Below are 72089 nucleotides of genomic sequence, written 5' to 3'. Positions count from 1 at the left end.
GTTTCAGGTGACTACAGCAGTCTTGGCTGCAACAAGCCCTTTTTCTAAATCAAAACTCTTGATGCAAAAGCATCAAATAAACTATATAAAACTTGAAAATTCCGTTAGCATTTACCAAACCATGGTTCATAAATAAATTAAGATAATTCTGATATAAACATTATTATACCTATTTGGAACTAACATGAATATCACTATAGCTTTTTTATACTTTTTTCAAACTTATATTCTATAGAATTATTTTACAAACTTTAACACACACCTAGAAAAGATTTTGTAACAGTACTATTTACATATTCTTACAACACAGAGAATAATTTTCTTTGGACTTCATTTGAAAAGTAGGAATAAGAATAAACTGTTTTCAAAGAACAGTGCTGCTGCTAAACAGTATGTTATGTATTCCAGATTTTTTTTTAAAAACTCTATTGAGAGCTATCTCAGTTTGCAGCAAGGAAAGAAAGAAAGAAAGAAAGAAAGAAAGAAAGAAAGAAAGAAAGAAAGAAAGGAAGGAAGGAAGGAAGGAAGGAAGGAAGGAAGGAAGGAAGGAAGGAAGGAAGAAAAGAAGGAAGAAAAGAAGGAAGGAAGAAAGAAGAATGAGGAGGAAAACCTCCTAAGGAACATTCTGTTTCTGAACTGCTCACCTGTCAATTCTACAACAGTCATTTCCCATTATTGTCTAAGTTGGAGTGGGGTTCCAAACCTGCAGCATTCAGGAGGCTTCCCGGCTAAGCTATTGCCCTGAAAACTTAATGTGTGTCTGAGTGGCTTCATTGCCCTTACAGGTAGTTCTTTGTACCATGCAATAGTGTCTTTGCTAGGGCAGTAACCCTTGGAGCAATGCAATTCTAAAGTCACCTTTCCCACCAGGCTCTCTCAGCCATTCCAGAACCAACTGAAATGTGCCCTGCGGTAGATGGCTTCTTAGCTAGGGGCTGTCCTTTTACCCAAACTTATTGTAGCTCCCCTGACTGCCACAAACATTGCTGAAATTTTATCCAAAACTCTTCAGCAGTCTGGGGGCTCCATTATTCTCCTATATTCCCCAGACTGCAGGATGGTACCTCAACAACAATGGAACATTGGTTCCATTGCTCTTTATTCCAGTTCTTCTTGAGGATCATTATTGGAACTGACATTTCTCTGTTCCACACATCTCACCAAACATTCAGGTAGCCATCTGGCTTCATTTTCATCTTGTGAGAAAACACAAACATGTCCTCGACCCCATATCAAAACAGGGTTGGGACCTTTCCATAATTCTGAGCAAGGATCTTTCCATTTCACCTGAGTAAATGTCACTCAGGTGCCATCATGCCAAAATCTATCCACAGAAGATTGCTCACAGACATCCACATTCAAAAAATTCAGAATGAAAAGAGCATGATTCAGTGCATTAGGTTGTGATTGAGGGTAAATTTCCCCCTTCTTTATTTTTTGAAGTTGTATTTTGAGACTGCCATAAGCTCTTTCCACTATGCCTTGTTCTTGAGAATTATAAGGAATGCCTGTTTTATGTTCAATTTGTCATTGGGTACAAAATTGCTGAAATTCTTTACTAGTGTATCCAGACCATTATCGGTTTCAACAATTTTTGGTATTCCCATATAGGAAAAACATTTCAAGCAATGCATAACCACATATTTTGTAGCTTCTCTAGATTGTTCACTAGCCATTGAAAATCCTGAATAGGTGTCAATGGTTGCATATACATATTTTAATTTGCCATATTCTGAAATGTGAATGACATCCATTTGCCATAAATGATTAGGAAGAAGACCTCGACTCCTAAGTAAGAGACAGGAAACTATTTTGGACATATCCCACATTGTTTAACTATTTGTTGAGCAGTTTTCTTAGTAAGATTGAATCATTTCCTTAGACTTTTGCTATTTTGATGATGAAAGACATGTGATTGTTGAGCCAATTCTGCTTGAGATAAGGCAATTATCCATGTTAATTTGTCACCTGTTGCATTACCCTTGGCTACAAGAACAGGAAGATTGGAATGAGCTCTAATATGACCCACAAAGCATGGTAGCTTTTTTTGGTGAATAGTGTCTTGAATTTGCTGAAATAATATTTTGACTTGACTGCATGAAGAGCTCTATAAATATATTGACTATCTGTATATAAATTAAACGTACTGCTTACAAGAAAGTGAAAAACTATATTCACTGCCTGAAATTCCACTATCTGTGCAGAAGCTGGGGTTGTTTGTACTACATAGATTTTTCCACTGATAACATAAGCAGTTTCCCCATTAAAACAACTATTACCATCAGTAAAAACTAATATAGCATCTTTTACAGGATTTTTCACCACAACCTTAGGAAATACAAATAAATGCATTTAAGTGAATTGCAACAATTGATCAACTGGGAACTGATTATCAATTTGACCCCAAAACTGAGAAAAAGCAATTGCCCAAGAATCATTATTTTGAAAAAAGCCAATCAATTTGCTGTTTCATAAAATGAATACTAATCATACTTGGTTCTTTGCCAAAATAATGTCCAGATTCAACCCTGCTTTTCTGTACCAAACAAGCTACAGCTTCATAATATGGATTTAATGTCTTAACTGGTGAAACAAGAAGATGTAACCATAAAAGAGGATTGTTTTGCCATAGAACTGCTGTAGGAGTATGTCTAGTGGGTAGGATATATGCATGCCAAGGTAAGTTATAATTAATATAGCACACTTGCTGATATTGGATAGTATTCTACACTTGTAAAAGAACCTGTCTGCCTTCTTCAGTTAACTTTCTTGATGAATTTGTGTCACTGTCTCCTTTTAAAATATCGCTTAAAGGTTTCAAATCACTGCTAGGTAGTTTCAAATAAGGCTGTAACCACTGAATGTCTCATAATAATTTTTGAAAATTATTTAAAGTTTTTAACCCATCTTTTCTTATTTCTAATTTTTGAGGTTTCCATTCTTTAGGGTATAATATATGTCCTGAATATTGAAAAGGTGATTGTTGTTGCACTTTTTCTGGAGCAATAACTAACCCTGCACAAGTAAGACAGTGTTGAAGCTGTCCAAAGGTGTTAAGCAGTTTCTTCATTTTTATGTGCAAGCAAAATATTGTTCATATAATGAATGATATAAACCTGCTGAAATTGCTTTCTAACATTTTGGATAGCTTGAGCTACAAATTTCTGACACAGTGTTGGGTTATTAACCATTCCTTGGGATAAAACCTTCCATTGGAATATTTTCATGGGTTCTTTAAAGTTAACTGGGGGAATGCTAAATGCAAGTCTTTGACAGTCTTGAGGGGCTAAAGGAATGGTATAAAAACAATCTTTCAAATACAAAATAATTTTGTAAGTATTTTCTGGTATGGCAGTAGGGATAGGCACTCCAGGCTGTAAAGCTCTCATTGGTTGTATGGTCTCATTAATCTTCCTCAAATCCTGTAATAATCTCCATTTCCCTGATTTATTTTTTATTGGGAAAATAGGAAAATTCCAAGGAGAATTAGAAGGTTCAAAATGACTACCATCCAACTGTTCCTGTATTAAATGATAAATAGCTTGTATTTTTTTCTTCTGTTGGGGCCATTGATCTACCCATACAGGCTGATCATATTTCCAAGTTATAGGATGTGCATGGAGTACAGGCTGCTCTATGACCCTTCCTAAAAATTTTCTAACCCATTCATATTAGCTTTTTCTTTAGAGGGTAAAGATGATATTTCTATAAATTCCTGGACAGGAACTTCTTGCTTATAGATGACTGGACTAGGGCTATATAAATATATTCCCATACAGCACATAGCATTCTAGCCCCACAAATTTACAGGCAAATGAGGGACAATGCATGGCCAAAAAGTTCCTTCATGACCTTTCTCATCTTTCCAGCAGAGCTCATTGCTGCTCTGCTGAGGACACTGAGTTTGACCAATTCCTTTCAGTTGTGTAACAGCTTCCATTTTTGGCCACACAGAAGGCCACTGACTAGCAGATATAACAGAAAAATCTGTGCCTTTATCTAAAAGACCTGAGAAACTTTTTGCATTTATAACTAAAGTGAGTTCTGGACATTGTGGACCTATAGCTTGTAGCCAATAAGTATCTGACAAATCAAATCCTACTTCTCCTCTTTTATCTTTTTTGACTGGATTTTTTGTTTGTATCTGAGGAAATAAAATTAACTGTGCAAGTCTCTAGCCTGTCTTTATTACAGAAATTCCCTTCGGTGAATGAGTCATCACCTTAATTTCTTCCACATAATCAGTGTCAATTACCCCAGGAGCAATAAAGATCCCCTGCATGGTGGCACTACTTCTTCCCAATAATAACCCTACAATGCCTTCTGGAAAAGGTCCATAAACACCCATAGGGATGGCCTTCATCCCCATTTCAGGGGTCAAAACCACATAGATGGAAGAGCTGAGATCTAATCTAGCACTACCTGGGCTTGCTCTATAAAGGTCATGAATATATTTCTTTGCTGGAAGATTAACTGCAGAGTTACCCCCAAAGATCTCTTTTGTCAGGGCCTGGGGCATGGCCCCTCTATTCATTTCCCTGAAACTGATTCTCCTGTGTGTCCATCCTTGATAGACACCCATTAGTCCAATAGTTCTCACTCTTGCATCTCAGGCATAACCGAGGTTCTTTATATGCCCTTAAGCTATTTCTCTTTCCAGGATACCTCTTAATATGGTGTCCCATCTAACCACACCAAAAGCAACCTCCCAGGGGTTTAGCAGCTCTCCCTTATCCTGAGCTAGGATGTCTTTGTTAGTACAGAACATCCTTGACTATTCCTCCTTGTAATGCTACAGCCACAACTATCCCTTGATTGTACGATATCCCTATATCTGAACAAAGTCAGATATAGTCAGAGATGTTTCCTTTCTTTCTAAAAGGGCATATTACAGCCTGTCATACTGCATTGGCATTCTCATAAGTGAGCTATTTAACAAGCAGAAGCCGAGCTTCTGAATCTCTAATTAACCAGCCTACTGTTTGCATTAGTTTGGAAACAAAATCTTGAAACTGTTCACCACGCCCCTGCCTTATTTTAGATAGATCCTCTGTCTGTCTTCCAGACAGCAGAAGTCTATTCCAGGCTTTTTTTTAGCAGCTGCATTGACCTGAGCATACACAGCTACATCAAAATTTAACTGTTGGACTGGCTCCTGAAAAGGGCCTTCTCCAAAAAGCATATCAAAGGTATAGGAAATCTGCTGGACCCGATTTATCTCAGGTGTGGCCTGGCATTGCTCTATGAACTTGCTTTTCCACAGCAGCTAGTCTCCACTTGATAGGCAGGCTCTGGCCATTTCCTTCCAGTCATTTGGAGGCAGAGACTCCAACGAGTCTAGCTTTCTAGTGATATTGTTGTAAAAGCAGTCATTGGGCCGTACTGATTACATGCTGTTTTTAGCTCCTTGAGCTGTTTACATGGGATTGGAACATGGATTTGTGTGATATTTCCCTAAGCATCTAGCTGTTCTACCATAGGGAACATCTGAAACCCTTCTAATTCTTTCCCTCAACTAGCTGCTTCCCATATGCTGGCCTGAAGAGGAGAACTAAGTACTAACAGTGAGGGTTTGTAATGCTCCGGGGGGGGGGGGGGGGGGGGGGGGGGGGGGGGGGGGGGGGGTTGCGTTAGGATAGTTGTTGCAGGTGATCTTTCCATACTAATAGATGCCTTCCCAAGGGAGTCTGATCTTGCCCTCACTGAAGAAAGATGAGTACTTTTCTGAGAGGGAGAGACATGAAGAGCTTCCAATTTTGCATAAATGAAATTACTAAACTTTTTAAACTTTTCAGTTCCTCTCTTGTCTCATCCCAAGACTTCTGTTCCCTTAAATCAATTTCACAGTCAAACAGAAACCAATTTTGATTGTACTGTATTGTAAAGGCATCTCCTGGCAGAGTGGAGGGTTTTGTTTCATCTGAATCCACCTCAGGGAAAATTCCCCCCCTGCATTTCCGAGCTTGATTCCAAGCTGTCTCAAACTAAAGTTCACAAGCCAAAAGCTTCTACAGGAGTCTTTTCTGGCCCATTTTCTTCATAGTATGTTTTTCATTTCTGCCACTATTCTCTTACAGTATTCTGCATTCAAAGTCCCATAATCAAAAACCAAGGACACAGTTTCTCCATAAACTCCAAAAATCTCCATGCATGTTTTAATTCCACCTTAATCCCTCTATTTTTTAATCTTTCTACAAGTGAATCTTCGAAGATTTGCTTACTATTTTCATGTCCCATTATAACACTAAAGAAATTCTAATCTTGTTCTAAATTTTTTCTTACACACTTTCCTATAGCTAGAAATCAAGAGAGAGAGAAAAAGAAAGAAAACTAGATAGAAAGAAATATACACTGCAACCTGACTTTCCAACTTTGGCATTCTACCACCTAACTAGACTCCCGTGAATAAAACACCATTGCCCTTATTCTTCCATTCCTCATTGACATGCCTCACACCTGCGATGCCCCCTTTCTCCTTTGCCATGTCTCTAGATTCCTTGTTCCTTGGCACCTTTTGTGGGAGACCAGCTCCCACTTTCCCCCCAAGGTACTCTTGAGGAGAAAGGGATAAGAGATTTAGATAAAAATATAGAGGTGTGAGAGACAAAGAGAAATGCAGGATAGCCTTGGGAGGGCCCAGATCTTTATCCACTGGCCCTTTCTGTCTCTTCTAAAGGGCTTTTTTATAGGAATGCCAAGGGGTAGAGCAAAGACCTCCTCCTAGCACAGCCAATTGCAAACCTTTCCAATACCCTAGTAACCATGCACATGGTCAAGCAATCTTCTAATGTAGCCCTGCTTGGTGAAGCAAGCTCAGATCTTACTAGGAAACCTTTGTGGGCCTCCACAACTCTTGAAAAAAATTATTTGAATTCAATTAAGTGACTTGTACCAGCTACATGCTGCTTATAATCAAAAGGACTTGACACTTGGCATAGAATATTTTGACTGTGGTTTGACCTGTAGAAACAATGTGAACTTAAAGCAACCAAATTAAAAATTTAAATAAATATCATTAGAATTCACAAAGCCAAACTATATAAAGCTTCAAGCTCATAGAACATTAATAATAAAATAATATTCTTTATAAGGAAACACATTTTTCCTCTTATATATCTCTACATTTATACAAAAGAATGGTATAAATCACCAGAGATAAATCAAAATCACCAAATATAGTCTCTCTGTCTATATGGTAAGTACATATGGATTGTCCTAGTTAGGGCTACTATTGCTTTGCTGAAATACCATGACCAAAGAAACTTGAGAAGGAAAAGATTTATTTGGATTCCCTTTCCATATAACTGTCCACCAATGAAAAAAGTCAGGACAGAAATTCAAACAGGGCAGGAACTTAGAGGTGGAAGCTGATGCAGAGGCCATGGAGGAATGCTACTTACTGGCTTGCTCCCCATGGCTTTCTTAGCCTGCTTTCTTATAGAACCCAGGACTACTAGCCCAGGGATGACACCACCTACAATGGGCAGAGCCTCCCACCCACATCAATCACTAATTACAAGATGCCCTACGGGTTTGCCTACACCCTGATCTTACAGAATTATTTTCTTAATTGAGGCTCCCCCTTCTCTGAAGACTCTAATTGCATCAAGTTGACACAAAACTAAGCAGCACATGAATTAATACAGCTAGACTCTTAAGACATCATCAGTTTTATCTGAGTAGAAGTTTCTAAAGGACAAAGAAACTCCTTAGGCTTCTGGTACCATTGGTGCACCATGGCTAAATCTCTTTGGCGGCTGGTCTGGGATCCACCACCAGTACTGCTGGTGAAATTTTTCTTGGCTGCTGCTTTCTCTGCTCAGCTCTACTCTTTCAGCTTAATCTTTTTTCTTGCCATATAAGTTAGAAAACCCTATAGGTATGTTTAGCCCATCCCTGTGTCAGATGGAATATTACACTGCTTGTCCAGGGAATGTCCTGTAAGAATTGACGTTCCCATATCACAAGCAACTTTGTTGCTTCCAAGAGAGCTACCTAAGACTCTATTGAGGTGAGATGACTTTGAAAGACACTTGGAGTAACATTATGTGACAGAAAAGCAAGGCATGTTGTTAAGGTCCCAGCTAGACTACAGCAGCTTTCAGCAAGCCCTGGAGGCAGAGAAGAAGGTTCAGCAAAGACATACACTGAAGCCATGCAGTGGTGGCACAAGCCTTTAATTCCAGCACTCGAGAGGCTAAGGCAGGTGGATCTCTGTGAGATTTAAGCCAGCCTAGTATACAGAGCAATTTTAAGGACAGCCAGGGCTACACAGAGAAAACCTATCTTGAAAAAAAAAAAAAAGATACACACTAAAAATATCTGAGAAACAAGATTCTGTTGCCTCAAGCAGATTTAAAAAAAAATTATTAAGCAACTTCATGACTCATGACAGCACAAAATACCAACATTAAATGTGCTAGTCCCTTGTGCCTTTAGGAAAAAGGACTACAGAGTCAACACCAACTAAATAAGGTCCAATTTGTCCTTTCTCTGTAAAAAAGCTAGAAGATGAAACTAAGCCTCTTCTGCCTTCCTGTAACCTAGTACAAACACATCGGTGCATTCTGGAAGATATTGACAACTCAGGATCCCTCAAGCCACCCTACCAAACATAAATATCATCTGATGTTTGGTGACATCATCTGGCTGCATCAAGGCCTACTCCACCGAAATTGAATTCAATAAGAGTTAAATTTTTTAAAATGATAATGTGCTCAATAATTGCCTCATACAATTTTCCTTTTAATCTACTCCGCCACTGGATTCCCTCTTGAAACTGTTCTTCTCTGCTTTCTGCTTGCATAGGATCAATGCATAGCTATCAGTACGTTGTTCTACGGCGCAAGAGGTCTTGGTCCTCAACTCAAAGGCTGAGATGGTAAAGGCAGCTGTGCTATAATGGGCTGCAATAGCCATTGCTATTGTAATAGCAGCTCAAGGAGAGCCTGCGCCAAGGTTTATATTCCCCAATTTAATCCACATTCTGCCCTACTTTTTAAAGGTTTGCTAACACCATGGCTCTTAGACACTCTGAGATAAAGAGGCCCTGCTATTTTTCATGATAATTTTGGAATCAGGCTTAACAATCTGCTGTATGGTTTTGACATCTCATCCTTTCTAACCAGATCACCAGTAAAGAACTCTTTGACCTCTAAGGACAGACCTTCTAGGATCAGATAAGACAAGACTTTTGATGCCTGGATAGTCATGGTGTGTGCTCATGTTCAGCAGCAAAGTAATTCCAGAAAATGAACCTTCATCCTTCTTAAAACCTTAATATTAAGAGATCAATTCTCAGCAGGGCAATTTCAGACAGAATGGAAAGATGGAAATTATGGGGAGTTATAGCTAAGGGAAGGAGCCTCTCACTACAGTGTCTCATCAAAACCTCTATCAGGAATTCTAGTCCAATTAACCCTCACTGCAAAGACTGCCTACACAGACAGTATTCCTTTTACACGGAGAAATATCTCAAATAAGAACTTTCAAATAGCTTAGTGAGTTGGTGCAGTTCTTTAATCCCAGCACTCTCAGGAGGCAAAGGCAGGCAGATCTCTGTGAGTTCAAAGCAAGCCAGCTTTGTCTACATGATGTAACAGCAAGTTCTAAGCCAGCCAAGGATACAGGATGAGACCTTGAGTCAAAAAATAAATAAAATAGAGGTTAGAGAGATGAGTTAGTGGATAAAATTGCCTGCCACGCAAGCATGAGGCTCTGAGTTTGAATCTCCAGAATCCACAAAAGAGTAGATGTGTATAATGAGCATCTACAGAACAGCACACAATTGCAGCTATACTGCTTGCTCCTTTCTGCTGTATCACTATGCTTCTCTGAATTGTGCAGCTCCCCTATCACACTCCCTTTGTGAGTCCTAGTGCTTTTCCACTCTGTGTTTGGAATGGAGTCTCCTCTTTGTTATCCTGACTCCTCTCATTTGCTACTCCACATGGGTATAGTATCTCGTCTGCCTTCTAATCTACTTCTCATACCATCCCTGGAGCTTAAACTTTATTTATGAGGTTTATTGTGTGAAAGAGATATACTCTGAATTACTAAAATTTTAACTATGGGGCTAGAGAGATGGCTCAGCAGTTCATGGCAGGTTTTGCTCTTTCAGCAGTCCTCTGTAGCTCCATCTAATAGGATGGCCTATGCAGACCTTTGCAGATACACTGGATATACACATGTAAACATATACTCATAAATCAAAATAAATAATCTTTAAAAAATTATAAGTACAGCATTTTTTTTACCCAAAGGCTTCTTCCTAAATATTCAAATTTGGTGGTATGGCAAAGGGATAGCTTTATGAAACTGAAATGTTCCTGTGTTTTTAATTAACATCCAATAATTTTTATTTCCTCAAATAAAGAAGCAGATTTGTAGTATTATGGACAGCATGTCTGCTTTGTGGCTTTCTATAACTTGAATGTCTATAGTATTCCCAAACTGAAACCACTTCTTTGCAGTGTCTCTGGAAAGCACTCTCATTTTCTCCTTTCTCCTCATCAATGAGATCTTGAAGTTTAAAGGTCTAATGCCTTTACCCTTTATTAAACACTAAAATACCCTTTATGGAATGCTGAATTAGAACCTAATTATACTTTTTAGAAATTCATATTTCCTATGAACCTATTAAATAATTAAATATTCTCACAGCTTTAATCACCTTCTACCAAAACAAAAGAGACAATAAAAAAGATCTTCAAAAACATCAGTAAAAGTCCAATTAGTGTGATGTTTGTTAGACCTGGTGTTACTCCTGCAGTCTCAGGATGAGGAAGGAGGCTCAGAAGTCAGAGGCCAGCATTTTAAATGTTCCACTATTCCTCCACATTCATTGTTTTCAGTCTTAGTTTCCTATCTTTGGAATTCTTCACTTATTTCTTATCTTTGCTTAAAACTCCTTCTTCTGTAAAACTGTGTTACCAAAATAGCTTTCTGCCATGGTTTCAAGGTGCATACAATGTGCTAAAATAATTCTACAGCTCTGCTGTCCGAATGCCACCTTTCTGACCTCAAAATAATCCTCTCATTGAATCAATTATGAACTTACCCAAGATGTTTTAAAGAGCTGGAATACTGGCCACCCCCTTCTTTCTCTCTATTATTCTCATAGGGTTTAAGGTTTCTTCTCTGATCTATTAAGACAAGGCCATCATCCTCCTAAGCATAGGTCACATTCAGTCTCATTTTTCTAACCATCACTTAGCAAGTCACCTCTTCATAAAGAATCAGGTCAAGCTGTGCTCTCCTCAAGTCCTCTGCGGTCATTATAAACAGTGTGACCCTTTTAGATCCCTGAACCTCATTTACATATTAGTTCACACAATTATTCACTAAATTATTCTTTCAATCCAATTTTAACATTAGCTTATCTTTTTATCCCATGTGTTCTCAGACACAAACTTCTTCCTTAACATATAAGCATGCAATGAAAATGTAAACTTTCTATGTAAGAACAACAAAATATAAAATTGTGTAACAAAAATGTCCCTGTCTATAATATCATAGCAACAGTATAGATAGGAATCTCTAGAAATCTATAACAAAGAAAGCTGGAAATGTGAGAATATGCTGTTGTTGTAGGAGTTTCTTTATTTTAGGAAGTTACAATCCCAGGTTAATCTATGAGTGTAAAATACCTGCCATTTCCCCTTCTTTTGGCAAGTAATTTCTAGTTTATTGAAAAAATAAATGCAAGAATGTCTTAAATATTTTAGAAAAATATTTAACTGATTAACTTATCACAGCAAAAAAAATTAAGAATTTTATAAGTATTTAATAATTAAATGAGTATAATTCTGCTAGAAGACATGGCACACACCATTAATCCCAGCATTCTGGAGGCAGAGGCAGGTGGATCTCTGAGTTTAAGGCCAGCCTGGTCTAGGTTCCAGGACACCCAGGGCTACATGCTGAAAATGTCTTTCTGTATGCTATGAATGTGTTGCTCTGATTGGTTAATAAATAAAGTGCTGATTGACCAGTAGCCAGGCAGGAAGTATAGGCAGGACAAAGGGAGAGGAGAATTCTGGGAACAGGAAGGCTCAGTCAGGAGTCACCAGCCAGACACAGAGGAAGCAAGATGTAAAGTACCAGTAACCACAAGCCACGTGGTGTAGATGTATCCAACCTTCTTATTAAATAAGAAACACAGAACCAATGCAAAGAAGAAAGCCAAGAGGTCAGAGCTAAGAGCTAAAACCTTACCCTTCCTCCTGCGGTGGTCCTACCTCTCCGAACCAGAGCTACCCCTGTGTTAAAGTCTTTGTATAGAGTTCCTGTCCTGCCTTCTCATTGGTTGTAAACCCAACCACATGACCGCCTCCTCACAGCCTGTCTGTATAGGCCTCCAGGTTTTCCATGATTGGTATTAAGATTAAAGGCATGTGTATCCAATAATGGCTGTATCCCTGAACACACAGAGACTTACCCACTTCTGCCTACCAAGTGCTGGAATTACAAGCATACGCCACCACTGCTCTGCTTTCCTATGGCTTGCTAATAGCTCTGACCCCCGGGCAACTTTATTTATTAACATACAAATAACATTTTAATACAAATAAAATATCACCATATTTCCCCTTTTCTATTTTAATAAAAAGGAAAAAAAAGAAAAAGCTTATAACTAATATAAGAAAAACTATATACAAAAGTACAATAACTATATACAATATATACAAGTAATAAATACCTAAACAATGTCTAGTCCATTTGTATTTGACAAATTCAGAGAAAATAATTTCATTATCTAGCCTATTTTGGTAAGTCCAAAATGTATCCTAATTAATCTTCAACTATAACTAACTAACCTTCAACTATAACTAACTAATCTTCAGCTATAACTAACTAATCTTCAACTCCCTCAGAGACCCAAGAAGGAAATAATATTAGCTAACAAAAATAAAAACAGGAAGTGCATGCAAGCAACTTCCAAAAAATTTGTGAGTTGACAGAAACAGCCAGCTGTCTGGACAGTCACCTGAGGTTTCTCCGCAGTGCTGGGGCATCATCTTCAGCCTATAGGCTTAGCATATCTGACAGACTCATTTGTGAAGTAGGATGTACACAAGGTCAACAGTTCAACCTCACATTGAGTGAGAGTAGTCCATGTACCAGAAACACCTGAATTCCACTAGTGTCATGTCATGATTCAGGATTTTAAATTCTGGAAATTGTTGATGGTTTTTTAATTCAGCTGTCCATTCTTCTTGGCTGTGTATATATGGCTTCATCTCAGCATCCCATTCTTCTCCACATCCCTCTATCAAATGCCAGTCTACTATTGAGAGGCGTGAGCTTAGTTACTCTTCAAGAATAACTGTTTCAGCTGCTGTTCCATTGCACATCAGAGGCCATCGGCCCACTGCCTGTTCAGCTGCCTTCGAAGAAAAGGGCACTGTACCTTTTCCGAATTGCAAAGGCCACTTCAGGGATGGTGCCATATTGTCCTGGCCTCTGAAGATGCCTTTTGATAAAGCCATAACCACACTTGTTTTGGCAAGAATCAGTAGTCCTTTGTTTTATGTCCTGTCTGTCCATTTTGTCCTGTTGATTCGAGGATACTTTGTTGTCCAGTGGCTAACTTTTACCACAATGAAAGTTAACTCCATATGCAGTTTCTTCAATGCCCATATTTTCTCTGAAGTAGATTGGTATTGCCAGGAGCCGACATGTCTCATAATCATAACAAAAAAGAAAAATTTTCTAAGTTATTAAAACATTTTAAATGCCATATTCTGTAGATCTCTGAAGGGTTTGAAGATAACCTGTCTATCTAAAATATATCTACTCAATCTTGAAAACATACCTAATATAACTACAAGTTCTATTATAATGTCTAACTACTAACTTTCATTTCTTTATCTCCTAATAGTTTGTAATAACATTCAAGGATCAGAAAATTGCATTACATTGTTAGATGAACGGTACAATTAGAAATATACATAAAACATTTTCTAACAATATCAATTTCAATATATATAATTTGTATACAATATAAAACAATCCAATCCAATGTAAAGTATTTACATTTTTCTTTTCTTTCTTTTTTTTTAAATAAGAACCTTAAATCTAATCTCCTTTGCTTATCCTTTTTCCTAACCCTTGACAACAACTTGTAACCAACCCCCCTAATCAATGAAAATTATCCCAGACCCAAAACCCATTAAAAGACCAAAAAAACCCAACCACCCCACACCACCTCTTTGGGACTGTGGGCGTCGTATTCTTGAAATTGCTTCCTGCTGGGTATGGGCAAAGTTATCTTTATCCTGAAAGAAAAATTTTAGGTTAATTGTCAAATTCTAGGAAAGGCAAATATATCCTTCGTTATCCAGTCTGTGTATAATGCCAAAATTCAGGGTTTATCTCAAATCCTTATTCAAGTAGTCTTTGAGACTCAAAATTGCTCTGAGCACTTTGTAGTTCAAAGCTGATCTGTAGATGATGTTTGTCAGCTTAGTGATGTTATTATTGTCCACGTGGAATTGTTGTTGTTATGGGGCCCCATCTTCTTCCTGGAGACTTCAGTTGATGTTAGGCCTGACCGTGATTTCCTACAAAAAACTAATAAGAGACTCAAACACAAAGACTATATATGCGACTTTTTAAAATTAGTTAGTACTCTATATATAAAATTCATACTTTAAGAAAAGTTTAAAGAAGCAGAATAGAATCAAAGAGTTGAGATTAGTAATAGAATAGTCCCTTAATTAATTTGGCTTTTCTCCTGTCCCATAGCAGAAGATGGCTCTTTTATTCTGGCATGATACAGGGGGTTTGCATTTTCCTTTTAACAACATGCTTGAGTTTAAAGAAGGAGAGAGCCATTCTCCAACTCCAAAGTCAGCTTTAAATTTTAATTGAACTGGGACTATTAGAAGTTAAATAGTGTTAAATCTTCAAAGAAAAGCAGAAACAAACATTTAGGAAGACATAAAATTTTTTTAGATAACATACCCATACGCCATTTCACTCTGTTTCTTAGGATAGATGATTTGTCCCTTTTCTTCAGTTGTCTCATTTGTCCAGTGTTCTTCAGATTCCTTAACCTTCATTCTCCTAAAAGACAAAAACAAAAACCTTTCCCCAAGGTTTTTTGGGGATGTTCCTTTTTGACAAGTTATCTGATTAAATGAAAAGGCATGTGTTACTGGTGTAAGTTAGTTTAAATTGGATGTTTACGATAGTTGATGAACTATCACCTCCTCTAATTAAGAGGTCTCTCTTGTTCAAATCGAACCTTTGTCAATTTTGATGGTACCCACAGCTTATCTTCTCCTGTAGAGATAAAAGCAAAACCTCGTCCCCAATGTAACACATACCCTGATTTCCATTCTGAGGTCAGCACATCCTTAAAGTATATAGGCTGATTTAATTCTGTAGTTTTTTCTATTATCCAATGTCTCTCTGCAGCTGTTGTTCCTTTCTCATTGGCACTGAGAAAATTCAAAGTTAATAGAGCATTATGTAGTCTATTTCTGGGGGTTTTGTTAGTCCTTTTTGTTTATTTAGCATATCCTTTAGAGTTCTGTTTGATCTTTCTATAACTGCTTGACCTGTAGGATTATGTGGTATACCTGTAACATGGTTTATATTATAATAAGCAAAAAACTGTTTCATTTTAGCAGAGACATATGATGGAGCATTATCAGTTTTGATTTGTGCAGGTATACCCATAATGGCCATAACTTCTAGCAAATGAGTGATTACAGAATCAGCTTTTTCAGAACTCAAAGCAGTTGCCCATTGAAATCCTGAATAAGTGTGGTGTACATATTTCAGTTTTCCAAATTCTGCAAAGTGAAACACATCCATCTGCCAGATTTCATTCCTCTGAGTACCCTTTGGGTTACATCCTGCTGGTAATGGTGTTTGATTGTAGAAGGAACAAGTAGGACATTTCTTTACTATTTCTTTGGCTTGTTGCCAGGTTATGGAAAAATCCTTTTTTAAACCTTTACTATTGACATGATGTTTTTTATGAAATTCTGAGGCCTCCAGCACATTTCCTATCAATAATTTATCAATCTCATCATTGCCTTGTGCTAGAGGGCCTGGCAGACCAGTATGGGATCGGATGTGAGTTATATATAAAGGATGATTCCTTTTTCTGATTGTATCTTGTAATTGAATAAATAATGAAGTTAATTCTGAAGCATCATGGATAAATTCTGCAGTCTCAATATGTAATACTACTCTTTCAGCATACTGAGAGTCAGTTACTATATTGAGAGGTTCTGAAAAATCCATTAATACCAACATAATAGCATACAATTCTGATTTTTGAACTAAATTATAAGGACTTTGAACCACTTTACTTAAATTTTCTGATTTGTAACCTGCCTTTCCTTGTTTGTTGGCATCTGTATAAAATGTACGAACTCCAGATATGGGTTTTTTTCTTCACAATTCGAGGCAAGATCCAATCAGCTCTCTTTATAAGATCAATTCTAGTGCTTTTGGGATATTTGCTGTTAATTTCTCCCAAAATTTACTACAAGCTTTTTGCCAAGCTTCATTTTCTATCCATAATTTTTCAATGTCCTCCTTAGTTAAAGGTACAACAATTTCTGATGGGTCTATTCCTGCTAATTGACGAAGTCTCAATTTTCCTTTCCAAATCAAGTCAGAGATTTTTTCCACATAAGTTTTTAATTTTTTATTTGGTTTATTTGGTAAAAATATCCATTCTAATATAATATCTTCCCTTTGCATTAATATTCCTGTTGGGGAATGCCTAGAAGGTAAAATAACCAAAATGCAATCCAGCTTTGGATCAATACGATCCACGTGCCCTTCATGTACTTTCTTTTCTACCAAGGCCAATTCTTTCTCAGCTTCAGGTGATAATTCTCTTGGACTATTTAAGTCCTTATCACCTTCTAAGGTTTTAAACAAATTATTCAGTTCATTATTTTTTACCCCAACAATAGTTCTTAGGTGAGAAATGTCTCCAAATAATCTTTGAAAGTCATTAAGAGTCTGTAGTCTATCTCTCCTAATTTGCACCTTTTGAGGTCTAATTTTTTGAAGTTCTATTTTATATCCTAAATAATTAATAGAATCTCCTCTTTGTACCTTTTCTGAAGCAATTTGTAATCCCCAGCAAGGCAAAATTTTCTTTACTTTTTCAAACATTCTTTCTAAAGTATCTGCATTTGAATCAGCTAATAAAATGTCATCCATGTAATGATAAATTATAGATTTAGGAAATTTTTTAAGTACCACTTCTAATGGCTGTTTTACAAAATATTGGCACAAAGTTGGGCTATTCAACATTCCCTGTGGGAGAACCCTCCATTGAAATCTTTTAACCGGTTGAGAATTATTATAAGTAGGCACTGTGAAAGCAAATCTTTCTCTGTCTTTTTCTTGTAAGGGTATTGAAAAGAAACAGTCTTTTAAATCAATAACTATGAGAGGCCATCCTTTTGGTAACAGAGTAGGCAAAGGAATTCCAGATTGTAAAGAGCCCATTGGCTGAATTACTTTGTTAATTGCTCTAAGGTCTGTTACCATTCTCCATTTACCAGATTTTTTTTTTTGTTATAACAAATACAGGAGAATTCCAAGGGCTGGTTGATTCTTCAATATGATGAGCATTTAACTGTTCTTCCACCAGCTCTTGTAAAGCCTGGAGTTTCTCTGTTGTTAAGGGCCATTGCTGAACCCATACAGGCTTGTCTGTTGACCATTTTAAAGGTAGAGCTGTTAGTGTTTTTGGAAGATTATCAGTTGTTGTGCCCTGTTCTTGTATGACATGGATGGCTGGTGAGCACTCATTAGAATTATATCTTTTAATATTTCTCTCAGAAACATGTACTAATTTATGATTTGTTTCTGAGATTGGAGGGATGTTAATCTGAGTATTCCATTGTTGTAACAAGTCTCGACCCCACAGGTTCATAGCTATGTTAGCCATATATGGTTTTAATTTTCCTTTCTGTCCTTCTGGACCTATACATTCAAGCCATCTTGCACTTTGTTTCACTCGAGATAATGTTCCAATTCCTAAGAGTTGAATGTTTACCTCCTGAAGAGGCCAAGTTGGATGCCAAAATTCTGGTGCAATTATGGTAATGTCAGCACCTGTGTCTACCAAACCAGACAACAAAACACCATTTATTTTTATTGTTAGTTTTGGTCTTTGTTCATTAATAGAAGTTTGCCAAAAAATTTTCTTTATGTTTTTTCCTGTATTTCCTATTTTCTCTGTTTCATCATCTCGACTAACATGATTTATTCCAATAGACATTTGGTTATTTAGTTGCTTTGAGTAGGGGTTTCCTCTACAACTGCAGGAATGGTTTGAACTGGATTTACTGTGGGGGCCTGCCTGAGGCCCCTCTGGGAGTTTCCCAAAGCTCGAGGCAGAGGGTTACCCTGTCTGTCCCTTGTTGATCTACATTCGTTTGTCCAGTGTTTTCCCTTACCACACCTTCTGCATACTCCAGAAGGAAGGGGCATTCTGTTGCCAGTGTTCCTTGAAGAAACATTATTTCTAGGAATGACCTGTTTACAATCCCTTTTCAAATGTCCTTGCTTTCCACATCCAAAACATCTAACATTGCTCAAACCTTTTGAAATTGCTTTTCCTACCCACATATCATCATGGTCATAAGCCTCTACATTAACTGTATCTCTAATCCAATCTTCCAAAGGTGCAGATCTTGCCTTTAACGGCCTGATTATTCTTTTGCATGCTGCATTTGCATTCTCAAAGGCTAAAGATTCAATTATTATCTGACTAGCCTCTGAATTCGGGACCACTTTTTGTACTGCTGAAGTCAATCTTTGTAAGAAATCTGTGAAAGATTCTTTGGGGCCCTGTATAACCTTTGTAAATGACTCAGTTTTTTTTTCCCCGGTTCTTCAACTCTGTCCCATGCATTCAAAGCTGCCATTCGACATAGAACTAGGGTTTGGACATCATATGAACATTGTGTTTGTACTGAAGCATATTGGCCTTCTCCAATAAGCTGATCCTGGCAGACTTGTATTCCGCTATCCCTCCATTGTCTTTCTATATTTTTAGCCTCATTATTGAACCACATTTTCCACTGGAGATTTTGTCCGGGTTCAAGAACAGCCTGTGCCAATTCCCGCCAATCCTTTGGTAGAATCCTATTACAAGTTGACCAGGTGTTTAACATTTGCTTTACATATGGGGAGTGCATGCCATAAGATGCTATTGCCTCCTTAAATCTTCATAAGTCTAATATTTTAACTGGAACCCAAGTATTTTGTTCATTCTCTTCATCAGGTAGCTGCTGTACGGCTGCTGGATAAATTAAGGGTGATTGTGTGAAAACTGGCTTTCTTTCTGTAACCTTATGATCCAATTTTGAAACAACTTCACTATTTATTTCTTCTGTCTGAATTTGAATTTCTCTATAATTCATTTTTACCGGTTTAACAGGTTTTTCTAAGACTGTTATCCTGGCACTTAAGTTGACTATCTTTTTAAATAGTAAAATGAGGATAAGAAAAGTAATAAACTGAATAATTCGATCAATATTAATCTTTTCATATAGTTGTTCCATTGTCAGAGTGCCTAAAATTTCAAACAAAGCTCAATTTTCTTCCAATGTACACATAAAGCCCATTTTTTTTTTAATGTAGAAAAAAATTCTCTTTTAAATAGATATGTTAATTGACTTACCAAGTCTGGGTAGAACAGTAGAATCCCAGAGAATTTCACAGCCACCTGGTGTTCGAGGTGTGAATCCCTAGTGAGAGAGAGAGAGAGAAAGCATAGCCGCTTGAGCCAAGTCAAGCCTTGGCTTTACAGGCAGGGGCCCTGCTTGGCAGGGCAGGCCTGAGTTGTTTGTAGCAGTTGCAAGTAGCTCCAGCTGCGGGTCAGTCAGGCCTGGGCCCGAGCTAGGCAGCCGGGCCGCCCAGGCCAGAAACCGGACCTGCCGCCAAGCCAAGCCAAGCGGTTTTTAATGAATCCTTGTCACGTTGGGCGCCAAATGTAGATGTATCCAACCTTCTTATTAAATAAGAAACACAGAACCAATGCAAAGAAGAAAGCCAAGAGGTCAGAGCTAAGAGCTAAAACCTTACCCTTCCTCCTGCGGTGGTCCTACCTCTCCGAACCAGAGCTACCCCTGTGTTAAAGTCTTTATATAGAGTTCCTGTCCTGCCTTCTCATTGGTTGTAAACCCAACCACATGACCGCCTCCTCACAGCCTGTCTATATAGGCCTCCAGGTTTTCCATGATTGGTATTAAGATTAAAGGCATGTGTATCCAATAATGGCTGTATCCCTGAACACACAGAGACTTACCCAGCTCTGCCTACCAAGTGCTGGAATTACAAGCATACGCCACCACTGCTCTGCTTTCCTATGGCTTGCTAATAGCTCTGACCCCCGGGCAACTTTATTTATTAACATACAAATAACATTTTAATACAAATAAAATATCACCATAACGTGGTAACTTACAGATTAATAGAAATGAGTTAATTTAAGATATAAGAACTAGATAGCAAGAAGCCTGACATGGCCACACAGTTTATAAGTAATATAAGTCTCTGTGTGTTTACAGTCTGAGTGGCTGCAGGAGCTGGGTGGACACAGGAAAACTCCAGCTACAAATGGTGCCCAATGTGGGGCATGAACCAATGACCCTGAGATTAAGAGTCTCATGCTCTACTGACTGAGGTAGCCAGGCTCTTCTGATATGGGACAGAAGAATCTCTCAACCTTTTCTTTTAGCAATATGCTTGGGTTTATGTAGACAAATTTCTAAACAGTCTTATTAAATAAGAAACTTAGAGCCAAATACAGAGGTAATAGCCAACGAGATCAGAGAACCAGCAAAGAGCCATGACTACCTTGTCTTACCACCTTGCTGACATCACTTCCCTAGAGAGAGCTTCTTCATGTGTGACTTGTGTTTTTATTGCTTTCCTGTTCTGCCTTCTCATTGGCTTTAAGCCCAGTCACATGACTTACTCATCACTGCCTGTCTATACAGACCTCCAGGTCTCTATGGTTGGTACTAGGATTAAAGACTCATGTCACCACGCTTGGCTGTGTCCTTGACCACACAGAGACTCTGCCTGCCATGTGATTGGATTAAGGGCATGGGCTACCACTGCCTGACTTCTGTTTATGGCTTGCTGACCTCTGATCTCCAGGTAAACTTTACTTATTAACATACAAATAAAATCACATTTCAGCACAATTAAAATATCAACACAGCTACATGTAGAAATCCTCATCAAAAATCCAAAAATAAATAAATAAATAAGTCTTTCTTTAAAAAAAAGAGTGTAGTAGTCTTATTTAAGCAGAGTGACACACATGTAGTCACAACATTCAGAAAACTGAGGCAGGGAAATCATGCCTGAGCTCTGTAGGGCATTTCAAGTCAGCCTGAGTTACACTGTAAGATTCTGACTCCAAAAGCCAAAGCCTAAGGATGGATACAATGGTAGAACACTTGCTTAGCATGTGCAAGGACTTGGGTTCAATCCTCATAACTGTAAGGAATAAGTATTATTACCTAATATAATTTAACATAAACAAATGTCAGATATATTAAAATCAGATTAAGAGACAAAAAATAAAACTAATACCTCTACTTTCTGATTTTTTGGAAATAGTAAAACATTTGGTTATGTCTGCATGCTTACTTAGTACAATAGTAATAGTTAAGTACACTATAATACACATATTATGCAATACTATTTAGCCACTACAAAGAATAGGTAGACTTATTTGCACAGAATAGATAGATTTATATGCATGGAAAAAAGCAAGTAAGACAGGAAGACCTATATCCAAATATCATTTGTGGTTTTTAAATTTAATGTATGGATGTGTGTAAATACACCAAGATTCTAGGAACTAAGCAGGGAGTGCACAGGTGAGTGAATGTGCAACCAGGGAATAGAAGAGAAAAGTCAGTTTTGATAGATCAGCAAGTCAAGAGCTTGCTGTGTAAAGATGGCAGCATGAATTCAATCCCTGGAGCCCACATCCAGATAGAAAGAAAACCAACTCCACAAAGTTGTCCTCTGACCTCCACACAGACACTGTGTGGCACATGTACCCCTGCCCCTATAACACATCAGGCACACACACTATAGTAAAGATTTAAATAAATAAATTAATGACCTGTATAATAAAAAGAAATACGTTTAATTATTTCTTGCCAGTAGAAACCTAAATAATTGACAGATTGTCCAAAAATGAAAACATACGACATAGTACATTACAGACACAATCAAGGAACTTGAGATAAAAAGATGTTTTAATAAGCAAAATGGGTAAAATTTTAGTAAGCTTCTTTGATACAAGTTCCTTAGTTAGGGAGACATAAGATAGATGTTGGCATGACTTCAATGATGGAGGTGCCACTACTGAGTGTGTTAGATACTTGTCTTGTTGCTTTGAAAAAGCCACTTGAGGAAGCAAGGGTTTATCTCAGCTTACTTTCCATCTTGGAAGAGAAGGTATGGCAGTGGGCAAGTGTGGCAATTGGTCATGTTGCCTCTGCAGTCAAGAAGACAGCAATGACTGTTCACACTCAACTCACTCTCTACTTTCTGTTCAGTGTGATGACCCCAGCCCATGGAAGTGTTCTGTCTATATTTAGGGTGGATCTTCCCACCTCAACTAATCTAATCTAGAATATCTCTCACAGATACATCCAGAGATTTGTCTTCAAAGTGATTCTGGATCCTGTGGAGATGACAATCAGTATTGACAACAACATTGAACATGTTTCCCTGACCAAAGTATCGTGCCTGAATTTAACAGTTTTAAAGAATGTTAAATTTGGGTTAGTGAGATGGCTCAGTAGGTGAAGTACTTACCACAAAGCCTAATGACCTGAATGCAATCCCTGGACCCACAGAGTGGAAGGAGAGAACCAACCTCAGTGAGCTGTTCTCTGACCTACACATATGCATACATGTACACAGACACAAAGCAAATAAATCTAACTAGGGGTGAAAGTGAAACAAGGTCTCACTATGTAGCTCTGACTGGACTGGAACTCACTAAGTAGACCAGACAGGACTCAAGCTCACTGAGATATATATACCTGCCTTTGCATCCCAAATGCTAGGAAAAGAGGTGTGTTCCAACACTCCTGGCCTGATTATGTGAAATTTTAAAAAACAATGTTAAACTTGATTATGGGCATGTGTGAACATGAAACACATGAGATATGAGAGAAGGGACAGAATATGAAGGAATTTCATTTAATAGTTGCAGAGATAGCCAAACAGTCAAGAGCACAAGTACTGAGTTCTGGCCCCAGCACCACATCTGATGGCTCACAATTGCCTGTAACTCCAGCCCCAGGCAATCTTCCACCTTCTTCTGGATTCCTTGGGCACAGCACTTATGTGCATACACACACAAAAACACCCACACACAGAGAATCATAATTCAAAATTGAAAATTTTAAGAAGCCCTTTCATTTGAGTCTTTAGAAAGCTTTTGAGTAAAGTACTTAGGAATAAGTTCTCCTTCATAACTTCTTAGTTGGAAATTTGTCTGTATATAACAGAAATTTCATATTGGTATCACCATCTTTTATAAAGAATACTCAAAGGTGACACTATTTTCTTAGTAGAGATGGTATCACTAAATACACAAATTTTTTTTTTAGATTTATTTTTATCATGTTTAGTTCTGTATGTGAGTATTTACATGTGAGTGCAGGTGCTCCAGGAGACCAGAGGCATCAAATCTCCCTAGACTTAGAGATCTAGTCTATGGTGAGCTGCTGGACATAGGTGCTGGGAGCCAAACTCAGGTCCTAAATCTGTGTTCCTGGCTTAGGTCACTCAAAATGTCTCCAGAATATGCTATCTCTTGTTTACTTTAATATAAAAAGCTGTGTGATTTGCATCAACAATCCCCATGTGCAATCCTAGTGACTATAGAGTGACAAGGACCAGGAAAAACATCCTGCCCCGACGATACCCCAGGACCAGGCCTTGAAATCCCACCAGTGCCTTAGCTTGCCCCAGATCAAGCTGCAGAATCCCATCAATCCCTGAGCACAGAATCCCACCAATTCCTGAGCTCCCTAAGCATGAAATCCCACCAATACCTGATCTTGCCTCAGAATCAGGCTACAAAAACAAAACAAAACAAAAACAACAACAACAACAACAACAACAAAACAATCCCAAGCCACCTTGGTAACACCCGCCCCCCAAAACCCTATATAAGCTCTATACTCTGCTCAGTTTGCTGCTACTTCTTACCCTGAAGGCAGCCACCCTCCTGGATTCTTCCTTCCCAATAAATATTTTGTGTGAAGTTTGTTGTGCTGTGTGACACTTTCAGTGGAGCAGAGTCCAACTGTAACAACTTTCCCAAAAGCCAGAGCAGAGCAAAGCAGAACTGTAACACTTTCACTGGGGAAGCTTTCCCCTACTCAGGCAGAGCTGTAACAAACACTTCTCTGGAGCAGAGTAGAGCAGAGCTGTAACAACTTCACTGGGGAAACCCTCCCCTGCTGGAGCAAAGTTGTTCCACTTGCATTGGGAATCTTTCCCTGGAGCAGAGCTGAAAGCTGCTAGCTTACATAGACTTTGTGGTATTCCTTGGTTCCTGACTACCAGAATACCTTTCCATCTGAGTTGCAGTGCTGAGAGTGACCCACTGTTGTGTATTACCAGGTTGCACCCCTGAAGCCACCCTATAATCTCATTTATTGAAAAATAAGGTTATTAGAAATCCTTTGAGGGTTGGTGAGATGGTTCTGTGGGAAAGGCGTTTGCTGATGAACCGTATGACCTGAGTTTAATCCCCAAAACCTACATAGTGAAAGGAAACAACCATTTCCTGAAGATTGTTCTCTGATTTCCAAAGATGTGCTGTGTCATGTGCATGCGCGCGCGCGCACGCGCACACACACACGCACACACACACACGCACACACACACACACACTAAAATTTTTTAGATAAAATAAACCCTTTAAGATGTAACTTGAGAACCACCAAAAGCATATCTGGGTGCTTATAAGACACTTGAATCCAGTAGTTGATCAGTCCACAAGGCTGAAAGTCTCAGCTGGTCTTCAGTAGATGCTGGAATCTGAAGGACTAGGCTCTAATTCCAGTGAAGGAATGGATGTGCTAACAAGCAAGCAAAGAGCAAAAACTTTCTTCTTCTATGTCCTTATATAGACTTCCAGGAGAAGGTATGGTCCATAATAAAGGTTTGTCTTCCAGCCTCAATTTTTGAATTAAAGGTGTATGTCTTCCTGCCTCAAGATCCATATCAAAGGTATGTGTTTTTCTACCTCAAAGGTCTGGACTAGAAGTAACCTTTTGTTGCATGGTTCTGACTTCCATCGTAGAGTGAGCAGACCTGGTAGTGGAAAAGGAGTCAGTGAAATAATAGTGGAAACATCAAGAAGTTATCTGAAGAGCTCCAGAGAGAAGCCAGGAACAGAGATGGTATGGAGTAGAGGCACCAGAGATGATAAAGGACAGTGGAGAGGAAGGCTGTGAAAGGCTGAGGACAGGGGGCAGGAGGTTATAGTCATTAGAAGAGTACCAGGGAGCTGCCAACCCTAAAGGTTGAAGGTCTGAACACCCACAGGCCAAGAACACTAGGTTCAAAGGTCTAGACTTCAAAGGCTCCAACACTGTGACCATAGTCTTTGACACAAAGGTCTAGTCCAGCCACTGCTTGTGAGCTTGGAATTTCTGAGTATAGCAAAAGAATTTCAACCATCTGACTGGTAAAAGACACAGTTTGCTAGTACTTTGTTTTGATTTTGGTTTGGATTGCTATTTCATTTTATATTTTATTTTATTTTTTAGTTTTGAGTTATTATAGGGTCTTATAGCCTGGTCTGACCTTGAACTCCTGAACCTCCTGCCTATATCTCCCAAGTGCTAGGATTGTAGGACTTTATCATCACAAGGGATCAAGGCCAGGAGTTTGCATAAGCTAGGAATGGACTTTACTAACTGAAAACTCTCTGTGTCACCTAGAAGAACACAAAACAAATTGAAAGTACTTGGCAAGGTGAGTCTTAAAAAAAAAACAACAACAACAACAAAGGATGGGCCAGCACATAAATTGGGCTAGCAAGCACACTGGGGCCGAAAGTGTGCTTGGTTTTTATTCTAACATAGGTGCTGAATGAAGGAAAGGATGTGAAGACTAAAGTTATGTCTTAAGTTTTTATTACTGTGCTTAAGAGACTGATAAAACACAAATGCCCCACTTGCCCAAGGGCAGATAACTTCCTGAAATGCTGGGAGCTGTTGCTCATATCAGATAACAAGCCATGTGTTTTTACTTTTGTAAACAAGGTTGGCTGCCCCAACTGCACGGGATGTGTTTGGTTACAAGTAGGCAGTAGTTATGTAGGCAGGATGTGTGCTTGTCTCCAGTTAGATGAAGGCAGGAAGTGAGTAAACTTGTGGGTTTTGCCTTTATAAGCCATGGACTAACATATCTCAAATCCGTTCTCTGGGAATCCCAGGTATGGACCTGGTTAGTGACCATCGCCCTGGCCAATATTTAATAAAGCTTACTTTAAATTTGGCTCAAAATTTGTGGTAGTGGTCTTATTCTTGCCTGGTGGGATTAACAAGGAGAAGGAATTGGCCTCTCCAGACCATCAAGTTCCAGAAATGAAAGGGGATGCTTCAGGTAATACAATAGTTTTACCAGGTGAGGAAGATTAAAAGATTGCCCGAAAAATTTACAAGGAAAAGGGAATGGGTGGGTTACTTATGACAGAAAACAAAACAACCCATTTCTTTCAGACTGAACTGAAAATATAGATTTAGAAGGGACCAGTGCAGACACCACTCCCCCAATATCCATGACTTCACTATTGATTGTTTCAGTTACTATGCTGTCAACCATGATCTAGATTATAAATTACTCATGATCTAAACACAGCCTACACTCAGTGGTTCTCAGCTTGTGGGTCTCAACCCCTTTGGGAGTTGTCTTAGTTAGGGTTTCTATTGCTGTGAAGTGACACCATGACCATGGCAATTCTTATAAAGGAAAAACATTTAATTGGGGCTGCCTTACATTTTCAGAGGTTTAGTCCATTATCATCATAGTGGGACATGGCAGCATACAAGCAGATATGGTTCTAGAGAAGGAGTTGAGAGTTCTACATTTTGATCCACAGGCAGCAGAAGGAGAGACTGTGTACTGGGCATAGCTTAAGCATATATGATATTTCAAAGCCTGCCTCCACAGTAACATACTTCCTCCAACAAGGCCATACCTCCTAACAGTGTCACTTTTTATGGGCCAAGCATTCAAACATATGAATAGGTATGGAAGGTATACCTATTCAAACCACTGCAGGGGTCAAATGATCTTTTTTCAGGAGTCAGCTAAAACCATCGGAAAACACAGATATTTACATTACACACACCTTTAATCCCAGCACTTGGGAGGCAGAGGCAGGTGGATCTCTGTGAGTTAAAGGCCAGCCTGGACTCCAGAGGGAGTTGCAGGAAAGGCACAAAACTACACAGAGAAACCCTGTCTTGAAAAACAAACAAACAAAAAACAAAAACAATTCATAACAGTAGAAAAATTACAGTTATGAACTAGCAAAAAAAAGTTTATGGTTTGGGGTCACCACAACATGAAGGAACTGTATTCAAGGTTCACAGGACTAGGAAAGTTGAGAACCACTGCTCTATAATATTAAATAGGAAATTCCAGAAATAAACAATTTGCACATTTTGAATTTGCTACACCAAAGTCTGGCACTGATCTACTCTGTCTTTTCTAGGTTTTGCATCTTCCCTTGTCCAGCATATTTAAGTCATGTGCAGTACCTGCTCTTAGGTATCTTGACTGTGATGTATTACGGTATTTAGTTCAAGTAACCAACAATTTCAAAATGGTCCCAAAGTACAAGAGTTTCAATGCTGGCAATTTTAGTACAGTGTACTAGTGTGGTTATGCTATTTTATTAGTAATTGTTGCTTGCTAAACTCCTAGTTTACCCAATTTAGAAGTTGAATTTTGTCAAGCACAGGATAAAATGATACAGTATTTGGCTCCCTGCAGGGTTCTAAGCATCCACTGAAGGTCTTAGCATATATTCTCAACAGATAACAGAGCATCATTCTACTCCATGTCTAAAGTCTGCAAGCCAGAGTGTTAGTAGGGAAGAGAGACAAGAAGAGACAGAGGAGAGAAGAGAGAAAGGAAACAGGCCCACTGGAAACCTAGGTTACACAAGGCTTGGAGGAGAGGAAGTCCATTTAAGTGCTCCATCAGAGCAGGGCAGGGGCAAGGGTCACTTCCAAGTGGTTAAAGAAAGTGCCACCACTGCCCAGCAGGGCTATGGTTTTTATGTCAATAACAGATTCATATAAAATATTACAAAAAAAGAATTCAGTTGGGCAGTGGTGGCACATGCCTTTAATCCCAGCACTCAGGAGGCAGAACCTGGTGGATCTCTGTGAATTCGAGGCTAGCCTGGTCTACAGAGCGAGATCCAGGACAGGCACCAAAACAACACAGAGAAACCCTCGAAAAACCAACCAACCAACCAACCAAACAAAAACCACAGCCCTTGTCTTAAAAGAGATAAAGCATAATTTATTCTGGAGCAATTTTGAGTGACGATGCCCATGTATACAGATTTAGTTCACTCCCAAACTCCGTGTTTCAATGTGAAAGCAGTTTCAACGTTTTACAGAACAAAAAAGTCATAAATCAAGGGCAGTTTAAAATGCATTGTTAGGTGCAGCAGAGAGCTCATTACAGCAAGATGTGAGAAGCTTTTCTGTAGGTCCAAGATGCTATCTGATGACAGCCTCAGCTGTCAGGTTGGTGAAAGCTATTGGTCTGCTAAGTTAATAGATTTCAACACTTTTCACCTACTATCAACAGATGTGAGTTCTGACACAGAGGTGGGCAAGGGGTAACTATTCAGGGTGCTAAAGTTACCCCAAGATAAGGCAGTCTCTGGACCTGTAGCTTCCCAACCTCTTCATATCACTGTAGCTTTAATCAGTCAGTCGTTGCAGACCCCTGCTTCTTTCCAGGAATTCTTATTCACACTGTGTTGGTAATAGATCAGAGGAACATGGATCACAGTGTTCTCAACTAACCTGGAGTGCTGGGCATGGGGCGATGGACCTGTAATGCCGGCACTCTAGGAGGCCAAAGCACGAGAGTCTTACGTTTCAGGCCAGCCTGGACTGTGAGACAAAGACTGAGTTTCAAAAAATATAAAATAGAGCACTTCAGGGAGAAAGTATTCTTTTTTTTTTTTGTCTTAAGAATATAGCTTTACTTATGCCCAATACCTTACTATTTCTTAAGCCTCTACTGTATGCAAGACCCTTATTTTCTTTTTTTTATTTTGCAATACAATTCAGTTCTACATATCAGCCACGGATTCCCTTGTTCTCCCCCCCTCCCGCCCCCCTCACCTTCCCCCCAGCCCGCCCCCCATTTCCATCTCCTCCAGGGCAAAGCCTTCCCAGCAGACTGAGATCAACCTGGTAGACTCAGTCCAGGTAGGTCCAGTCCCCTCCTCCCAGGCTAAGCCAAGCGATCCTGCATAGGCCCCAGGTTTCAAATAGCCAACTCATGCAATGAGCACAGGACCCGGTCCCACTGCCTGGATGCCTCCCAAACAGATCAAGCCAATCAACTGTCTCACCCACTCAGAGGGCCTGATCCAGTTGGTGACCCCTCAGCCATTGGTTCATAGTTCATGTGTTTCCGTTAGTTTGGCTATTTGTCCCTGTGCTTTATCCAACCTTGGTCTCAACAATTCTCGATCATATAAACCCTCCTCATTCTCGCTAAATGGACTCCCAGAGATCCACCTGGGGCCTAGCCATGGATCTCTGCATCCAGATCCCTCAGTAGTTGGATGAGGTTTCTAGCACGACAATTAGGGTGTTTGGCCATCCCATCACCAGAGTAGGTCAGTTCGGGCTGTCTCTCGGCCATTGCCAGCAGTCTGTTGTGGGGGTATCTTTGTGGATTTCTGTGGGCCTCTCTAGCACTTTGCTTCTTCCTATTCTCATGTGGTCTTCATTTACCATGGTCTCCTATTCCTTGTTCTCCCTCTCTGTTGTTGATCCAGCTGGGATCTCCCGCTCCCCCAAGCTCTTTTTCCCTCGACCCTCGTCCTTCACTACCCCCACTCATGAACAGCCTGGACATGAGTGGGAGAAAGTATTCTTACATACATAAAATAACACAATCTTTGGACAGCAAGATGGCCCAGTGACTAAAGGTGCTTGCTGTCAAGTCTGATGACCTGAGTTTGATCATCAGAACACTAGTGGTAAAAGGAGAAAACCAAGTCTCACAAATTGTCCTTTGACTTCCACATGAACATTATACATGTGTGCACATGCACACATACACACATGCACACACACACACACAAATAATACAATAAAAGAAATGAACCTCTTATAAAAAGTTAAATTTTTTTCTTAAAAAAAAAAACAAACCCTCATAGCCAGTATCCTAAGCCAGAAGAAAGAGCAGTTGGCAGAAGAGAAGCCCTGAATGATCCCCAGGCTCAGTAAATAGCAATGCCCAAAGGCAGCATACTTCAGAGAAGGTTGACTACAGATCCCCAAGTCTGTATTTCTGCTTGCATTTGCTGCCAACAGCTGCCTGAACTTTGGCAGGCTTTTGGCCCCTCTCAGCTTCTATTTCTTCATGCATAAAATTAGGACATAAAAACAGAACCCCTAGGTTTACATCACCATAATTTTATTCTAGCTTAATAGCACCATTGTCATTCAGAGCAATCTTAGTGAATTCTATTCTCGTATATGCTTTTTAAAGCTCAGAATATCTTTATCTTCAACATTACTGATAGCTTTATGTCCTAGGTCACTTATTCCCTCTGCAGCCCTAAATGGTTTAGTTTGTTCTTCAAACAAAAGGGATTTTAATATAATATTTCAAGACTTGTCTGTTGACGTAGTAGGACTGAAGAAAAAATCTGATCAAAGTGAAACAAAGCCATGTTGCAGAAGAGAGTTGTTGAGGCAGCCAGGTGGAGGGAGAGTGGAGTGAGGGAGGGAAAACAGAGGGAGGATGAGTGGGGATCTAGCTTGCCTTTCAGAAATATTGAAATGAAGATACATAGATTATACTGTGCATCTACTTTCCACATAAAATACCATGAAAATAATACATAACAAATGAGGAAATCAGTACTCTAGCACCACAAAAATATAAAGAAAGAAGAATGTTCTAATTAAAATAAATACTTATTAGCAAAGGAAATAACAGCACTTTCCCTAGCTCCAACCCCCCCCCCCCACACACACACACCTTTTTCATTTGGTATTTTGTGTTGAGGTATTTTTTGTCTGTTTGTTTTTCAAGACAGGGTTTCTCTGTGCAGTTTTGTGCCTATGACGTCAGCTGCCTGCAAAACCAAAATCCTCCTGCCTCTACCTCCCAAGTAGTAGAATGTGTGGTGTGTATACTTCTGTGACAGCTTTGTGCAGTGCTGAGGCTTAAACCCAGGGCTTCATGTGTGTTACTCAAGCTATTCTACCAAATGAGCCACATTCCCAGTCCTGTCATATAATTTTTAACTATACAATGTGTTTTATAAAATAGTTTTCCAGGATTAACTTGTCCATGCCCACTGCTCACCAGGCAATGACAGTAGTTTAGACACCAGCAACAAATACAGGATAGGTAGATGGGCTTCAGTCCCCAAGTTGCTATAGCCAGAAAACTTGACTAGATCTGTACTCTGTGAAAACTGCAGTGATCCCTGACCCACAGAGAACATGTTCTCAAAGGTGCTATAGAGTCAGGTGTGTTCATAAATACTTCTAGTCCCAGCACTTGGAAAATGGAAATAGAAGGTCATCCCTGGCTTCATAATGATTTGGAAGCCACCCAAGACACACAAAATTCTGGATCAAAACAAAACAAAAAACAAGAGTGCTATAGAGACATTTATCCACAGGTAGGTTTCAGGGAACCAAAAGGATTAGGATGAAAATTCTGAAATGTCTCAGTGGATATTGTGACATTCACATTTGGTAGATAATCATTCTACATGGTAAGATTTTAAGATTCAACAGGAAGATAATCTTCAAAGGAACAAAAAGAATGGAGACAAATATGAGAAGTAATGGCAATGGCTAAGCTCCCATTTTGAATGGTATCCAAATAGCATAGACTAGAATTCAGCTTGTACAGCTTGGAGACAAACTAGAGACCTGCTGTTGTGGCTTCCTGGTATCCTGTCAAGGAGCCCATCACACTCAAAGTGGGAATGCCTCTTGGTCCTTCCTGCCATGTGAGCTGTAACTCACAGTTTTAAATGCACCCTAGGCACAATCATTTACAGCCTATCCACTGAAGAAATCCTTCCAGAAGGTAATTTTGTCTTAGTCAGTGTTCTATTGCTATGATAATGGCAAGTCTAACAAAGATAAGCATTTAACTGGGGCTGGCTTACAGTTCAGAGGTTTAGTCCATTGTCATCAATGGCAGGAGGCATGACAGCATGCAGCCAGACATGGTACTGAAATAGTAGCTGAGAGTCCTACATTTGGATCTCTCAGGCAGCAGGAAGATTGAGACAATGGGCCTGACTTGAGCTTTTGAAACTCAAGGCCCACCCGCAGTGAGACACTTCCTCCAACAAAGACCACACATACTGCAACAAGGCCACATCTCCTAATCTCTCTCAAGTAGTGCCATTGCCTGATGACTAAACATTCAAATCTATGAGCCTGGAGGTGGCAGTTCTTATTCAAACCACCACATTTCATTCCCTATCCCCATAGGATTATATCCATATCATAACACAAAAATGCATTCAAAAGTCCCGAAAAATTACAACAGTCTCAACACTATTTAAAAGTTCTAAAGTCCAAAGTTCAAAGTCTTTTCTAAGACTCATGGCAATCTCTTAACTGTAACCACCTATAAAATCAAAATGAAAAAGTAGATCACATACTTCCAACATATAATGACACAGGATATACATTACCATTCCAAAGTTGGGGTTTGGGGAAGCATAGAGAAAAAATACTGGACCAAAGCAAGACAAAACCCAGCTGAGCAAAACCCAAACTCTACATCTCTGTGTCTGGTGTCAAAGCACTCTTCAGATCTCCAACTCCTTTCAGTTTTGTTGACAATCACACACTTCTCTCGTAGGCTGGTTCCACTTCTTGTTAGCAGCTTTCCTCAACAGGCATCCCACCACTATGGCATCTCCAACATTTTGGGGTCTCCAAGAAAGTCCAGGCTTCTCCTTCACAACATCAAGCAATGGCCTCTCTGGGCCTCCATGCAAGGACATTCTGCCACACATCTGGCCTCAGCAGCTTTTCTTAGTGTTGCAGGGAGATTTTATATCCCCTTTCTTGTATCCTTGACTGTAAAGCCAGAACCACCAGGCCAAAGTGAACAAGTTCTTCTGCTTGTTGGGAGTGGAACTTGGCTCTCTCATTCAAATACATTTTCTCCATCTTGTTTTCTGTTTCCCATGGTTTCTTTCACTGCTTAAGCTTTCTTTTAATTCTGTTTCTCAAGTTGGAAGCTTAGCAGGATGAGGTCTTATCCTGAGATTACTACTTCCCTTATTCCATTTAGTATTAGGCTTTTCTTTAAACTTCTTATCACTTTGAGCACCGAATTAGCTCCATTACACTTTCTGGAATTTCTTTTTTCTTCAAACTGTACATTTTGTATTTTTTCCTTTCTCAGCTTGCTCTTTTTCATTACAGACTTGCATAAGAGTGGCCAGAAATAACTCCACAACATAGTCAATACTAGGTTGTCCTGAAATCACCTTTACCAATGCCATAAATTCAAAACTCTTCAATCTAGCTTCAGGCATATTTTTTTGTACAAGGACAAAAAGCAACCACATTCTTTATCAAAACACCACAAGAATGGTCTCTAGGCCACTTATTAATATTCTTACCATCGGAAACTTCTTGATCTGGACCCTTACAATTCAAATTGCCTTCAGCACTCTTCTATGCTCCTACTGGTATGGCCCATTAAGCCCCACTTAAAGTGTTCACACCGTTTTCCTAGCCCAAGGTACAAATTTCACATTCTACCAACAAGCAGCATGACCAGTGTCAGCACTGAGGCATAGCTGGCCTACCCCTTGAGGCATTATCCTGAGTGCATGTGTTTGCCAGTATGCAGGCCATACTTTGGCCTCTTCAGTGTCCTGACAGCATCATATGCTCATTGCTACATGGTCTCTGTGCACATACACTATATCCCCTCATAAAAGGTGGGGCCCAACCCACCTTCCCTCTCTTCTTCTCCCCTCAGTCCCTGCCTGCTTTCCCCCTCTTCCTCTCTTTCTGCTGCTTCTTATCTCCAGAGGCTGCCTCTGTACACACTTTCTCTCCACCCTCTCTCCATTCTCCCACCTTAATATATCTCCACATGGGCCCTGTCACATGGTGAGTCTGTTGGCCCCACCATGCCGTTTTTAAATTATTATAACATTGGTGCCATGTTCAACGGGCCCTTTTGGCACTCCCTCCTACACACTGGCAGTCTGAGGCACACCAGAATCCTGGAACTGCATTAGCATCACTTTTACAACTAACAGATTACTGGGCCCCTTCATCCAACACCAGCATGATCCGTGAGTCCCATTTCTCTACCTCTGGTCATTTCCCACTAGTGAGGATTTGTCTTTCAACTGTGGTTTCTCACCTCTTGGACCTACCTGCAAGCTCTGTCTAGTACCAGACAACCCACATGTCTCTTAGGCTCAAAGCCCTGACCCCTGCTCTGTGTTTGATGAACTACTGAGCAGTCTGTGCCTCTTCAATTCAATCCTTGATTAATTTCTGGGACATTAGAAATTCTAAGCCATTGGATCTTAATTCTCTACCTCACTCATGGGAAAATGCATCTATCACCATATCTCCAACCTCCTCAAACCTTAGGCCTTTATACCTAACACCCAACTTAAGGGTTTAACTTATCTGCTTTTGCAGTCAGACTTGGTCTCAATAATCATTAGATATTAATCCAAATGGCTGCTTATCAGCACCCCATATCCTGATATTTCATGAGACCTTTGCAACTTCTGCCAGCAATCCAATGGATGGAAGGGTACCCTATTTTCAAGCTTTCCCTTATCTTCTAAGATAAGATCTCTAAGCCCTCCCTCTGTTCTTTCTTCTTTATAAAGACTGTTAAGCTGCACTTCCCCTTTCATTCCAGTGTTGGTTTCTGCAGCAGCAGCAGCCTGCCTCTGCCACCAAAGCAGTCACCTGTCACCAGATACCTATCGACTGCCGGCTATGTGACATGTGCTTACCAGGTAGAGCTTGTTCTCTTTGCCTCATCTCTTGCCTCTAATTCCTCTCCTTGTCTCTAGTTTCTGCTCTTGCCTCGTCTTTTCTCTCTTGCTTCTCTTCCCTCTCATCTGCATGCCTCTCTCAAGTCCCCACTCCAATGCAGCCTCTCACTCCTTTGCTCTCTCCCTGCTGATAAACCTCTTGCACTAACTCTGTTGCATGTGGCATGTTTGCTTAGTGGCATACCTTGGCAGGGCCGGACAAAAGATACCCACTTCACACTGGGACCCTACCTGCCTTTCCACCTGCAACAGATCCACTCTCTTCCACCTGCAGCAACTCTGTTTTCTTGTTTACTGATGGCTTTGGCTTCCATTCAATACCAACAATTGGGTCCTAGGAGAGGCCACCCAACTCTGACCATTCTCTTGGATGTGAGTCTGACCTTAGTATTCCTTGGATCAGACAATTAGGGAACCAAGAAAGAATTATCCACTTTTTCTTTCTCTTTGCTCCAAGTCCTGCTTGTGTCTGTCTGCTCTCCCTCTCTAAATGTCCTGTCTAGGTCTACTGCAATGTGGGAATTAGAGCTGGAGAAGCCAGCATCATTCATCTCACTCAGCACACACCAGTTTTCCTTTTTAAAAAAAAAAAAATTATTCAACTCCGGTTTATGTATATGTACACATATGTGACTTGGATTTAACTCTATATGTGTGACTGTAAGCTAGCTTTAATTCTGTGTGTATGCATATGTAAATTGTATTCAACTGTGTGTATATGTGCCTATAACTGTTGTTTTAAAATAACGTGTTTTAAATGGCAACCACATGGCTCTCCTCCATCTTGGCTGGTGACCTCACCATGATGTAGACAGCAATGTGGCTAGCAGTTACCTTTTACTAAGGTCAAGGAGTACATTTCTTAGTCCTAATGAGCCTAATGAGCTCACTGTTAATTTTATCTCATTCTAGACTAGAGAAGCAACAACTCTCAAATGTTTTGAATTAGTACAAATTTTGAATAGTAACAAAAAGATACAGTTAGATTTATTACAATATACTGTATATAGGATTCAACTCTTGTTTAGAATATACTCTATAATGATAATAAAAAATTTAAGGTTATGAAGGTCAATTCAGATTAACAACAGCTAACTTAGAGATTTATGCCTAAGTACCTATGTCTTTGCCAAGTGTTTAACATCAAGCTTCTAGAGTACTTAAATAAAAGACAACATATATTTGATAAATAAGGCACTTGATAAATAAGATATATATTCTATAATGAAATGCCTGTCCCCCAAGAGGGTCCCTTCCTAGAGTTGGGCATTTGGTCAGAGGTCCTCATGGCCTGTCAAGGACAATACTGGCCTCTGTCCTCCCTCAGTCCCTGCTCATGGGCTACATCCTAACTTACTCCTCTCTCCTGTTCCCATTTCACCCTGGGATATTTCCCTTATCACTTTTCCTTGCCTTCTCGGGAGACAGCCTTAACAGCAGACTGTTAGGGAAGACAAGTAAATAGTCAGTCATCCTTCTAAATGATCAAGTTGTTTAATTGTAGTCATGCTAAGTACTGATATAATCAATTACATGGATAAACCTTACTTAGTCCCCTGTATATGTTTTCAAAGTTAAGCTTAAAACAAGTAACTAGAAACAAAGTTTGTCTATTCAGATATACCAAATAGACATATGGTCCTCAAATGCTCATAGATCTGCAGAATATAGCATTTAAAATGTTTAATTAAAAAGTTTTTTTGTGATAGAGAGACATGCCCACTCCTGGCAGCACCCCTATTTCCTTCAAAGAGGATGGATGGGCAAAGAAGACCCTCTGCCTGAACTTGCTTCAAATGTGGCAATGCCAACCACTGAACAAAAACTGCCCTTCACCTCAACTGCTCCCAAGACCCTCTCCAGACTGTGGAAATAGGACACTGGGGAATTGACTGCCTCAAGTTTCCGACAAGCCCACCACCACCCCGCCAAGTTCCTACTCCACAGCTGTCAGGTTTTCTGGAACCTGCCAGACCTTGCAGTCAAACTCTGAGATCTCTGCCCTCAATGATCACGGAGGACCCTGGGGTGGCTGTCTAGGGAGCCAGCAAGTAAGTCTCTGTCATTTTTAATTGCTAATTCAGGTAAAATTTATCCTTCTCAGAGCTCTGATGCTGTTTGAAGACTAGGCTAGTAGTAGCTTTGTCAGTTTAGTAGCAGCAATCAAGGCTTCAACTGACTTCTTAGCTCTCTGTGTAAAACTCAAGTCACAGGCCTCGCTCTCATAGAGCTAATACTAAGTCTAGACACAGTTCACCTTGCTACCAGATTCAAAAAAGGAAAAAACTCACAAAACGGATTTCAACATTAACCGATAGAATTCTGATAAGTTATTAACCTAGCTCTGGCAGAGCACTAAACACTACACTACCCCTATATGACAATAGCCACAAGCTCATGATTTTAAATTCCCTTTAGTTGTTTTCTAACTACAGGCCTAAAAGGTGCTTTTCATTATGCAAAAAAATCTGTCCCAGTTTACCAGGAAAAGGAGTGTTAATGTTTTCAACAAGAATCATTTCTGAGTCCCCTATGACCCAAAGGCATAAGTATGCTGCCTTTTCTACAATATGGATTTTAGTACACATTATAAACAGTGGGAATGCTAAAACTTATCTTTTCACAAACTCAAAGAATTCTTGTAAGCTCCAGGGAGTCAACTTGAGTCAACCTCAAACAGGTCAGATGCAACACTCAATTAAGTACTGTCAATCAACAGCCTAAGCCTCCCCACCTTTCCTTAACCATGGGGCTCTCCTCCATCAACTACCAAGATCTAAGGAAAAAGTTTTTCCCTAAATATAACTTTATCTTCTGCTTGCCAGCATCTTGCCGTGTCCAAGCAACACCAGTTCCACAGAGTCCAGACAACAGTGAAACAACCAGTTACCCCAAGACATAACTAGTACCCCAGATTTCTCAGGTCCCCCAAAGGTGACTGACATCCCCCAAGTCAACAGGAAACAGTCTTGAGAACTCAGCATCCTCATTCCACCTCACCTGCCAACCCCAACTTCTCACCTTTTTATTATAAATGAAAGGGAGGAATGTTAGCATTCAGGCATACCTGGCCTGCCCCTTGGTAACCTGGCAGAATGTGTCATCCCTGCATGCATGCATTTGCCAGTATGCAGGCAGTACTTGGCCTGCTCAGGGTCCTGACATCACGCACTCATTGCTACATGGTCTCTATGCACATGCTCTACATTCCTTCATAAAAGGCGGGATCTCACCCACTTTCCCTCTCTTCCTTTCTTCTTGATACTTCTTGTCTCCTGAGGCTGCTGCCTCTGCACCCTTTTCTCTCCTCCATCTCTTGCTTCCCCCTTTAATAAACCTCCACATGAGCCTGTCGAATGGTGTGTTTGTCTGCTCTGCCACACCATTTTTAAATTCTTATAACAACCAGGCCTGTCACAACAATACTCTGCTATTTGGTACCAGCTTGTTTGGATATCTATTACTGAGATAAAACACCATGAACAAAAAACAAGTTGAGGAAGAAAAGGTTTATTTGGCTTACACTCCCATATCATTGTTTATCCTCAAAGTAAGTTAAAACAGCAACTCAAACAGAGCAGGAATCTAGAGGCAGGAGCTGATGAAAAGCCCACAAAGGGGTACTAATTCTTGGCTTGCTCAGCCTGCTTTTTTATAGAACCCAGGACCACCAGCTCGGTGTTGGCCCCACCCAAAATGATCTAGACCCTCCCCTATCAATCACTAATTAAGAAAATGCCCTATAGATGGATCTTATGAAGGCATTTTCTCCATTGACTTTCCCTCCTTTCAGATAACTCTAGTTTGGGTCAAGCTCACACAGTACTAGCAGCACAACCCTGGGGTGGGCCATGCACAACAGTAGCAGCAGAGGTATGCCAATGTCCTGACACGAAACTCCTATGAAAAGACAGGGCTTGAGAAACCCAGGTTAGACTGTGTGCTGGTTGGTTTAGTCAACACTAACTAGAGACACCTATGAAAATAAGCCTCTATAAGGACTACCTCCATCAGATTGCTTGTGGGCATGTCTGGGAAGATTTTCTTGGTTGATGATTTCTGTGGGAGAGCCTATCCCACCGTAGGAAGTAGTGCCTCTGGGTAGGTGGTCCTGGTTTGCATTAAAGAAAGCAAACTGAGCTGGGTGGTGGTGGTGCACACTTTTAATCCCAGCACTCAGGAAGCAGAGGCAGGCAGATCTCTGAGTAGACCACCATGGACTACAGAGCAATTCCAGGAGAGAAAAAAAAGCAAACTGAACAATCCATAGGAAGCAAGCCAGTAAGTAGCTTTCATCCATGGCTTCTGCTTCAGTCCTTGCCTCCAGGTTCCTGCCTTGAGTTCCTGCCCTGTCTTCCCTCAGTGTTGGACTATGATGTAAAAGTATAAGCCAAATAAACTCTGTCCTCCCCAAGATGCTTTTTGTCAGTGGTTTTTGTAAGGATTCTGTATATGTGTGGCTTGGGGTCTCATCTGGCACCTTATTATGTCATCAGTAGGCAACTGCGTCCTAGCCTAAAAGCCGGACGTACACCCTCATGCTCTCTCTCTGCTCTAGGTCTCTCTCTCTCTCTCTCTCTATCTCTCTCTCTCTCTCTCTCTCTCTCTCTCTCTCTCTCTCTCTCCCCACCCCTCTGCACCCTTCTCTTTCTGTTTCCTCTCTGCCAGGCCTGGGTTCTCCTGTTCTATTCCGACTTCTCTCTAATAAAGCCCATTCTAACTCTGGTAACCATGGCTGGTAACTTCCGCTCATGACTCTTCTGCCGCCAACTGCGGGAGACGATCTAGTGCCAGCCAAACCAGCGCCATATACCCTTTCAGTTTTATCACTCCAACCAAACTAGGCCAGTGTCCAAATAAATATTTTCCCCAAATTACCCAAGAAGGCATCTGCTCACAAGTAGACACTCATCTCCTAAAGCACTGGAAAGAAAATAGGAAAAGGAATTGGGGCAAATTTGAGGTTAAGAACTAAAGGAAGTGAGTCCAGTAATTTTGTTAGAGATCTAATATTAATTTTTCCAAGACTCAAGTACAGGCTAAGTATTTTCTCCAATTCCATGTGTATTTGACTCCAATTTCACCCCAGCTGGGTCACTTTTGGTTGTTCTTCCCTGTTGTCAATGTTTGAGACTATGTCTCACTCATCATTTAGCCTAGGATGGCCTAGAACTCTCAATTCTCAGTCCCCAACCTCCTTAGCACTGGAATTAAAGGCTTGGTGCCACCACCAGCAGCTAAATAAAATGTTTGTGTTTTATTTACTCCCAGTTAATATAGAAGGAAAAAAAATCAAGTTTCAAATATATCATGGGAAGTGGCTTATCAAATTAAAGTGTGGTAACTAAATGACTGCAAATTGAAACAATGCCTTTGTTTTCCATTTGCCTCTGTCAGTAATTTGGAGGCATTTTAGGAAGAGGGCAGGGCCAATGTTCCACTCCTACAATGTTTTCTGTATAACATCTTTCCTTTGTCTGCTTAGCACAATGGCAAAAATCCCACTAATGTTGATTAATCTGTGGTATTGAAATATTATCCTCACCTAGTTAGTATTTACTGATACAGACTTTTCTACACTGAGGAATATGATGGAAAACAGATGAAGGTGGCCCTTAGCTCATGGAATCTATGTTTAAATGGAAAGTAGGAAAACAAATTTAACAAAAATAATCTAAGCATGGATTTTTACAGTGAATCTTTCTTTAGAAAAAACAGAAAGAGTGATGTGATAAAAATGAGGCCGTGTGGGTGGGAAGAGGCCACAGAAGGCCGGTAGCAAGGCCCCTCTCAGAGTCTATACAAGTTGATCCCTTCATGAAAAGAAGGAACTAGGTCACAGCAAATGAAAATGAGTTTGAAGTGTTTATGAAAAGGCAAGATGTGTCTGTACCCTTCAGTAAGGAGGGAAATAGCAGGGCATGGAGCTGGAGACTGGGTCAGATCACAGGAGGCTAGAGGCCATGACAAGTTTGGGATATATTCTAACTACAGTGGAAAATACTGAGCAATTTATGCAGATGACTACCATAAGAATTTTGTTTAAACAGAGAGATATCTCAGATAGGTGACAAGCTATTGCCAATTAGAAATGGAAATAACAATTCTGTAGCTGAGTAGAAAGACTTAATTTTTGATGATGGGTGTCAGCAGTACTGAGAAAGCCTAATTGGGACAGTGGAGTGTAGAGGCAGTGTGTGCTACACGGTATCATAGGCCAGCAAGGAGACAATGGGTCCCCCTGGGAAAGAGGCAGAAATACATTGCCGATTCACCCACCTGGCAAGAAGATCTGGGCCAGCAGCAATTGCTGCACCAAGACAAAAACTTCCCATTAAAGGACATTTGTGATTCCCTGAAGGATGCCATTGTCTAGCTTCCTTTTTCATTTCTCATCCTAGCCCAAATCTCCTACACACAGTGGAGGTAGAAGACAACTGAAAATAAAGAAGACGCTGATGCAAAAAGCAGGGGAAATAAGTATTTAACCATTCTGAAAATCTCTGAAGAAATTTGATTCTTTCTGTACTTCTTTGGATTTTAAAAATAAATGTGAAGATCTGTGAACTGGAAAGGAGTCAAAGGCCAGCATGGTGGTTGTGGTGGTTTGAATAGGAATGGCCCCCATAGACTCATGTGTTTGAATGCTTGACCCATAGGGAGTGGCACTATTATGAGGTGTGGCCTTGCTGGAGTAGGTGTGGCCTTCTTGGAGGAAATGTGTCACTGTGGAGGCAGGCCTTGAGGTCTCATATATGCTCAAGCCACACCTAGTGTGAGTTCTTTCAACTGCCTGTGCATAAAAATGTAGAACTCCCAGCTCCTTATATATGCCTGCATGCCGCCATCTCCTATCATGATGGTAATGGACTAAACTTCTGAAACTATAAGGCAGGCCCAATTAAATGTTTTCCTTTGTAAGAGCTGTGATGGTCATGGTGTGTCTTCACAGCAATAGAACACTAAGACAGCAGTGTACTAGTGTAAGAAAGGTGTTGTTGTTGTTCATTGCTGCTTTTCTTTTTTCCTATCGAGAGATTTTTGGGATTTTTTTGTTGTTGTTTTAATCAAAGGTAGTCAGCTTAACAAGGGTTCATACTTCCTGAACCTTCTCTTCCCCTTTGTTCTGAGAAGCCACCTGTGACAGAAGCTGGGCTCTCACCCATGGGATGACACAGGACTGCCACCTGCATCAAGGATAGAAGCTGGCATCTATGTTGGCTCCAGTGTGCTTGCTAGCCCCGTTTGTGTTCTGGCACATCCTTATTACAAAAAGAATTGCCATGCCAAGCTGCTTTTGCTCTGTTCCTATGTTCCTTTGTGCAGCACTGAAATCATTCTTTGTTTTTAACAATTTGAGGGTTCATCTCAAACCCATTTGGGAGAGTGCTCAAAATCCCTCCCATGGAAAAAACACATCCATGTCATGTGTTGCTGTAGCTACATGGGTCTCAGGTAAACGACACTTTTTTGGATGGGTAATGACCCCAAGATAGAAAGTTTCTAGGAAATGTGGATAAAGAGCCCAGCTAAGTACCACAGCAGCCAGGGAAACTTCAAGGAGCAAGGTGGAAGTTCCTTGGTGATCAGGTTTTTTGGAGGTTGTTTGAGAGTGAATGAGTGAAGGTTTGTATGTACCGCTTAGGGACTCTCAAATTAGACATAAGAAATCTCCTCTGGAGTTGAGAATTGAATGCTAGGACCAAAAGAGGAAACAATTAGGTCAAATAAGCTCCAAATAAATAAACAAGTAAATAAGTAAGTAAATAAATGCTCCAAATAAATAAATAGATAGATAAATAGATAAATAAATAAATAAAAATAGGTTACTCTAGATGGAAATTTTGGCTTTGACTGCCCCAGAGGCTCCTCCACCCCATTCAACATACCCTCATGGCTAGACTAAAGAGGGATGAACAATGTGGACAAGACCTCCCAAAATCCAGTTTAATTCCCTATCTCCCAAACCCTCTCTGGGCATGAATTCTCTCTTATTTCTTCTCAACCATGTTTCCACAGAGAGCCTGGGAGACCTTGGATCAGGTTTCCAGGAAAGGAGGAAAATAACGTGCTGAGAGCTGATATTGCCTTAGACCGTGTGGCCCCAAGCAGCTGCTTTTCTGAATAAAATTGCTACACAAGGCTACTCTGGTTTTTAATCAGGATTAACTATTTTAAGGAGTTGGTTTCTCAGAAACTCCAGCCAACACAGAGGAGCATAGATCCATCTGCTCACAGCCCACACCACACTTGAATGAGGCAAAATGTTGCTAAGGTCACCCCCTGTCCCAGTTTCTCTGTGTAACAAAGCAACATCCCCATTTACTGGCAGTGGGCAAACCTCCTCACTCCTGCTTCCTTCAGGAGTTCCTTTCCTAGGGACATTTTGTGTCTATAAACTGAGGGGAGATCAAAGATTCACATGATATCACTTGATGTTCACTGTTACAGTTTGTGTGGTAGGATATATGGACTCATCTCTCTTGAACTGGGACTATGAACTTGCTTCCTGTTTCTTTCCTTTTCTACTTCATATCTGTATGTCTAGGCTACACTTACTGTCTCCTATATCTATGCTAACATTTCTATGATATTTCTCTTATATCAGATATCTTTTTTAAAAAAAATAGTGTGTGTGTGAGTGTGTGTGTGTGTGTGTGTGTGTGTGTGTGTGTGTGTGTGTGTGTGTGTGTATCACATGCATGTGGAATCCCAAAAATGTCAGAAGTTCCCTGAACTGGAGTTATAGTTGTGAGCCACCCTGTGAAACTACACCAGAGTCCTCTTCGAGACCAGTAAGTTCTCTGGACCACTGAGCCATTTCAAATGCCCCATGAGTATCTTGTTAAAGGAAAGAGGATAACTTCACATTTAACCTGTGAGATGCATGAATCCCACAAGGACTTGTGCCCTTATGGAAGACGGGCTCATTTCATCGTGGGGCTTAACTCACCACAAGCAAAAGGAAAAGAGAATTTCAGTTGTGTGGGCACTATGCTAGAGATACAGGCTATACTGTGTCTTAATGTCTGCTCCTTTTGCCCAGTGTCTCCAAGCCTGTTTTTCTGTTTTCGATTAATTATTTTCTTTCTTTCCAAGACTCCTTTGTTCCATGCTTGTTGTCTGCTTTCATTCCTGCCTACCAGGCCCTGGTACACTTGCTTTTGTTTCTGCTTTCCAGTTACAATGATATAAACAGGCTAAGGGAAACAAACTGGTGCCATCCCTTACTATTTTCTGTGTTCCATTTTCTCTAGATTACAGGTACTAAAAAATAACAATAAACTTAAAGACTCCTGACTGTCTGTAGTGGTTTGAATAAGAATCGCCCCCATAGGCTCATAAACTTGAATGCTTGGTCATCAGGGAGTGTCACTATTAGGAGGTGTGGCCTTGTTGGAGAAAGTGTGTCACTGGGGGGTGGGCTTTAGAATTTCAAATGCTCAAGCCAGGTCCAGTGTCTTTCTTCTTCCTGTTGCCTGTGGATCCAGATCTAGAACTCTTAGAGCTCCTTCTCTAGTACCTGTATGCCACGATGTTTCCTGACATACTGATAGTGGACAAACCTGTGAATCTGTAAACAAGACAAATTAAATGTTTTCCTTTATATGCGTTGCAGTGCTCGTAGTGTCTCTTCACACCATGGAACATTGACTGAGACACAGTCTATGGAGAGAATAGAGAAGGTTTTCTATCACCCAATCAAAAAAAAAAAAAGACATCTTGTAATAACAACTTCAGCATCATAGTTCAATAGGATTCCTTAGCTGAGTTATGCTAGACATTGTGAACATCAATTTGAAGATTCACTGTGTACTACTGTTTTTCTCTATCTGCTACTTACATTCACCCAAAATAAAAACAAGGCTATGAGAAATCATTCTCTGAACTGTATAAAACATTAAAAAAGAAAAGCAAAAAACACAATATTTCTATTGTCTTGTGTTTTGTGTATGATTTACCTGGGCACTTGTAAAGTCACATAGTTTATTAATTTATTACATTATCCTATGTATGTAGTTTGGATCCAGATTTCTTTTTTGTTAGATGGTGTTACACAGTACTATCCTCCAAGCCAAATAACTACCATCTTCATAAGACTGTCTGTGTCTGAACATAAAGGGTCACCACAACTGGGTTTACTGCTTGTCCACTGATGATGCTCCTTTGTAGAAGGAGGGAATGAACAAGGTCAGGACTCCTCTGAGTAGCCAGGCACCTCTCCCAGCCAAGGGTAAGCAAGTCTGCCATAATTGTACATGGCCTTTGGGGCTTAAGGAGGAGCTACAGTATAAAAACTGGAAGAATAGGGAGAGGGGGCTCCACTTATGATTATGGGAAAGCCATCATCCCTACTGGATGAAGACTTCCCAATGTGGTTACTTTCAATTCACCCACACTGCTGTCAGTAACCCCTCACCAATACTCTATAAATAAACCCAATAAACTATTTCCCCACACACAGAGACTGATCTTTAATGAAACTGAACTTTTGTTTGTTGTTGGGACCTCATAAAAAGGGGTTGGACTTTGCTTAATCCCCCCCCCCCCCCCACACACACACACACCAGGGAGAAAATTCTCACAACAGATTTGCTAATATTTCTATATCTCATTAAGAAAGAAAACCAAGGCCAGTTATGGTGGTTCATTTAATCCTAGAACTCAAGAGGAAGAGACAAGTAGATTTCTGTGCATTCAAGGCAAACCTGGTCTACATAGCTTGTTCTAGGACAGCCAGAGCTACATAATAGAGATACTCATCTCAAAAAAAAAAAAAAAGAAGAAGAGAAAGGGAGAGCCCATGGGTTAAAAAAAAGTTAGGATATAAAAATGGAAATATTTTTATAAGTTATTTTTTAGATTCATTTATTTTATGTGTATGAATATTGTGCCTGCATGTATTTCTGTATTTCTATGTACTATGTGACTATTACCCTCTGAAGCCAGAAGAAGGCATCAGACCCCCTGAAACTAGAGGTATAGATGGTTGTGAGCCACTATGTGGGTGCTAGGAATAGAACCCAGATCCTCTGGAAGAGCAGTCAGTGCTTTTAACCTCTGAGCCAACTCCCCATCTCCTGGAAATAATTTTAATAAAGGATTTGTGTATAAAGATCTAATCCTCAACTGGTCTTGTCATAAAGAAAAAAATTAAAAATAAACCCTAAAAGGATTGGCAGGTTCAACAGTCTAAAGGATTGCACTCATGAGACATTAGATTTAAATCTATATAAAATGTTAGTTAGACAACTATCCCTAATGATTTTCTTCTTGATAAGAAAAAATGCCACCCAGATACAAGACTTCAGACTTTGGCTTAACTTAATATTGGAGTGTCTACCTGCAGCCAAGAGAGGCAGACCACTGTAGTTTTAATCAAATGATGACTAAATTTCTTCTCTCTCTCCCTCTCTAGAAGTCATCTGACATGGATATCACTATGTGATTCCAACTACCAAAGCAGCTATCAAAATGCCTGAAAACAGATCCTGGGTTCATAACTGTCCAGTCCAGCCTTGAAGGCCAAAGAAAAATGAGGATCCCAGCAGATAGAGGCTCTTGTAAGCCCACTGAGAGATTTGAATGAACTTTACTTTAGACAGACCCCCTGTTCTAGCTGTTCCTGATTCCCTGCCTAGGCTACCAACTCCCTGCCCTGTTGTAGCTCTTGAGGTTTCCTAGTGGCTGCACCCAGCAGGATTGCATAAGAGGTCGATTGGACCATGGGCCTGGGTGCCAGGTGACTGTAACTAGGAAGAGGGAGGTCTTTGGCACTACCCCTTGGCATTGTTATAAATAGACATTTGGAATAAAGTTCTGAACTGGTGGAAAAGGATCCAGGCCCAAGCGGGTCTATCCTGTGTTTTTTCTCTGTTTGCTCTCCTCTCTCTATTTCTAACTAAGACTCTTATTTCTCATTCTTCAAGAGTTCCTGGGGTAAATAATAGTGGGGGCTGGTCCTCCACAGATGGCACCACAAACGAGGACCAGGGACTAGGTAAAAGGAGTGTAGGTGCTGCAGGCCACAGGAATATATCGTAAGAACTCAGCTGGTTATGGCAAAGTCACTACCTGGAGGAATCAGGGAATTCCTTCAGAGGAAGCCAAATCCCAAGGAGTTTTTGGTGTTACTTGGCTTGTTATATATCAGCTGTATTCTGTTATGAAAATCATGTGTGCCTTCATAGTTTTGCCAATTGACTTTTCCCTTAGAAGGGCTAACAGTGTGGACTGATCACTCTCTGGATATACACATTCCAGGAATTTGGAGAACAGCCTCGGGAAAGGCTTTCTCTGGAATCAGATTATCTCCCTTAGCCACTTTCAAGGACTAACAGGAGACACCACCCAGGTGGGCACCCAACTTCCGAGGACTAACAGTGATAGCAGCCCACATGAAAGTCTCCTGATTTAAGGTAAATTCCACAAGGAGAAACCACTTAGGTCAGGTGGACATTAAGTGATAGCTTTACACAATTCAGCTTGGACCCTCCTTTCTTACAGCCTTACTAACTTTATAGACTGCTAACTCCTTACCTAACCATTTCTAGGTATATTTAGATAACCTTCTGCGCTGACAGCTATGCTCAGCCAGAACCCCAGTTCAAGCCTCCCTGTAATTATCATCATTGGCAGCATCTGGCCAGGTCCATCCCTAGATGGAGGAAAGTACTTTATCAGAGATACCTCTGTACTCTCTAAGAACAGACTTAAGCATCCAGACTACCTGTTTGAGAAGGCCTGGCGGATGTGCCAACTAAGCTTTACTTCCTCCTTTCCCAAATCTTACCTCTGGTTCCAGATCTCCCTTTAACTATCACCAGAGGCATCTAGCTGTACACAGGTTGCCTAGCGACTGAGCACACTTTCCCCCACCCTGCACAAAAAAGGCAGATAGCTTGGACAGATACAAGCCACAGAAAAAAAGACAGTTTCATTTTCTCCCATTGACCTAGCAACTTATAGATTCTTAATATTTTATACTAATCATGTTTAAGACTATAGTTGAGCACATAAGATTCCCTCTTCTTAGATGTTACCCGAATTCAGCCTTTAGTTAATTCATTTCCCCATTGGTCACTTCCCTTTGGGGTTGCAAATGATAATTAACAGTTATTGCCTCTCAATGTGATTCTTATCATCCCTCCCTTTGACCCTGGAAGCCTGGCTTTATATACCAGGACTTCCATGGCACAGAGGACAGAGAAGAGAAAAGAGAATGGAAGAACTAGATGGGTAAGAACTTGCAAGGAACAAACTGAGAAGGGAAAGAACTAGATTGAAGGACTAGAAAAGAGTACTAGAGGAACGAGATGGAAGATGAGGAAGAGTCAGATGGGAAAGCCCTAGCTGGGTAAGAACAAGGTGAAAAGGACCTAGATGAGGCAGAATTAAGATAGAACTTAAGAGGGAACAGTAAATAAACAGAGAGAAATCAGGCAAGAAAGGAGCTAGGCAAGAGAACAGAACTGAAGCTGTGTATATGTGGATGTTATGCCAGAGGAATTAAAGCAAGTGGACTATAGAGCTCGGTGTGCTGAGATTCTATCTCTTGAAAATAGTCCTCGCCATTAGTAGTTCTCTCTCCTGAGTCCCTGGGATGTATAATATTAAGGCTGGTCCCTCTAATATTATACAGGATGTAGGGGGCATTGTGAGTGGAGGCATGATGATAAGGAATTGGAAAATGAAGCCAATGGTATTTTATTCTCCAGTGTATAGGTTAGGCGGTGAAGGAAATACCACAAGGCTGCAGCATTAGATTTCTCTCTATATAGATTTCTCTCTCTCTCTCTCTCTCTCTCTCTCTTCTCTTTCTCTTTTCTATCTATAAAAAATAAGGAAGGTAGAATGTAGTAATATAGTACAGGAAGAAATTTAGAGTTAGATAGGAAACATAAATAATATAAAAAGAAAAAGCTTAGGGCAAAGTAGGATAAGATAAACCTAGCTGTAAACGTAAAATCCTGGGGAGGGGGAATCTATCTTTGAACTTAACAGGCAGAGAAAAGCTCTTCTTTGAGCTTATCTGGTAGAAGAAAAGATTCCTATGGAAGCTTTTGGCCTGGGGACAGCTTAAATGCTTAAAAGCAGCAGAGGAAAGAAATTTCCCCTTCAGCAGGTACAGATGGAAACAAAAATCCTCTGCTCCGTCAGCAGTGCAACATCTTACCCTCAGAATTAGTTCCCTCCTGGCCATGAAGCCAAAAAGTGTAGAGAATGGAAGTTTTGCAAGAGCTTGGTAATCTTTCTCTCTTTTAGGAAACTGTAGATGTAACCAACCGTCTTATTAAATAAGAAACACAGAACCAATGCAAAGAAGAAAGCCAAGAGATCAGAGCTAAGAGCCTTACCCGCCTGCTGCAGCTAGCCTCTTCAGCCAAGAGACCTCTCTGAGAGAGACCTACTTCTTGTCTGTTTGTCTTTATATAGACTTTCTGTTCTGCCTTCTCATTGGTTGTAAACCCAACCACATGACTGCCTCGTCACTGTCTGTTGACTGTATCCTTGAACACCTAGCTCTGCCTACCAAGTGCTGGGATTAAAGGCATGCGCCACCACCACCCAGCTCTGCTATGGCTTGCTATTAGCTCTGACCCCCAGGCAACTTTATTTATTAACATACAAATAAAATCACATTTCAGTACAAATAAAATATCACCATAGGAAACTTAATTTTTCTCTAAAAAGCCTTTCAGAACTTTTTCTCTGTTTTCTTTCTGTAAAGGAAAAAGAAGGAATCACCTGGAGATAATTAGTACAGGAAATCACCTGTGACAAACCTCTTAGAACAGCAAAACCTAAAGTTCTGCCCTCCTTTCAAGTCAGAAAAATCCTCTCTGTAATGAGTGAGACAGGACTTGAGTTCCCAAAAACATTTCTTCTAAGTTCTGTCTCTTCCAGCCAGTAAAAAGCAGTCAGAAATCAAGGATGACTCCCACAGGGGATATCTAAACTGCATTCCTGAAAACAGACTCATGGTTCTTCCTGTCTGGTCCCCTTCTCCTCTCTGCAGGGCCGAGGAATCACCTGGGAGTGCTTTATACATTAAACCTGGGCTTTTCCTGATTCGGTCTGATTCGGTTTGTTGCAACGTGTTTGTTGCAATGGTGGAGAGGCCTTCAGGAGGCCTAAAACTTTTCGGTTGGGGCCTATAAGAGTGTAATTTCCTTACCATTTGCCAACTGATTATCTCTCAAAATAAGAGTTGGAAAGGGGAGACTGCAACTGTTCCCTGAGACAGACCCTGCCAGTACCCAACTGGACTAAGAGGTGAGTCTTTATCCTCATACCTGAAAACCCCAGCCCCTAGGCTTTGGGCCCAGGGGCACAGCTCTGTGCCCCTACACCCTCACCCATCCCCCATCAGACACTGTAACCCAAGCCCCATCTCCCCCAAATCCCACCCACCCTCTGAGACTGCAACTGTTCCCTGAGACAGAGCCTGCCAGCATCCAACTGGACTAAGAGGCCAGTTGGCAGGCAGACATCCTGCAGACAGGTCAGACTACCACCATCTACCACACGGTAAGACTGCAGCTACTCCCTGAGACAGAGCCCACTAGCACCAGTTGGACTAAGAGCTGCTCCCTAAGACAAAAAGTCCATCAGCATCGACTAGACCTAGAGCTCCCACTAGATCAAGGGTATCAATCAGACCAAGAGAGGCTCTCTCAGACACAGACACTGCTTACACCAAGTGGAGAAAGAGATAGGTAGACGCTAGTGTAAAAATACAGTCAACAACATAAAAACCAATATGGCTCCATCAGAACCTACATCATCAAGACCTGAACATCCCAACACAGAAGAAACAGAAGATATCTACCATAAAATGACTTTAAGAAGATATTAGAGATCTTAAAAGAGGAAATGAAAAATTCCCTTAAAGAAATCGAGGAAAAGTCAAACAAAAAATGGGAAGAAATCAGTTAATCCCTTAAAAGCCAAGAGAAAGCAATTAAACAAGTGAGGGAAACAGTTTTCAAGATTTCAAAACTGAAATGGAGTAAATAAAGAAGACACAAACTGAGGTAATGCTGGAAGTGGAAAATCTGAGCACATGAACAGGAACTACAGATGCAAGTATAACCAACAGAATGCAAGAGATGGAAGAGTGGATCTCTGGCGTTGAAGATAGGGTAGAAGAAATAGATTCGTCAGTCAAAGAAAACACTAAAACCAACAAAGTCATGACCCAAAATGTCCAGGAAATTTGGGACACAATGAAAAGACCAAAACTAAGAATAATAGGGATAGAAGAAGGAGAAGAATACCAACTCAAAGGCACAGAAAATATATTCACCAAAATCATAGAAGAAAACTTTCCCAACCTAAAGAAGAAAATGCCTATAAAAATACAAGAAAGTTACAGAACACCAAATAGACTGGAACCAAAAAATAAAGTCCCCTCGCCACATAATAATCAAACCACTAAACATACAGAATAAAAAAAAATATTAAGAGCTACAAAGGAAAAAAGCCAAGTAACATATAAAGGCAGACTCATAAGAATAACACCTGAGTTCTCAATGGAGACTCTAAAAGCCAGAAGATCCTGGACAGATGTTATGCAGATACTAAGAGACCATGGATGCCAACCCAGACTATTATATCCAGCAAACTCTCAATCACCATAGATGGAGTAAACAAAATATTCCATGATAAAACCAGATTTAAACAATATCTCTCCACAAATCCAGCCCTACAGAAAGCACTTGAAGGAAAAATCCAACCTAAGGAAGTTAGATACACACATGAAAACACAGGCAGTAGATAGTCCCATACCAACAAATACCAAAGAAGGGAAACATACAACACTACCACCAAAAAATAACAGAAATTGACAATAACTGGTCATTAATTTCCATCAATATCAATGGTCTCAATTCACCTACAAAAAGACACAGGCTAACAGAATGGATACAAAAACAAGATCCATCCATTTGCTGCATACAAGAAACACACCTCAACTTCAAAGATACCACCTCAGAATAAAAAGCTGGGAAAAGACTTTCCAACCAAATGGATTTAAGAAGCAAGCTGGTGTAGCTATCCTAATATCTAATAAAATAGACTTCAAAGTTAAATCAATTGAAAGACATCAGGAAGGACAATACATATTTTTCACAGGGAAAATCCAACAAGATGAAGTCTCAATTCTGATTATTTATGCCCCAAATACAAGGGCACTGACATTCGTAAAAGAAACATTACTAAAGCTTAGATCACACATCAAACTTCATATACTAGTAGTGGCAGACTTTAACACCCCACTCTCACCAATGGACAGGTCTGCCAGACAGAAACTTAACAGAGAAATAAGGGAACTAACAGACATTATGACTCAAATAGACTTAATAGATAGCTACGGAACATTCCACCCTAACACAAAAGAATATGCCTTCTTTTCAGCACCCCATGGAACCTTCTCCAAAATCGACCACATGCTTGGTCACAGAGCAAATCTCAACAGATACAAAACAATTGGAATAACCTCCTGTGTCTTATCAGACCACCATAGCTTAAAGTTAGACTTCAACAACAGCAAAAATTACAGAAAGCCTACAATCTCATGGAAACTGAATAATGCCCAATTGAATCACCAATGGGTCAAGGAAGAAATAAAGAAAGATATCAAAAATTTCCTAGAATTCAATGAAAACGAATGTACAACATAGCCAAACTTATGGGACACCATGAAAGCAGTCTAAGAGGAAAATTCATAGCTCGAAATGCCCACATAAAGAAGTTGGAGAAATCTCACACTAGTGACTTAACAGCACAACTGAAAGCTCTAGAATAAGAAGAAGCAAAGTCACCCAGGAGAAACAGATGCTAGGAAATAATCAAATTGAGGGCTGAAATCAATAAAATAGAAACAAAGAGAACAATACAAAGAATCAATGAAACAAAGAGTTGGTTCTTTGAGAAAATCAACAAGATAGATAAGCACTTATCTAAATTAATCAAAAAGCAGAAAGAGAGAGCATCCAAATTAACAAAATCAGAAATGAAAAGGGGGAACATAACAACAGGCAATGAGGAAATCCAGAGAATTATCAGGTCATACTTCAAAAACCTATACTCCACAAAATTGGAAAATCTGAAAGAAATGGACGATTTTCTGGATAGGTACCCCAAACCAAAGTTAAATCAAGACTAAATAAACTATTTAAATAGACCAATAACCCCAAGGAAATAGAAGCGGTCATTAAAAGTCTCCCAACCAAAAAAAGCCCAGGACCAGATGGTTTCAGTGCAGAATTCTACCAGATTTTCAAAGAAGAGCTAATACCAATACTCTTTAAATTGTTCCACACAATAGAAACAGAAGGAATATTACCAAATTCTTTTTATGAGGCTACAGTTACCCTGATACCCAAACCACACAAAGATGCAACAAAGAAAGAGAATTACAGACCAATCTCCCTCATGAACATTGATGCAAAAATACTCAATAAAATACTGGCTAACCGAATCCAGGAACACATCAAAAAAATTATCCACCATGAACAAGTAGGCTTCATCCCAGGGATGCAAGGATGGTTCAACATACAAAAATCTGTCAATGTAATACAACATATAAACAAACTGAAAGAAAAAAAACCACATGATCATCTCACTAGATGCAGAAAAGGCCTTTGACAAAATCCAACACCCCTTCATGATAAAGGTTCTAGAGAGATCAAGAATACAAGGAACATACCTAAACATAATAAAGGCAATTTACAGCAAGCCGGCAGCCAACAACAAATTAAATGGAGAGAAACTCAAAACAATTCCACTAAAATCAGGAACAAGACAAGGCTGTCCACTCTCCCCATACTTATTCAATATAGTACTTGAAGTTATAGCTAGAGCAATAAGACAACAAAAAGAGATCAAGGGGATACAAATTGGGAAGGAAGAAGTCAAACTTTCATTATTTGCAGATGATATGATGGTATACATAAGTGACCCCAAAAATTCTACCAGGGAACTCCTACAGCTGATAAACTCCTTCAGTAAGGTGGCAGGATACAAGATTAACTCAAAAAAATCAGTAGCCCTCCTATATACAAATGAAAAAGGGCTGAGAAAGAAATCAGAGAAACATCACCCTTTACAGTAGCCACCAATAATATAAAATACCTTGGGGTAACTCTAACTAAGCAAGTGAAAGACTTGTGTGATAAGAACTTTAAGTCTCTGAAGAAAGAAATTGAAGAAGATATCAGAAAATGGAAAGACCTCCCATGCTCATGGATAGGTAGAATCAAGAAGTAAAAATGGCAGTCTTACCAAAAGTAATATACAAATTCAATAAAATCCCAACACAGTTCTTCACAGACTTGGAAAGAACAATACTTAACTTTATATAGAAAAACAAAAAAAAAACCTAGGATAGTTAAAAGAATCCTGTATAATAAAGCAACTTCTGGAGGCATCATGATCCCTGACCTCAAGCTCTACTACAGAGCTGTAGTAATAAAAAACAGCGTGGTACTGGCATAAACACCAACATGTGGACCAATGGAATTCAATTGAAGACCCTGACATTAATCCACACACCTATGACATATGATTTACGACAAAGAAGCCAAAACTGTACCATGGAAAAAAGAAAGCATCTTCAACAAATGGTGCTGGCATAACTGGATGTCAACATGCAGAAGATTGCAAATAGATCCATGTCTGTCACCATGCACAAAACTCAAGTCCAAGTGGATCAAAGACCTCAACATAAATCCAGTTACACTGAACTTGATAGAAGAGATAGAAGTAGTCTGGAACGAATTGGCACAGGAGATCACTTCCTAAATATAACACCAGTAGCACAGACACTGAGAGTGACAATAAATAAATGGAACCTCCTGAAACTGAGAAGCTTTTGTAGAGCAAAGGACACGGTCAATAAGACCAAACGACAGCCTTCAGAATGGGAAAAGATCTTTACCAATCCCATATCTGACAGAGGCCTGATCTCCAAAATATATAAAGAACTCAAAAAGCTAGACATCAAAATATGGAACAATCCAATTGAAAAATGGGCTACAGAGCTTAACAGAGAATTCTCAACAGAAGAATCTCAAATGGCTGATAGACATTTAAGGAATTGCTCAACATCCTTAGTCATCAGGGAAATGCAAATCAAAACAACTCTGAGATACCATCTTACACTTGTCAGAATGGCTAAAATCAAAAACACTGAAGACAGTTTATGTTGGAGAGGATGTGGAGCAAGGGGAACACTCCTCCACTGTTGGTGGGAATGCAAACTGGTACAGCCACTCTGGAAATCAGTATGGCGGTTTCTCAGTAAATTAGGAATAAGTCTTCCTCAAGACCCAGTTATACCACTCTTGGGCATATACCTAAGGAATTCTCAATCTTACCCCAAGGACACATGCTCAACTATGTTCATAACAGCATTATTCATAATAACAAGAACCTGGAAACAACCTAGATGCCCCTCAACTGAAGAATGGATAAAGAAAATATGGCACATATACACAATGGATTACTACTCAGCAGTAAAACACAATGATATCATGAGGTTTGCAGGCAAATGGATGGAGCTAGAAAATATCATCTTGAGTGAGAAAACCCAGACTCAGAAGGACAAACATAGTATGTACTCACTCATAAGTGGATACTAAGTGTGAGGGAAGGGATGACCAGACTGCAACCCACAACTCCAGAGAGGCTAACTAACAGGGAAAGACCCTAGGAGGGACACATGAATGACCCTTCCCAGCGAAGGAGAAGTGGATGAGATCTACATGAGTGAACTGGGTGTGGGGGGTGGCAGAAGGCGAGGACTGGGGCATGAGAATGTAGGGAAATGGGAGGGTCAAGCTGGAACAGGGACAGAATGGGAGGGCAGGGTGGAAGATACCATGATAGATGAGGTCATCATGGGAATATTAAGAGGCAAGGTGCTGGGGAGGCTCTCAGGAACCCACAAGGTTGACCCCACCTTGGTCTGCTGGCAGTGGTCCAGAGGGTGCCTGGACTGGTCTACTCTGGTGACCAGCCTAGCAAATAACCTAGCTGTCATTATAGAGCCTTTGTAAGTGACAGATGGAGGCAGATACAGAGATCCACAGCCAGTCACCAGGCTGAGCTCCGGGAATCCAATTCATGAGAGAGAGGAGAGATACGCAGGTAAGGGATGTTGAGATAATGATGGGAGGACATGCAGAGATGACCAGAGCCCCCATGAGACTGGACTAGGCCCTCTGGACACAGAAGACATTTGTTTGGCTTGAACTGTTTGGGGGGCACCCAGGCAGGGGGATCGGGATCTGTCCCTGGTCTATGGGCAGGCTTCTGGAATCCGGTGCCTGTGGTGTGACGCCTTGCACAGCCTTGGCGAAGTGGGAAGGGGCTTGGACCTGCCTAGGCTCAGTGTGCTGGGCTCTGCTGACTCCCCATGGGAGACCTCTATTTGGGGGATGTGGGGATGCAGGGTGGCTTGGGAAAGAGGGCTGGGGGTGGGAGGAGAGAGGAGGGGGGTCTGTGGATAGCATGTGGAGTGAGTAGAAAATGTCTTAATAAAGAAAAATGGGGAAAAAAAGCAGTCAGAAATCCCTCTGCAGAGACAGACTGATCCTTTCCTGATGGGAGGGGCTGCTGGAGGGCAGTAAAGCCTACCTGCAGCTGTGAGGCAGTGTCAGGGACCCTGTCTGGGGAAAAAGCCAGGCCAGGAAAGGACAGGAAGCTATCCAGGAGAAAAGCTTTCTTTTCTATCAGAGAAAGGACCTTTCTGAAACAAATGCTTGCGATTTGCCTCACTGATCTGAGTGAAGCCCTAACCGTTTTGCCTTAGGCAATAAGCCTTAGTCTGAGAGCTCGGACAAATGGATGCAAAACTGCTCAGGAACTGGGTGAGATAAAAGATCTAATTAGAGAGGTATACCTGTTATACAGTGGCACAGGCATCCTAAAGCAAGCTTAAGAAAGAAAATCTCCCTTTCCAAAAAAAAAAAAAAAAACGAAACCCTGTAAAGGGAGCAGGAAAGTTTGCTCGAATACCTGAAAGGCTTTCTGGGAAATGTAGTATCAATGCAGATTTGAAACAGTACCTTGTATGTACTAATTAATAGCTGCGCAAAAAGATTTTGCTTAGAGCTTTATGGCAGTTCAATACAATAATTTCACCCTCGCCTATGACAAGGCTTTACGGTAAGCTTTTCTGCTGTAACAGAAATTATGGCACAGGAAAGCTGTTATGAATTTGAGTAAAGGGACAACCTCTAATTAGGAACTGTTTGCTGCTGAGCACATTTCTGCCAGTTCCGGCACAGTTGAGAGAGCTCTGTAGCAGGAAAGGTGACTTTGGGGTGTGGGTTTGTTCAAAAATATTACATTCCCCTAGCAACAAATGTTACAACTCCATAGCAACAGTATTCACTGAATCCCAGTGTTGAAAGTGTCTTGACAAATCTTGTTTCAATCTCTCAAGAACTTTTAGAATAATATCAAAGCTGACTAAATGATTGGAATACTTCTGGTCTTGTTAATAGTTTAGTTAAAATCTTTTCTAGGTGTTAAGAAATTTCTTATAGATGTTTGCTTTAGTGTTAAGTTAGTTCTGTTATATGTGAAGTGATAATAGTTAAGAAATCTCTCCTAAATATCTTTTCTAAATCTCTTCTAGGTATTAAAAAGTCTTGAGGTGTTTGAATAGATCTATAGAATTTCTTTAAGACATGTAGTAATAAATGGCCATGTTAGTTACAAATGTAAGTTTAAATAAGATAAGAAGTATATTTGCTAAGGTTGTATAAGAAGTATATTTACTAAGGTAGTCCTATAGAACGTAAGTAAGACTTAGATAAGGTTTATAAAGTAGACCTATAGATAAAGTAGTCCTATAGAGTATAGGTTTAAATAGGTCATAGATTTAGTTTGAAAAAATGTAGGTTTAGAATATATAGGCTTTAGGTGTAAGGATATGATGAAGGTTTAATAGAGGAATAAGAATCCATGGTGAACTTTGGACTTGGCAGTTCCAGAAACCACCAATAATGGCAAGAAGCAGCTCCAGAAACTGCTAACTTCAAAAAGCAGCAGCAAAAAGTAATGTCCACTGCTGAGACCTGCTGAGATACGTGAAGCATCATAGCTTCCCAAACAGCAGACACCAAGAGCCAGTGAAATAAGAGCCAGCTCTAGCTGCCAGGGTCCACAGGCTTTCAGCTGTGAAGCTAAGCTACGAGAGAGGCTAATGGCAAGCAGCAGTTTGGAAAGCCCTGCAGAGATGCTGCGCTGAGGGAAAGGTGAACAGTAAGGTTGTGCAACCTTTGAGATGCTACACCATGAAAAAGGCAAATGGCGGAGAAAGCCCAGCGGTTTGTATCACCTCAGGAAAGATGAACAGCGAGCAGAGCTGTGGTGAACAATGGAGACGGCAGAGTCCAGACTGCTTCTGGAGGCCAAGAGCAGAATGGTGTCAGTGCCAGACAAGCAGCTGAGATGCGCTGGAGAGCAGGAAGCTGTGGAGGTGAGAACCGTACTCCAGGCTGAACAGCCAGCTTGAGGCACTGTGGGAACTGCTGAGACTGAGTGAAGCCTGAGCTCCTAGCAGCAGGATGTGACTGCAATCATGGAGTTGCCCTGAGGCTACATTCGTCATACAACAGGACAGTGTATGGAGGATTCCAGGACCCGGTTTGCTGAGCACTTGAACCATCAACGATGCAGAATGGGTTTTCCTCCCAAAGCAGGGGTTGCTGTGGAAAAGCCACAGTTCAGCTCATGGCAGCTGAAGGAGCCTTGAGCCCATATGGCTGTGAGGTAAAGCTCTCTAGCCTGGTCTGTAAGTGGCCTGGTTATGGAAGGCTACAGACTGCAGAGCACAGAGGTAAATGAGAACAAAAGTCTCAGAGAGACTTGCTTGAACTAAAAAGTCTTGGTTGGCTGGGCGGTGGTGGCGCACGCCTTTAATTCCAGCACTCGGGAGGCAGAGGCCGGCGGATCTCTGTGAGTTCAAGGCCAGCCTGGGCTACCAAGTGAGTTCCAGGAAAGGCACAAAGCTACACAGAGAAACCCTGTCTCGAAAAACCAAAAAAAAAAAAAAAAAAAAAAAAAAAAAAAAAAAAAAAAAAAAAGTCTTGGTTATGGAACTTTTCGTATTTGGAACTGTTTGCTTCAGAGTCATTACGACTCTGACAGCTATCCACAGACTTAAGGACAGCTGACAAGCCAGGCCCTGACTAGGAATGCTCAGAGGAACTTTTAGGAATGGTACCAGAAGTCTTTTTCAACTTTTGAACTTAAGAAATGAAATGGACAATAATAATTTCATTACAATGGAACAAGCTTGAATTTGCTTATGCGTATAGACTCTATCAACGGTGATTACTTATAAACTGTTTATGGAAAAATGAAACTGCTTATAGAGAACTTTAGGTTTTCTAACTAGGCTTGAGATTTAATTTAAAATATAAAGAAAAGGGAGAGTTAATATTCCTCAGTATATTTAACTTAAAAATATTTTTGTGTTACTTGAGTGAAGTAATATATTTTGTATAGTTCTATTAAGAAATGGTTCTTGGCCAGGCGGTGGTGGCGCACGCCTTTAATCCCACCACTCGGGAGGCAGAGCCAGGCGGATCTCTGTGAGTTCGAGGCCAGCCTGGGCTACCAAGTGAGTTCCAGGAAAGGCGCAAAGCTACACAGAGAAACCCTGTCTCGAAAAACCAAAAAAAAAAAAAAAAAAAGAAATGGTTCTTGAATGTAGCTTTGTATGTTGAGAGTAGGTTTGTAGGAAGGTTGAGAGTAGGAATTATAATTTTGCATAGTTCTGTTTATGTTAGAATTATTATGTTAAGTTTGATGCAGTTGCATCAAGAGTTTTTTCTTTTAAAATATGAAGAAGAGGGACCTGTTGTAGCCCACTAGGTTTCCTAGTGGCTGTACCCAGCAGGACTGCATAAGAGGTTGATTGGACCACAGGCCTGGGTACCAGAAGACTGTAACTAGCAAGGAGGAGGTCTTTTGGCCTTCCCCTTGGCATTGTTATAAATAAACCTTTGGAATAAAGTTCTGGGCCAGTGGATAAGGATCCAGGCCCACCTGAGTCCATCCTGTGTTTTCTCTCTGTTTGCTCTCTCCTCTCTATTTCTAACTAAGTCTCTTGTCTCTCATTCCTCAAGAGTTCCTGGGGTAAATAATGGTGGGGGCTGGTCCTCTACACTGCCTAGGCTACTAACTCTTGTCTTTAGCCTCTATTCTCCTGTTTTCCTGACCAGTCAAGGACTTCACTTCCTGTACACATTTGAAAGATGAGATTTTTTTCAATAGTCCCTCTAGAGGGGTATCCCAGAACTGTCACATCCACATCCAACACTCCAAATTCAGCTGGAAAAATCCATATCAGTCTTCACCACATACCAGAATTGCAATTAGGGGTACTTCTTCAGAGGGACAGGAGGGATATAAAAATAAGAGGAAGAAATTGGCTAAGCAGTTGAAGATAAAAAGACCCCAAAGAAAAGTAACTAATTTATTTCTTGTTTAAAAACCAGAAATGTCTTTGACAGTCTCATGCTTGCCAGATATTCCAAGGATGTTTTGGGGGCGCTGTCTTAGTTGGGCTTACAACTGCTGTGATAGACTACTATGACCAAAAGCAACATGGAGAGAAAAGGATTTATTTCACTCACAGTTCCATATGATAGTTTATCCTCAAAAGCAGTGAGGGCAGGAACTCAAGCAGGGTAGGATCCTGGAGGCAGGAGCTGATGCAGAGGCCATGGAGAGGTGCTCTTCATGGCTTGCTCAGCCTGCTTTCTTATAGAAGCCCAGGGATGGCACCACCCACAATAGGCTGGCCTCTCTCCCAGTAATCACTAATTTAAAAAAACTCTCTACAGGCTTGCTTGTAGCCAAGCTTTCACAATTAATAATAAGTCTCCATTATTTGTCATTATTTGTGGGCTGGCAGTCCCAGCAAAAAAGTATGACTACACTACATTTTCCTACTTGTTAGGAATTATGTCCATATAGATCCTACAGTGTTCCTTTGGAGATCCAATTGTGTAATATATGAAAATCCATGACACAGTGTCAACTAAATAAAAAATGTTTAAGATTTATTTTTAGTGTATATATGTATGTGAGAGAGAAAGAAAGAGAGAGGGATGTATTTGGGGTGTCCCCTGGAGGTCAGGGGGTATCAGATCTCCTGGACCTGGAGCTGGAGTCACAGCAGTTATAAACTGCCTGATGTGAGTGCTAAGAACTGAAGTCTGGGTCTCTCAGAAGAGTGACTTAGGTGCCCATTTCTCTAGGCCCCTGTCTTGGTTAGGGTTTTTATTGCTGCAATGAAACACCATGACCCAAGCAACTTGGGAAGAAAATGGTTTATTTCAGCTTATACTTCCACAATGCTGTTCATCATTAAAGGAAGTTAGGACAGGAACTCAAACAGGGCAGGGACCTGGAGGCAGGAGTTAATGTAGAGAGGTATTGTTTACTGGCTTGCTCCACATGGATTTCTTAGCCTTTCTTATAGAACCCAGGACCACCAGTGCTGTGGATATTGATCACTCTGTATGCTGGGAATGTGTTGATCTGATTTGGTTGATAAATAAAATTCTGATTGGCCAGTAGCCAGACTGGAAGTATAGTATAGGCAGGACAAGCAGAGAGGAGAATTCTGGGAACAGGAAGGCTGATTCAGGAGACACTGCCAGCCACTGCTGCCATGAGAAGTAAGATGTAAAGTACCGGTAAGCCACAAGCCATGTGACAACTTATAGATTAATAGAAAAGTGTGGTGGTATTTTACTTATACTGAAATGTTATTTTAATTGTATGTTAATAAATAAAGTTGCCTGGGGGTCAGAGCTATCAGAGCCATAGCAAGTGTGTGGCGGCGGTGGCACACGCCTTTAAGGACCTGGAGGGCAGTACATTCAGGCAGTGACGAGGCAGTCACATGTTTGGGTTTACAACCAATGAGAAGGCAGAACAGGAAGACTTTAAAAAGACATTCACACAGGAAGTAGGTCTTTTTCGGAGAGCTCTCTTGGCTGAAGAGGATCCCTGAATCAGGAAGGGTGAGGCTCTTAGCTCTGACCTCTTGGCTTTCTTCTCTGAATTGGCTCTGTGTTTCTTATTTAATAAGACCGTTGGTTACATCTACATTTGGCGCCCAACGTGACAAGAATCCATTAAAAACCGCTTAACTTGGCTTGGCGGCAGGTCCGGTTTCCCGCCAGGGCGGCCGGCAGGTCCGGTCTCCCGCTAGGGCGGCTGGCAGGTCCGGTTTCCCGCCAGGGCGGCCGCCAGGGCGGCCGGCTCCCTAGCCCGGGCCCAGGTCGGCTTGGCCTCAGGCCAGACTAACTTTGAGCTACTTGCTTAAAGCCGGTGTTACAGACAATTCATGCCTGCCCTGCCGAACAGGGCCCCTGCCTGTAAAGCCAACACACGTGGTTGGAGCTTAAGGTAGCCAGAGCCAAGGCTTGACTAGGCTCAAGCGGGAACACGTGGCTGGATTCAAGTTCTTAGGCAGAACTTCTGGCTACGGTTCTTGCGTGTTCTCTCTCTCTCTCTCTCTCTCTCTCTCTCTCTCTCTCTCTCTCTCTCTCTCTCTGGATTCACACCTCGGACACTAGGAGGCTGTTTTGAAATTCCCTCGGATTGGTACTGTTCTACAAGGACTTGGTAAGTCACTTAACATATCAAATATTTTAAAGGAAACTATTTAAAAGAGAAATTTTTTTCCACATTTAAAAAAAAAATGGGTTTTCTCTGTTCATTGGAAGAAAATTGGGCTTTGTTTGCAATTTTAGACAGTCTGACAATGGAACAGCTATATGAGAAGATTAATGTTGACCGAATTATGCATTTTATTACTATGCTTATTCTCATTTTACTATTTAAAAAGATAGTCAATTTAAGTGCCAGGATGACAGCTTTAGAAAAACTTGATAAACCTGTAAAAACTCAGACAGAAGAAACTAACAGTGAAGTTGCTTCAAGATTGGATCATAGGGTTACAGAAAGAAAGCCTGTTTTCACACAGTCACCCTTAGTTTGTCCAGTAAGTCGTAGAGGAAACCCCAACTCAGAGCAATTAAATAACCAAATGCCTATTGGAATAAGTCATGCTGGTCAGGATGATGAAACAGAGAGAATAGAAAATTCAGGAGAAAACATAAAGAAAATTTTTTGGCAAACTTCTATTAATGAATAAAGACCAAAATTATTGATAAAAATAAATGGTGTTTTGTTGTCTGGTCTGGTAGACACAGGTGCGGACGTTACCATAATTGCACCAGAATTTTGTCATCCAACTTGGCCTCTTCAGGAGGTAAACATTCAACTGTTAGGAATTGGGACATTATCTCAGGTGAAACAGAGTGCAAGATGGCTCGAATGCATAGGTCCAGAAGGACAGAGAGCAAAATTAAAACCATATGTGGCTAACATAGCTATGAACCTGTGGGGTCGAGACTTGTTACAACAATGGAATACTCAGATTAACATCCCTCCAATCTCAGAAACAAATCATAAACTAGCACATGTTTCTGAGAGAAATATTAGAAGGCAATATTCTGAACGGTCACCAGGCATCCATATTATACAAGAACAGGGCACAACAACTGATGATCTTCCAAAGACATCAACAGCTCTACCTTTAAAATGGTTAACAGACAAGCTTGTATGGGTCCAGCAATGGCCTTTAACAACAGAGAAACTCCAGGCTTTAGAAGAGCTGGTAGAAGAACAGTTAAATGCTCAGCATATTGAAGATTCAACCAGCCCTTGGAATTCTCCTGTATTTGTTATTAAGAAGAAATCTGGTAAATGGAGAATGGTAACAGACCTTAGAGCAATTAACAAAGTAATTCAGCCAATGGGCTCTTTACAATCTGGAATTCCTTTGCCTACTCTGTTACCGAAAGGATGGCCTCTCATAGTTATTGATTTAAAAGACTGTTTCTTTTCAATACCCTTACAAGAAAAAGACAGAGAAAGATTTGCTTTCACAGTGCCTACTTATAATAATTCTCAACCGGTTAAAAGATTTCAATGGAGGGTCCTCCCACAGGGAATGTTGAATAGCCCAACTTTGTGCCAATATTTTGTACAACAGCCATTGGAAGTGATATGTAAAAAATTTCCTAAATCTATAATTTATCATTATATGGATGATATTTTACTAGCTGACTCAAATGCAGATACTTTAGAAAGAATGTTTGAAGAAGTAAAGAAAATTTTGCCTTGCTGGGGATTACAAATTGCTCCTGAAAAGATACAAAGAGGAGATTCTATTAATTATTTAGGATATAAAATAGAGCTACAAAAAATTAGACCCCAAAAGGTGCAAATTAGGAGAGATTGACTACAGACTCTTAATGACTTTCAAAGATTATTTTGAGATATTTCTCATTTACGAACTATTGTTGGGGTAAAAAATGATGAACTGCATAATTTGTTCAAAACCTTAGAAGGTGACAAGGACTTAAATAGTCCAAGAGAATTATCACCTGAAGCTGAGAAAGAATTGGCCTTGGTAGAAAAGAAAGTACATGAAGGGCACGTGGATCGTATTGATCCAAAGCTGGATTGCATTTTGGTTATTTTACTTTCTAGGCATTCTCCAACAGGAATATTAATGCAGAGGGAAGATATTATATTAGAATGGATATTTTTACCAAATAAACCAAACAAAAAATTAAAAACTTATGTGGAAAAAATCTCTGACTTGATTTGGAAAGGAAAATTGAGACTTTGTCAATTAGCAGGAATAGACCCAGCAGAAATTGTTGTACCTTTAACTAAGGAGGATATTGAAAAATTATGGACAGAAAGTGAACCTTGGCAAAGAGCTTGCAGTAATTTTTTGGGAGAAATTAACAGCAAATATCCCAAAAGCGATAGAATTGATCTTATAAAGAGAGCTGATTGGATCTTGCCTCGAATTGTACGGGAAAAGCCCATATCTGGAGTTCGAACATTTTATACAGGTGCCAACAAACAAGGAAAGGCAGGTTACAAATCAGAAAATTTAAGTAAAGTGGTTCAAAGTCCTTATAATTCAGTTCAAAAATCAGAATTGTATGCTATTCTGTTGGTATTAATGGATTTTTCAGAACCTCTCAACATAGTAACTGACTCTCAGTATGCTGAAAGAGTAGTATTACATATTGAGACTGCAGAATTTATCCCTGATGCTTCAGAATTAACTTCACTATTTATTCAATTACAAGATACAATCAGGAAAAGGAGTCATCCTTTATATATAACTCACATTCGATCCCATACTGGTCTGCCAGGCCCTTTAGCACAAGGCAATGATGAGATTGATAAATTATTGATAGGAAATGTGCTGGAGGCCTCAGAATTTCTTAAAAAACATCATGTCAATAGTAAAGGTTTAAAAAAGGATTTTTCCATAACCTGGCAACAAGCCAAAGAAATAGTAAAGAAATGTCCTACTTGTTCCTTCTACAATCAAACGCCATTACCAGCTGGATGTAAGGCAAAAGGTACTCAAAGGAATGAAATCTGGCAGATGGACGTGTTTCACTTTGCAGAATTTGGAAAACTGAAATATGTACACCACACTATCGATACTTATTCAGGATTTCCGTGGGCAACTGCTTTGAGTTCTGAAAAAGCTGATTCTGTAATCACTCATTTGCTAGAAGTTATGGCCATCATGGGTATACCTGCACAAATCAAAACTGATAATGCTCCATCATATGTCTCTGTTAAAATGAAACAGTTTTTTGCTTATTACAATATAAAGCATATTACAGGCATACCACATAATCCTACAGGTCAAGCAGTTATAGAAAGATCAAACAGAACTCTAAAGGATATGCTAAATAAACAGAAAGGGGTAACAAAAACCCCCAGAAACAGACTGCATAATGCTCTATTAACTTTGAATTTTCTTAATGCCAATGAGAAAGGAACAACAGCAGAGAGACATTGGATAATAGAAAAAACTACAGAATTAAATCAGCCTATATACTTTAAGGATGTGCTGACCTCAGAATGGAAATCAGGGTATGTGTTACGTTGGGGACGAGGTTTTGCTTTTGTTTCTACAGGAGAAGATAAGTTGTGGGTCCCATCAAAATTGATAAAGGTTCGATTTGAACAAGAGAAACCTCTTAATTAGAGGAGGTGATAGTTCTTCAACAAACATGAACATCCAATTTAAACTAACTTATACCATTAACACATGTCTTTTCATTTAATCAGATAATAACTTGCCAAAAAGGAACATCCCCAAAATTAGTCTTGGGGAAAGGTTTTTGTTTTTGTCTTTTAGGAGAATGAAGGTTAAGGAATCTGAAGAACACTGGACAAATGAGACAACTGAAGAAAAGGGACAAATCATCTATCCCAGGAAACAGAGTGAAACGGCATATGGGTATATATTATCTAAAAAATTTTATGTCTTCCTAAATGTTTGTTTCTGCTTTTCTCTAAAAATTTAACACTATTGGTCTTCTAATAGTCCCAGTTCAATTAAAATTTAAAGCTGACTTTAGAGTTGGAGAATGGCTCTTTCCTTCTTTAAACTCAAGCATGTTGTTAAAAGGAAAATGCAAACCCCCTGTATCATGCCAGAATAAAAGAGCCATCTTCTGCTATGGGACAGGAGAAAAGCCAAATTAACTAAGGGACTATTCTATTACTAATCTCAACTCTTTGATTCTATTCTGATTCTTTAAAACTTTACTTAAAGTATAAATTTTATATCAAAATTTACAAGATTAATATATATAGATATATAGATACATATACATTTTAACCTTTCTTAAGATATGAATGGTCATATAGAGTATTAATTAATTCTAGAAAAAAGGCTTCAATTAGCTACATATATATGTCTTTGTGTTCGAGTCTCTTATCAGTTTTCTGCAGGAAATCACGGCCAGGCCTAACATCAACTGAAGTCTCCAGGAAGAAGTTGGGGCCCCACAACAACAACAATTCCACGTGGACAATAATAATATCACTAAGCTGACAAACATCATCTACAGATCAGCTTTGAACTACAAGGTGCTCAGAGCAATTTTGAGATGACTAGCTGAGATGATCCAGTCTCAAAGACTACTTGAATAAGGACTTGAGATAAACCCTGAATTTTGGCATTATACACAGACTGGATAATGAAGGATATGGTTACCTTTCCTAGAATTTGACAATTAACCTAAAATTTTTCTTTCAGGATAAAGATAACTTCGCCCATACCCAGCAGGAAGCAATTTTAAGAATACGACGCCCACATTCCCAAAGAGGTGGTGTGGGGCGGGTGGTTTTTTGTTCTTTTTAATGGGTTTTGGGTCTGGGATAATTTTCATGGTTTAGGGGAGTTGGTTACAAGTTGTTGTCAAGGGTTAGGAAAAAGGCTAAGCAAAGGAGATTAGATTTAAGGTCTTGTTTAAAAAAAAAAAGAGAAAGAAAGAAGAAGAAAAAGACAATTACTAGTTTTAAATACTTTACATTGGATTGGATTGTTTTATATTGTATACAAATTATATATATTGAAATTGATATTGTTAGAAAATGCTATATGTATATTTCTAATTGTACTTATACCGTTCATTTAACAATGCAATTTTCTGACCCTTGAATATTATTATTACCAACTATTAGGATATAAAGAAATGAAAGTTAGTAGTTAGACATTACAATAGAACTTGTAGTCATATTAGATATGTTTTAAAAATTGAGCAGATATATTTTAGACAGGTCATCTTCAAACCCTTCAGAGATCTACAGAATATGGCATTTAAAATGTTTTAATAACTTAGAAAATTTTTCTTTTTTGTTATGATTATGAGACATGTCGGCTCCTGGCAGTACCAATCTACTTCAGAGAAAATATGGACATTGAAGAAACTGTGTATGGAGTTAACTTTCATTGTGGCGAAAGTTAGCCACTGGACAACAAAGTATCCTCGAATCAACTGCTGACAAAATGGACAGACAGGACATGAAACAAAGGGCTACTGATTCTTGCCAAAACAAGTGTGGTTATGGCTTTATCAAAAGGCATCTTCAGAGGCCAGGACAATATGGCACCATCCCTAAAGTGGCCTTAGCAACTCGGAAAAGGTACAGTGCCCTTTTCTTCGAAGGCAGCTGAATAGGCAGTGGGCCGATGGCTTCTGATGTGCAATGAAACAGCAGCTGAAACAGTTATTCTTGAAGAGTAACTAAGCTCACGCCTCTCAATAGTAAACTGGCATTTGATAGAGGGATGTGGAGAAGAATGGGATGCTGAGATGAAGCCATATATACACAGCCAAGAAGAATGGACAGCTGAATTAAAAAACCAACAACAATTTCCAGAATTTAAAATCCTGAATCATGACATGACACTAGTGGAATTCAGGTGTTTCTGGTACATGGACTGCTCTCACCCAATGTGAGGTTGAACTGATGACCTTGTGTACATCCTACTTCACAAATGAGTCTGTCAGATACGCTAAGCCTATAGGCTGAAGATGATGCCCCAACACTGTGGAGAAACCTCAGATGATTGTCCAGGCAGCTGGCTGTTTCTGTCAACTCACAAATTTTTTGGAAGTTGCTTGCATGCACTTTCTGTTTTTATTTTTGTTAGCTAATATTATTTCCTTCTTAGGTCTCTGAGGGAGTTGAAGATTAGTTAGTTATAGTTGAAGGTTAGTTAGTTATAGTTGAAGATTAATTAGGATAGAAAGTGAATTAGATACATTTTGGACTTAACAAAATAGGATAGATAATGAAATTATTTTCTCTGAATTTGTCAAATACAAATGGACTAGACATTGTTTAGACATTTATTACTTGTATATATTGTATATAGTCATTGTACTTTTATATATAGTTTTTCTTTTGTTAGTTATAACCTTTTTCTTTTTTTTCCTTTTTATTAAAATAGAAAAGGGGAAATGTGGTGGTATTTTACTTGTACTGAAATGTGATTTTAATTGTATGTTAATAAATAAAGTTGCCTGGGGGTCAGAGCTATCAGAGCCATAGCAAGTGTGTGGCGGCGGTGGCGCACGCCTTTAAGGACCTGGAGGGCGGTACATTCAGGCAGTGACGAGGCAGTCACATGTTTGGGTTTACAACCAATGAGAAGGCAGAACAGGAAGACTTTAAAAAGACATTCACACAGGAAGTAGGTCTTTTTCGGAGAGCTCTCTTGGCTGAAGAGGATCCCTGAATCAGGAAGGGTGAGGCTCTTAGCTCTGACCTCTTGGCTTTCTTCTCTGAATTGGCTCTGTGTTTCTTATTTAATAAGACCGTTGGTTACATCTACAGAAAAGGGTTAATTTAAGATATAAGAACTAGATAGCTAGAAGCCTGCCACGGCCAAACAGTTTTAATTGATATAAGTGTCTGTGTGTTTACTTGGGTCCAAGCAGCCAGCTGCAGGGCCATGGGAGCCAGACAGGAACAAGATAACTTCAGTTACACAGCATCCCAGGGGTTGGCACCACCCACAATGGGTTGGGCCATTCCCCATCAATCACTAGGAAAATGCCCTATAGCCCAGTCTTCTAGATACATTTCTTTTTTTAACTTTATTTTACATACCAATCACACTTTCCCCTCCCTTCTCTCCTTCCATTCCCTCCCCTCCAACTCCCATCTACGCCCCTCCCCCAATCTATCCACTTCTCCTCCATCTCCATTCAGAAAGGATCAGACTTCCCATGGGTTTGAACATAGCATGGCACATCAAGTTGAGGTAGGACCAAGCTCCTCCTCCTGTATAAAGGCTGGGCAAGGCAATCCAACATGGAGAAGAGGTTCCCAAAAGCCAGCTAAGTGCCGGGGACAGGCCCTGATCTCACTGCTAGGAGTCTTACAAACAGACCAAGCTACACAACTGTCACACTCATGCAGAGGGCCTAGGTCGGTCCCATGCAGGCTCCCTAACTGTTGGTCCAGAGTCCATGAGCTCCCACGAGCTCTGGTCAGCTGTCTCTGTGGGTTCCCTGGATACGTTTTCTTAAACTTTAGCTTGTGTCTTGGAAGTTGACATGGAATTATCCAGCACACCTCCTAAATTGAAAATAAAGTTAGATTCAAAAATACATTTATTCGCCGGGCGGTGGTGATGCACACCTTTAATCCCAGCACTCGGGAGGCAGAGCCAGGTGGATCTCTGTGAGTTCGAGGCCAGCCCGGTCTACCAAGCAAGCAAGATCCAGGAAAGGCGCAAAGCTACACAGAGAAACCCTGTCTCGGAAAAACAAACAAAAAACAAAAATACGTTTATTCACTTCATATGTGTGAGTGTTTAGTCTGCATGTAAATATGTGTATTATGCACATGCCTGGTTCCTCAAAAGCCAGAAGAGGGGGTTGCATCATCTGGAGTTCTAGTTACAGATAGTTGTGACCCATCATGTGGGTGCTGGGAATCAAACTTGAATCCAATGGAAGAGCAGCCAGTGCTTTTAACCTCTGAGTCATCTCTCATGTGAAATTTTGAATGTATAGAAACTCTGACACCCGTACATGTTCAGTTAGATCATGCTTCTTCCTTCTACCCAGTTACCTCCTTTCCTTTCATTGAATGATATTCATGAAAAGTGAAACTATACTGAGCTTCCTCAATAGCAACATATTGTTAAAAACAACAGCAATTTGTCAGCATCATGGCATGTGCCTTTAATATCACCATTCAAAAGACTGAGACTGGCAGATCTGTGAGTTTGGGGCCAACTTGGTCTACATAAGGAGTTCCAGGTCAGCTAGGGATATAGTGAGGTCCTGTCAAAAAAGAAGGGAGGGACGGGTAGAGGAAGAGAGGAGAGGGGAGGGGGTGGAAAGGGAAATCAGAAAAACAGCAGAGCTTTAAGTAGTATCATCTTTAATCCCAGTATTCAGGAAACTGAAGAGAAAAATCATGAGTTCAAGGCCAGCCTGGACCTGTGGTGAGACTCTTTCCTAAAACAGAAAGAATGTGAACAGCAACGTTCAGTGTTGAGAACTTCTGGAGGAGAGGAAAGAGAATCCACTCATCCCTTCTCCTATAGTGTTGACTCATGTGCAAGTCGACAAGCTGACTAGGGTAGGAGTAGGGTGTGAGGCTGAGGAAAAAACAGAGACAGCAGAATAGATGGACACAGAAAATCAGTCCTGGGAGGGCTTCTGGTCAGTACCAGAAAAGCCCTGAGTTCACTTCACAGCCGGCTTACACACAAACTGAAAGGCTAAGGTAGGATAAGGCACAGCACAGGCGGTCTAGCCTGCCCTTGAATCAAGGAACAGGTGGTTTCGTTCTCTCAAACATGTGCCACCTGCTGATGTCAGCAGCCTGCCTCGAATTGGGCATTTGCTAAATAATCAGTTCTCCCACAAGCTAATCAGGACTTTCTCACAGCCCCTTTACTTTTCCCAGAAGTCTTATCAGAGATTTCTCACAGCTTCTGAAGAGACTAGAGCAAGCAAGCTTTGAACTCTTTTGGGTCAGAGTGGACTTTAGCTTCAAGCTGAGTCACTGTGGGCTCCCACACCAGCTGAAAGGATGGCTGTGACATTCAGCTCTGCCCCAGCCATGAAGCAGTAAAGACAACAAATGCATACACTAAGTAGCATTTGGCACCGACATTCTATGAACTGCACAGTGGAAGAGGCCCCCAGGTAGTCAGGCTTGTGAAAACACTCTATACTTGGTAAAAGATCAAATGACTGTGAAATTGAGATGAATACTAAAATCAGAATGACAAACTAAACAAGAATCTGTAATTGTCATTTCACTAATCCCC

Source organism: Peromyscus californicus, unplaced genomic scaffold (assembly GCF_007827085.1).
Source record: "Peromyscus californicus insignis strain IS unplaced genomic scaffold, ASM782708v3 Scaffold_5__1_contigs__length_169319896, whole genome shotgun sequence".
NCBI lineage: Eukaryota > Metazoa > Chordata > Mammalia > Rodentia > Cricetidae > Peromyscus > Peromyscus californicus.
This window is presented reverse-complemented; position numbering follows the sequence as displayed.